At 38.8% G+C, this 64,494-nt stretch overlaps 1 protein-coding gene across 2 annotated transcripts; it reads right to left on the reverse strand.

Moving 5' to 3' along the window:
- Positions 1–20,807: 20,807 nt before the first annotated feature.
- PAPSS1 (3'-phosphoadenosine 5'-phosphosulfate synthase 1) lies at positions 20,808–60,525 on the reverse strand. Of its 2 annotated transcripts, none has more exons than XM_071555972.1 (12): positions 60,199–60,525; positions 51,266–51,380; positions 47,930–48,165; positions 46,742–46,880; positions 44,568–44,686; positions 40,840–40,953; positions 38,739–38,850; positions 36,168–36,373; positions 33,935–34,070; positions 33,360–33,628; positions 29,806–30,035; positions 20,808–21,633 (listed from the first exon to the last, which is right to left on the reverse strand). In XM_071555972.1, exons 1-12 carry the CDS (start codon positions 60,256–60,258, stop codon positions 21,495–21,497), a joined length of 1,875 nt encoding a protein of 624 aa, XP_071412073.1. In that variant the 5' UTR covers positions 60,259–60,525; the 3' UTR covers positions 20,808–21,494. The 2 variants fall into 2 exon arrangements, with proteins under 2 accessions (XP_071412073.1, XP_071412074.1); XM_071555973.1 differs by lacking the exon at positions 60,199–60,525 and adding an exon at positions 58,394–58,483.
- Positions 60,526–64,494: the final 3,969 nt, after the last annotated feature.

Below are 64,494 nucleotides of genomic sequence, written 5' to 3' on the forward strand. Positions count from 1 at the left end.
GCAAATGACACAGAATTGTTTAATGCTTAAGTAGCTTTGACTCATTTTGCAAAGGGGTATCTTGGTTTGTGACTTTTGCTGATCATAGGTTTGGAAACTGGTTTAAAGAGAGATGTTTCCTTTACCTGCTGTGGTAGTTTTCACCCCTTTTAAGCCACGTCCTACTTTTTTTCTGCTAAAATGTGCAATTACTTAGTAACTAGCAGAGCCTGACTGAAACTTGTATCCTCAGTACTGACTTCCCAAGGGGCTATAACAGACACTGGACAGCAATTAAACCAACAACATTGCAGCAAGTAGGAAGGCTTGCTTATCTTGTACTTGCCAGCATCTATGCAACACAGCTTTCCTCTCTTCCAGAAGCCCCTAAAGCTCTGAAAAATTGGAACCTCCTGCTTCAGCTGATTGGCAAATTGTTCTTGTGATACATCTGAATGCAGGGGTTTTTTTGGCTGCAGATACAGATTATTTTTACAAGATTTTTAAAACATGAACCACTGATGTAGAATTTTTACACATACAGTTTAGGTGCACTGTTGACTAATTGAGTGTCATTATGGGAAGTCAATTTAAAAAAAAAAAAAAGGAGCACTGTTTACTCCAACTGTTTGGATCTGGACTGAATGAAAAAAAAAATAAACCAAACATGTTTATTTGCTGAATTGCCAATGATTCTAAAAACTTCAGTGAGGTTCATACTCTGATTTAATCTTTTATGAATATTATGAATTATCCAACCAAAGCTGCCATGCTGTGCAGGCATATTGTTAAGAGGAACTTCTGTTAGAGACAATTTTGAAGTCAACATAAAACATTAGCAGAAGAGGTGGACAAGTGGCTACCCATTCTTTCAAGATACAGTGTAACTTTTAATCATAAGAGAGCCCTTCTTTTGGGGGTTGAATTTACTATGTTTAGAGGAAGAGAAGTGTGGCAAAAACACCGAGACAAGAATGAGACAGGACTGTTAAGACATAGATGTGCTTCACCCCGCCTCCCACCCTTGAAGCAGTCACAATTGCAGCCAAAAAGTTTGTGGCCCTTCTGTTTCAGGACTTTAGCTGGGGGGAAGTGGAGGTTGAAAGGCTAGGTGTGAGCTATTGATTTGTTTTTTAAATGATGCATCTGCTCTGAAAGATTTCAAGCATTAAAAGGTACAAGTAATTAGCATACTTTGCATTTCCTATAACAAAAATAAAAAAATTACAGTCATTATCCATGAGTAACCACATCAAACAAATAAAGCACCGTGAAAGGTTTCAGTACATTTTAAGATGGTCTCAAGTTTTTTAAAAAACCAAATTCGTACTGTTAATGGTATTTTTTAATTGTTTTTCTATGTGAATACTTTCCAGGCTCCACCCAACATCAGGATCTGGCAAAGATATTGAAATAAAGCCAGAAAGACACTTTCATGCTCTTTCCAGCTCCCATTGAGCTTCTGGCATGCAACTTGTTCAGCTGTCTGTGGGACGAGAAGAAGAAAGAGGCAGTGAAAAGAGCACAGGCATGACAGCAGTTAGCCAAAGACAGCTCAACAAGCAGACCAACTATGACATTCAAAGCATTAGAAAGAAGTGGAAAAGAAAACCACATCCTAACCCAGGGCAGTCATCCTAGGATGTAATCTTTCTGATACACCATGAACCTGCAAAAGACCTAAGCTTTTGGCTATTTTGTGCAACTAATGTGTCCATAATTGAAATTTTGAAGATTCGTTAGCAAAGGTCCATCTTGGCTATATTCGTACAGCTGATTCTGCATTATATGGAATGCTTTAGCCACTCTTGCCTTCACTGACAAACAAAATTCTCCAGGGCTGCTTTGGAGCAGATGCTCCTAAGACATGCCACAAAAAGAGCAGAGAAATTGGTTGAAAACTGGTAGTAATCTGATACGGCTGCCATAGAACAGCTCATTAGTGATTTCTGACTGCTCCAAGGAAAGATGGTAGATATTTATTTGGAATGGACACATATGGGAACAATAGAATCATAAAAAATGCTACAAGAAAAATAAAATAATAAAACATTGTGTATACAGTTGTTCAACACAGTTGGGCTCTGGGACAAAACATACTTGATGTTCCTTTTTCAGTAAAAATAAGAATAGAGGTGGAAGGAGTTACTTCCTGAATACAAGGAGTTTATAGTGGAAAAGAAGTAGCAAAATATGCAATACCTCTTGACTTAGAGGTTCAGAAACTCATCTGTCCAACAAAACAAGTAAATCCTCTTCAAATTCAGGCTTCTTTTTCTGCCCACAAATCAAGTCACTGTACAGTGCCCTCTTGCAAGTCTTTCTTTACAGAAAAAGCTCATAACAAGAAATTGGATTTATGCCTACACCTCATGTGACAGACAAGATTATTATTTTTTTTCTACATTTCATTGTTCCTCTAAAAAATGAGGTGGACAACTTAAAGAGGAGGGTAAAAGACTGTGCTTGGCAGACACAAGGTAAGATGAGTGGAAGAAAGCTGGAGGGATTACAAGATGCAGCAGGTCAAAGAGTTGCAGCACAAAGCTTCATACAGGGGACAGAGTCACTGAATTAACAATGGTAAGGACAAACCTGTAAAAATAGAGCAGACAGAAGAGAGTGAGTGGAAGCAGGGAAATCTTTAAACCTGTAATGCCTCTTTATCAACAAAATTTCATTTACTTTACTCAAAAAATTACACTACTTTTTTATTGTAGTAAAACCTTGCTTAAAAGCATGTGAGTCCGTTTTTTTAGAAATCATAGGAGGTCTAAGTTGTGTTAATACTGAGCAATCTTTGGTCAAAAAGCCTTTACTTACATTTTGTAAAGATAACTTCCTTAAGTGAGAGAAAAACTACAGTGAGAAAATAATCAAGAAAGAGGCATTTTCCCCAAATTTTTCCTGAAGTTCACTTTTTCTTATCTTGTTTTCCCCTTTTTTTTGCCATTCGAAGATGAAGATTAATGAAGAGATGGTAACTTCCATGGAACAGATGTTCCCCTACAGCTGAGGAAGGTGATGAAGTACAAAGATAAATAATTTTGTTGACATATAAGATGGGTGGGGGGATCATCTGCCTCTTTTAGAACTACCAAAAGCAAGTATCTTTTTCTAAAGCATGTCTTTCGAAATGTCCAGATTGTCTTCCATTGGTCACTTTTAACATCACAACAGACAATTTTCATCAGCACCGTAAGATTTTTGTTTTTAAGCCTTTAGTTCTTCCCTTTTCTCTCCCAGGGTTCATAGAATTTAGAAAGGACATCTGAGATTCATCTGATTCAACTCCTTGTTCAAAGCAGGTTACTCAGAAACTTGTCCAGTTGAGTTTTTAATATCCTTAAGGATGGATATTTCTCCCTCTTCTCTGGGCAACTTTTTAAAATATTTTAATATTTGACTACCCCTTTTTTCCTAATAACTAACAAATTAATTTGTTGTCACTTATGTCTCTTGCCTCTTATTTCTTGCTATGTACTTTCAAGAAGTGTTTGTCTTTATCTTCTCTAGACATTCCCATTAGATAACTGTAGACAGGCACAAGGTCTCCCTTCAGCCTTCTTAAAGGCTGAACAAAGTCAGATCTCTTACCCTACTCTTGTCCTTCATGTGATTCAGTCCTCTGATGATAATGGTGGCCCTTCCCTGGGCTCGCTCTAATATGTCAATGCATGGCCACACTTGTTTCATGTCCTTCTTGTCCTCTAGGAATTCCAGGTCCTTTTTTGGCAAAGTTGTCACTTAAACTTACAGGAGAAAAAAAAAAAAGAAAGGGGGGGTTAATATTCATTATTGTAAGTAGGCATTCTGGTGAAAGATTCTACTGCTTTGCTTTACCAGGGTCTTAGAATTCCATCTTCCTGAAAAGCTCATATCTGAGCTTAAATTGTGGAAAGATGATTGGGCAAAGATTCAGAGAGTCTTAAAAATGCCATTAAAATACAAAACCTACAATTACAACACTCTTGCACCTGTTATTTGGGCTATTCTATATAAACTTGAATGATGAGTAATGAATCAGGTATATTTATTTCTCAGTTCAATGTCTTATCTTAATAATCAAATTTCTATGGAGAATTGAATTGACTCAATGTGAGCAATAAATAAGAGCAATAATTTGATTTGTTTCATTTACAAATAACTTCAGGCTGAAACAAAACTATTTCAAATGTTGTTTTAAAAGGTCAGCTAACCAATATTTATTACAGCCAAGGGACTCTTAGCTTACATAATACCAAGACACACGAGGCATTTATAAAGAAACTCTTTTGAAAGAAAGGCCTTCTGGGAAAAGGGTTAGGCTGTCCTTATCGTACATTAAAAAAAAAGTTTCTATTATTCATTAAAATATTTAAGCAGCCTTTCTAGTGTATTTTTTAAACATTTTCATTCTATGTAGTTCAGAGAAACTACTTGTCTCAGAGAAAACTACCTGTTTGCTTATTTAATTTTGCATGTCAGAGACAAATAAGTTCTCCCAGTGTTAACTAGCATACAAAACTATGCTACACACATTTTCAAACTTCTAATAAGCCATTACCAACAATGGTGGGTAACAAAAGTTTAAACTTAACAACAGTGAGCAGCATTGTCTTTTGAAAGAAAAAGAGCTAAAACACAGTTTAGCAGTTTTAACCATGAAACGAGTTCTCACTAAAATTGTCTTGACAGCCTGCTGTTTACAATTTCCATATTCCAAGAGTTTTTCTGTAATAAAGCCACAAAACCACCAGGCATTTACACTTATTGGCTTTTCTGGAGTTCAAAGATCCATGAAGCAGCATAATCAGGAAATACGTTGTTCCTTTTGACATCATTATCCTGCTTATGTTCCCCTCAGCCTTATAAGGAAGAAGAATTTGGTCACATCTGAATGCTACTGCAAGTCTTCTTCCTTTGTCACTGCAGTCAGAGAGACATATGCAATCTGGGATCTTCTCATTCAGGACCAATAATAGCAGAGATGAATATATTCTGAAGTGCCTTCCTGTGAATCAAGTGTATGCCTTTGTATAGCTTCTCCTCTTACCTACAGTATTTCACCTGGATACTCCCACATCACGCCCAGTTTTGTCTACAGCACCTTTCAAAGCCTTTTGGCTTTTACATGAAACAAGAGAAAGAAAAACCATCATGTCTCTAGGTAATTTGCTTCAACTCATAGTCATGATAACTACTAAAGTACATCCTTATTTCTCATTTGAATTTCTTTGACCAGCTTTGAGATGCTGTTGCTGTCACTCTCTGTATCAAGGATCTCTGTCCTCCCAATTTTAACACAACTTGAGCACTACTCAGTTTCTTTTTGAATAAATTGAATGAATGATGCAGTATTTAAAAGGTATTTCCAGAAAATATTTGCCAGTTCTAAATGTATTTGATCTTATTTTGATTTTTTTTTTGTATTCTTCCCTCCTGCATCAACCTATGATAGAATCTGATGCCAATCTTGGAATGGCCTGCCCAGAGGTGGTGGATTCACCATCCCTGGAGGTTTTTAAACTGAGATTGGATGTGGCACTGAGTGCCATGATCTGGTAAACGGACTGGAGTTGGACCAAGGGTTGGACTTGATGATCTCGGAAGTCTTTTCCAACCCAATTGATTCTACGATTCCATGATTCTTCCCAGTTCTGTGGAACAACATAATCCTACATCCCTTCCTACTACTGCTCCTGGTGCCTGTTTATAACAATTAAGAAGTGCAGTAGCCAATACAGTTGCACTGCAAATAAAGTTGTAACATTTTTCTCACTACCTTTTAGTGTTGGCACTCTACAGCATTTGCTTGCTATATTCATCTTCCCACTATTTGAAACACATTCCTTATGAGGAAAAAAAGAGGAAAAAACAGCAAACAAACTAACAAGGATAACCTCCATAAGATGAGCCTCAGTGAAGGTTTAAAGAAAATTCACTGCTCTTTCACTGAGCTTGGTAACTATCAATGATGAAGCACTAAGGACTGCTAAAGAGTCATTTTCTGAAACATAAGACACTTGCATTTTGTCATTGCTCTCGGAAGGTCAGCTTTATTCTTTGAAAGTAAAAATCTAAATTGGAACTATGAAATAAATTACTAAACCTCACAGTTTTGCATTACCTTCCAAGGCTCACCTTGGAAATTATATTTCTTTTATCCTGAGAAACATATCTCTTCAAAAGCTCTCCAAGAAGGTACAAATACCTTGATACTAATACCAACTAAAAGCCAAACTACAGCAATGGCGTTTAAAAAGGAAACCCAAAACACCACACTCTTCAACTGCCTTCTACTGCAAGTTTTAGCAATAGGAAAAGAATTAATGTCTTTCAATCAGTTTCATATTCTGTTGTCTTGAGCAATACAGGTGCCCAAAATGCAGATGAAACTTAGAGTTCATAAATGCTTTCAGAGGTCATGTGTTTTGGGGTTGTTCCTTTTTTTCTTTTTTCTAGTAAGCTACAAGACTCCTGGCTATAAATTGCTCCTTCTAGCAACCACATGCCAGGGATTTTGCTGGCTATTTTTATTCATTAATACCAGCTGCTTCACAGTGCCTGGATGTAACAGCAAAAATATGTATATGTGTTTTAACCATATGGTAAAAACTGATGAAGGCCTTTTATGTAGGATAATCCATACACTCAGGGTATATGAATCTCTTATGCGAAGAACAGGCTAAAAGGCCTGTTCTCCACTTGAACCTTCAAGGACTCACATCACTTCAAGTTTCTGAGCCAAATCCAAAAGTGTGTGTTTGTAATGCTCCCATAAAGTCAGCAGAACAATTCCCGTTTCCATCAGTGTGTACTTTCTCCTTAAGTGGAAAGCAAGCCTTTATTAGCCTTCTGCCCAGGGGCAGATTTTACCATTGTGCTTAAAGCTAGAAAAGCACAGGTCTCCTTCTTACAGCCATTAGACCTTGGAACACTTTGGTTCCAAAAATGTTCCATTGCCATCAGTGCTAAAAACATAATGTTCACTCTGAGATTATCTAGTTCCAAAGTTTAACATATAGATAAAAATTAAAATAGAGATGAGATAGCCACAAACATAACACATGCAAAGGACACATTCTAATAGTCTAAGGTATTAAATAACATCATGGACATTAAATTCCAGCACATAATCAAGTGCAGAATGCTTTGCTTCAGTACATAATAAGTTTGCACAAAATGACAAGTTTTGTACCTCTTAACCACAATAGTCCCCAACACAGAATCATAGGAACACATCAGAACAAAACCACAAGGAGATAAAAATAGAGAGGCAAATGGATTCAACAGAAGAGTAACAACAAAAGATCATGGAAAGAGTCATGAATGGGTTTATCCAGAGGTACTATTAGGATACTAATCTAAACTAATACCAGGAAACTATATTGATTTCTTTTTCTAGAGGTTACAGACTTTTCTTTCCATGATGACCTGCCATTTCAGTTAATGGATTATTTTCAATTCATAACTTTTCTGCTACATCACAATAGAACAGACTTTTTTTTTAATGCATAGATGCATAAATTCATGAGTTTTCTTTCATATCTGTCTCCCATTTTCTCCTTTACTATTACTTCCAGGTATGAAATATTTTTATTAATATAGCCAGCATATAAAGCATATGGGAAAAGGACAATCCAGTCCTATGAAATCTTTAGCATTCATTTGTGCTGAAATTTAATTAAAATACTGGACATGGAGAAAAATAGCTTTGAATCATGAGGGACAAAATGTCTTCAGGATTTTCCATTTCTAAGCATGGGACAAAATTATACCTACTTGGAAAGTTAATTATGGAATCATAGAATCATTAAGATTGGAAAATACCTCCAAGACCATTGAGTCCAGCCTTTGACTGAACACCACCATCAACTACAGCATAGCACTAAGAGCCACATCCAGTCATTTACTGACACTTCCAGGAATGATGACTCCACCACTTCTCTGGACAGCCCATTCCAATGCTTATTAACCATTTCAGCAAAGAGACTCTTGCAGAACTCCTCAATGTTATAGAGTAAAATTAATACCTTTAAATGACACCAAACTGAATTACAAATGATTAAATGAAAGCTAATCATGGACTTTTTCCTTAATACACTCTCAGTGAATAGGAAGCTAATTAAAACCAGATTTTTTCTATTCTATGTATTACAAAAGAAAAACGTTAAAAGCTTTGCTTGAATCTAAAATGGCCTTTATGAAATCTTGAACAATAATAAAACCTAATAGTGGTGAAATTATTTTACTTTTGGCTTAGCAGGAAAACATTTCTCAATGATATTAACTATTCTTTCTTTGTCATTGTACATGCACCATTAAGTTAAAACAAACTATTGAAAAATGGCATTGAGTGTGCTTCTCTGAGCTGAGAGAATGCTATCTTGAATCCTAAACGGTTTCCCTCATGTGTCATTCTATTGACTGTGTCCTATAACAACCATATTAAGAGGCCTAGGAGCTTTGGCAAGTTAACTTTGACAACTGAAATGAGTAAACTGAAAGTGCTTAAAACAATGTTCTGCAAAATTCCTTAATCTCCAAGAAACATTCTAACAATGGAAAATATACTGTTTACCCTTTCTCCCTGATTTTTATACTACTCACTTTCAATATGCAAAGCATAGTTGTACAGCAAGCATCTTTTTTCCCAACTGCCAGCAAAGTATAAGGGGATCTGAAAAATCATGTTGTATTATTTCTGCCAGAGGCCATGGCATCCGTCCTCTGCACAAAATAACTAGACTAACCAACCACTTGGCTGATTAAGCAATATGGCATCCAACTCCTTTCATAGCTGTCTTAGTCTGCAGTCCCAACAGGGATAATCAAGTGGCTTTGTCACTGAAGAAAACAGATGAATCTCAAGAGAAACATATGTTGTGGTTAAGACACTTTCTCTCTTTTCCTGTATCTCTCTCTATATATCTCTATACATGTATACACAAACACTGAAAAATACCTTGGTATCTCTTGAATGTGAACAACATGGAAGAAAAAAATTATGCCTCTCAATTGTCACTTCATATTAAAAAAATCTTTTTATTAGAGGTATATCTTGTATTTCCCATTATGTGATTCCTACTAAATAACACTTAACACTGGAATTCTACAGAACTAATTCTGTAAGCCAAAAAGCACCAGTAACAAACTCACCTCTTGATCATAAGTTAGGATAAAACTCTTCTAGTGACATGATTTCACCATACTAAGTACACCTTGCTCACCCTTCAGGCATCTTGTCCTGTGGAAACAGACTTTCGTGCATGATTCCAGTAAATGAGAAAATCATCAACACATGAAAAAAATGAATGCAAATTTAGTTTGGAAAAAAAATGTTTCTAAAGATGGCTGAAGATTTATGTCTAGTTTTAGTGTTAATTGAAGTAAAACAGTTTGGTTCATGGGTGATAACTATCATTTAGCATAAATCCAGAGAAACAAATAAAACAAAAGTGACAGAAGTTAGAATCAGCAAGTTCTCACGAGAAGCAATGAAGAGGCCTGTCAAAGTTTAGAAAGATTAATCTAGTCTGATTTATCCCCCTCATGCTCTGATGAATAAGCATTCTTAAAATGAAACTCAACCCTATAAAACTATATACCCTAGAAACTAAAATGCAAATATTTTTGTTTAGGACTTACATGAGAAAAAAATTAACAGTTTAATTTCCTGTTTTCTTTATGACAGAAGGAGCCTGATCTCATTAAACTATATGCATGTTTCTGTCAGATGGAAACAAAACAAAACAAAACATAACAAAGCACACATCAGTGGCTAGATCCCTCTTTCTTAAGAAGATAAAATGGAGAGCACAAAGGAGCATGTTTCAAAAGTTCTACACAGATAACCACTCCACAACTGTCTCCATAAAACAAAGCTTAAATAAGCACATAATTAAATCCTATTCTGTTCCTGCTTTTTTATTTGGGCAAAAGATCAGAGTAAATGCAAATAAGCATGTCACATATGAACAACAGGTCTGCCTGGTATTTAATTTTGAGGAAGAGACTTATATAGTCCTGCTTGTTCAGCAGAACTCTGCAAAGGGCAGACTTTTATTCTTCTACACATTTACCGAGAATGTTCAATCTTACAAAATAAGACAGAAGGGTAAAAAGAAATCCCTCAGTAACCACTGAGTTTTCAACAATATACTAATCTTCAAATTAAGTTGTTCTAATATACAAGACAGCAAGGCCTATTCAGCAGCATCAGGAAAAGATCATGTACTGACTCCTGCAGTGTAACCGCAATGCCCTTTCCTTGCACTTACAAAATGACTTTTCCAGGGACAAGATTCACCTCTGAACATACAAGGGCATCTGCCAGCACTAACTGCTGCAGAAAGAAAGTCTGACTGTCTTGAAAGTCTACCAAGGCATGAACATGCTAAAGCAGCTGTTCCCATAGCAGCCTGTTCTCTCAGAAATCTATGTAGCACTTTGCACTTCACCCATTAAATGAATCCCAGACCATGAGGGGTAAGGGCAGATCAGCTGTTAGCCCACTGGGAATACACCTTCTAATTATTGCAAGGTCAACAGGCCCACAGAGAGGCCCTGACAGAGCCCAGGGACGTGCTCATGTGTAATAACCACCGATGTGGTTATATTTTCAGATTGGGCTGAAAACATTCATGGGTACCAGAGACAAAGGAAAAATCTAAAAATCAAGAAACTTGTCACTTTCCAAGTGCCCTTTTCTATCCTTCTACAATTTAAAAGTGCTATTAATTAAAAACAAAATTTAGCAGCTCTTGGATAACTGAAATTCAGTTTAAAAACAAACAAAAAAAGAGGTGATGCTCAGTTCTTTGAAAAGGCTTAATCTTGCAGCTTTTATGCAATCAGCTCTTTACTAAAGAAATCTGCTGAAGACCAATACTATGAAAACTACATTCCTCTTATATTTTGTCTGTGTTGATTTGAAATTTTGATGTTCTCCCATCCCCTGCCCTCACTGCAGGATTGGCATATTTCTAGTTGAGAACAGCAGGCTTCTCTTTTGCTCTTTGTTTCCAATGAAGCCTGTAACAAATAAGTCTTTTTGAGTATTTCCCAGGTTGTGCATCAGAACCATGGATGGTGGTCGAATAATTCTATGAACACTTTGCAAATGAAGTGCTACCAGATGCAGTTTAATTATGTCATAGTGCAAACAAAAAGGTTTTCCTCATTATCATAATTATTTATCATTTACCTTGACATACTGAGGAATCATGGCCTTTATGTCAGATTATTAGCAAACAAGGTTTAATCTCTTTGATCTATGTTGCTCAACAGGTAAGCATCAGAGAGAACAAAATAAAGAATAATGGAGAGATGAGGACAAAAGATGAAGTACGTGTTAGTTAGAGACATTAAGAGAAAGAGGTAATTCAGAGCTCTTCATATTCTTCACTTAGAGTTTCAGACGCTTCTATGTCACTTAAGCTTGTACTGGTCTTCCTCATTTTTGAGAAGAAACCATTCTTATTGTTGTACTAACAGTGTGATAGATCATGGCAAGAATAAAAAGCCTCCTACAAGTAAATGCAGTTTTCTACTTCCAGACATGGCACAAATTCCTTCAGCGAGATTCACAGGTACATTGCCACTTTATGTTCCACACATAGAAGCATACGCAATTAGCAGTAGAAGCACATGGAAGCAGAGCAGTCACAAGCAGTTGCAACTGTCTTTACTCTCTGGCTACCTCAGAAGAGCAGTTTCTGCCAAATATGGAAATATCCCAGGATATGTGGAGCTGCAGCTCTTCCAACCTTCACAACTCTTGTGAAGAAATGAAGGTTCACTGGGATTGCTTGGGATGGAAATAACTTCCTTTACATTTGCCCATATGACGCTGCCTTTTGTATTTGTAACTTAAACAGTGTTGGTAACACACTAACGTTTGGGCTATTGCTGGATATTGCGTGCTTGCAGAATTCCAAGGCGCACTCTGTTTCTCAGCAAGTAGGCTGTTGACCAGAAGCTGTGACATAAAAAGCAGCAGAGGCACAGAAAGATGGTGAACTAGGACACTTTGGTTTATACTACAGTAATTGTTGCTTTCAGCTCCACATATATGAGGAGGAAAAAAGAGAAACCACATGCCCAAAACCACAGACCACGAAAACATGCTCCACAGATAATAAAAATAGCAAAGCTCACTGAAAATCATGCTCAGGAAACCCAGAAATTCTGGCTGTGAAGGAGTTTGAGCATCAGCCACAATTAGGAAGCAGCTGAGGCCAAGGAGAACCAACTCCTAGAGCTCCACAATGATAGCTAGAGTCCAGGTAAACCCTAAGCGTGAAAGGTCAAGGCTGTCAGGTTCAAGACCAATAATCTCAAAGCATCCAAGGTTAAGACATAACCACATGGCAGACAATGCTTGCTTTTCTGGAGAGAAAAGCAAATAGAAGAACATTAATACTCTATATTTCTCCTTACACAGACAAGGTTCAACATACTGTGTACAAAAGATTAGTGTACATGAACATTTTGCAAGAGAAAGTAGTGGTAGTTGCCTTGGCTCCAACTCGTTATCTAATGTACAAGAGATCCAATCCCAAAATTCCAGATCTCAGCTCCTCTCTTATCCACTTCTTTAACTGGAGGGCAAGAGTTGCCCTTCCTTCAGATGTTTACCAAGGCTTGGTTGGTTCAGAGCTGCTGTCTTAGCTTTCACTTAGTTCTTATCTGCATTTGTTCAAACCCGGAGAGCCATTATATACCAGAAACTTTCCTGTATGTGGCAGATGTAAACTGAAGTTTGGCCTAACAGGGAACATGCTACCCACTCAAATACTGCTTACTCCACTTAAAATATTTTATTTTTTTCCTTTTATTTTTATTCTTGCTTCTTTGTATGCTTCTATGCTTTGTAATTTCATGTAGACAAAATTAACTAAAACCTGTTAACTGTTATTCTATAGCAAGGGTTTTGAACCTGCAAGCTGCACTTCCCAGAAAGGCTCAGACTACCATTAAAAGACCCTCAGAGGATAACTACATAATAACAAGATGTCAGACTGAATAATGTTTACTACAAAAAACAAAGAAACAAACAAACAAACAAAAAACCACGAACCAAAACCAAACAAAAAAACGTGCACATCTGTAGGAGTCTGCAAACAAAAAAAGAAGATTTTATGGGCCTGTTATATTAACCCTGACCAAAATCAGAAACTTCACTGTCACAGAACGCTCTTCAGTCCCTTCTCTCACAGTTTACACAGCTGACTGATGAATTTGTAAACTGCATGAATTCCCTTTCAGACTTCGATGTTCCCGTCAGAAAATACAAGAAGAGAAAATCTTCAGCCTGAAACAACAATATTTTTTACAAGAAAAGGAAGAAGATGATACAACAGGAGAATATACGATGTTACGATATCATATGAATGTATGATACTTTATTAAAACCGCACATGGAGGTTGAGCAGACATTGAAAATGCCACAGGAACCATGAAATGCATAATAAATTCATACTGCAAAAAATCCTCTTCAGTGGTGGAACTCTTCACATTAATGGTAATCTCCCTGGGGAGTATACACAGGCACAAAACTCTGGGTTTTACTGGGCAGACCATCTTTAATTTGCATGATCATTTTGTAAGCTACATTTTTGTCTTTATTTGGCTAGTTAAGATAAGTCTGTTTCTTCAGAAAACCCAATTGTGTCACATTTTAAAAAAACAGTGGCTTACTCCTTTTCTGTCAAAATAAAAGGCTCTGTGTAGTTTAATGTTCTGTCACAGACTGAAAGAGCAAAGAGTTAGCGCACACTCTGGAGGCTTTCAATGCAATCAGACTAATTTCTCCACAGGCAGAACAATTGTTCTTCAAGATCACGTTGATGCACATCAGAGTTAAAGACAAAAAAGCAAAATGGAAAGGAATCTACTTCCTTAGCTCTAGTTTCAAGATCCACAGACACATGTAGGATATTAAACAGGAATGGGCAGAGAGGCTGAATTTTCTTTCATTAGTTGCATGGTTATGTAGAAAAATTTCAAATGAGGAGTTATTGCAAGTTACATGCAGGTAAAAATGTCAGTTAGGTATGTCTAAATGATAACATGAGTTGGCTTGTTTGAAGCTGTCTCTTGTAGGATTGGTCTAGATTGGCCAGGATTTTCAGTTCCTTGCCAATGCTCATTCAGCAAGTCCCCAAACTGAATGCAATGCAACTGGTTAAATAAGAGAAAACACATTGATCCCCTATCAAGACACGTATTTAAGCATAGAAATTGAAAGATCAGGACACACTAATTTTTCAAGCACACTAAAAATGTGAAAAGGAAGCTGCTTTCCCCTCCGCCCCCAAAACTGAGTAAGAATATTCATTGATGTTGTGCTCAATGGCTCCCTACTCATGTGGAGCCCAGTGACAAATGGTGTCCCTCAGGGCCCTGTTTTGGGACTGGTGCTCTGTAATACCTTTATCAATGGCACAGACACAAGATGGAGTGCACCCTCAGCAAGTTTGCAGATGACACTGTCTTGGGTTGGGCTGGCAAAATGCCAAGTGCTCAATACAAAGTCAAAGCCTCCCTCCCCCTGCTGAGAAAAGGGAGGAAAGAAAAAAAAAAACTCAAAACAGGTTTAAACTCAAACTAACTATATATATTTATACAGAAAGGAGAAAATTAAAACTACAATATAACACACACAAGTTAGATATAACAACAATGTTCTACCTCCCAACCAAAACAGGTTCATTACTCCAATTCATAAAGCACTTCAAAAAACACCCAGCAAAGCAAAAGAGTAACAATAAAATGTTTCTACTCCCCTGAACTAAAACAAAATGCGAAGCAGTGGCAGCCACAGCAAGGCCCAGCACAGCAAGGCAGTTGTAGCGTGTCCTGCCTCTACTGTAGACATGATGCCAACTGAGAGAACACTCCTATTCTACTGTATTTATATCTCAGGTTTGCGTCATCTGGTATGAAATACTTCTTTGGTTACTTAAGTCAGGTGATACCTGTCTCTCCTAATCTACGTGGATTCTCTGAGCCTGCTAAATTGGAGCCTAGCTAAAACTAAAGCCAAAACTACCACAGACACAAAGCACAGCAGTGCAGCTGACACAACAGACAGGAGGCCATACAGGGGGCATGGGCAAGCTTAAGATGTGGGCCCACAAGAACCTCATGAAGTTAAGTCCAAGTGCAAGGTGCTGCACCTGGGTCAGGGCAATGCCAGACATGAGTCTAGACTGGGAGAAGAGCTCATTGAGAGCAGCCCTGCAGAGAAGGACTTGGGTGTTCTGGTGGATTAAAAGCTGGATAGGAACTGGAAATGTGTGCTTACAACTCCAAAAACCAACGTTATCCTTGGCTGCATCGAAAGAAGTGAAGTCAGCAGGTTGAGGGAAGTGATCCTCCCCCTCTACTCTGCCCTTGTTAGACCCCACCTGGAGTGCTGCATCCAGCTCTGAGACCCTCAGAAAAAGAAAGATGTGGATCTCTTGGAATAAGTCCAGAGGAGGGCCACCAAGTTGATCAGAGAGCTGGAGCACCTCTCCTATGCAGACAGTCTGCAAGAGTTAGGGTTGTTCAGCCTGCAGAAGAGAAGGCTCCAGGAAGATCTTACTGTGGCACTTCGGTACCTGCAAAGGACATATAAAAATTAGGAAGAGTGACTTTTTACATGAGCACAGTTTTAAACTAAAAGAGAAGAGATATAGGTAAGATGTTAGGAAGAAATTCTTTATTGTGAGGGTGATATGGCACTGGCACAGGCCCCATCCCTGGAAGTGTTTCAGGTCAGGCTTGATGGGGCATTGAGCAATCTGATGTTATGGGTGGTGTGCCTGCCCCTGGCAGGGGTTGGAACTGGGTGATCTTTAAGGTCTCTTTCAACCAAAAACATTCTAGGTTTCCATTATTTCTTTCTGCACATCTTTTAGGCAGAACATGCTGCTTTAAATTTGCATTTTCACCCTAATTATGATTCTAGAAACGGAACAATATTCTTTTAAAGGTACGCTGGTTGTGCTGGCAGTTAATTTCCTTCACAGTAGCTAGTATGGGGCTATATTTTGAGTATGCACTGAAAACAGTTCCGATAACAGAGAGATGTTTTCATTATTTTGCTCAGTAGTGCTTACACAGTGCCAAGGCCTTTTCTGACTCTCACGCCACCTCACCTGCAGGCAGACTGTGGTTACACAAAAAGCTGTGAGCAGACACAACTTGGACAGATGAGCCCAGCTGACCCAAGGGATATCCCATAGCACATGTCAGCATGCTTAGCATAAAAAGCTGAGGGAAGAAAAAGGAAGTTTAGATTTGGAGTGATGGTGTTTGTCTTCCAAGTACCCATTACACATGACAGAGCTCAGCTTTCCTAGAGACAGCTGAACACCTGCCTGAGCATAAGAAGTGGTGAACGAATTCCTTGTTTTCTTTTCTTGTATGTGCAGCTTTTGCTTTAGCTATTAAACTGTCTTTATCTCAACCCATGAGTTTTCTCACTTTTACCCTTCTGATTCTCTCCCACATCCCAGCTCGGGGGGAGTGAGCAAGCAGCTGTGTGGGGCTTAGTTGCCAGCTGGGGTTAAACCACATATTACAAGATGTGGTTTTTCATTGTCAGTGCTTGAATGAGACTATCCTGAAATTCTCCACCATCAAATCACTGTCTTTAAATACACTTTTCTTCAGCCCATAAAGTATTTGTCAATAAATCCTCACAACAGGAATGAAGCACCTCCCTGAACCAAAGGACTGTATGAAAAAGAACCAAGTTAATGTTATTTAAATAGTTGATGAAAATTTTGTGCCCAATCTCTACATAAGATTGATGTTTACAAGACGACTTCTTTGTACAGAGGGGAAAATGATCAAACTACAATAAGCAAAATAGCAAAGAACATTTATAAAGAAGAACTTAAAACTGAAATGTTCTTTGCAAAGCCATTTTGTGGTAGAGCTCAGAAGTGTGCATCTATTTAAAAATACTCACCGCAGATTAGAAAAACTATGAAGAGTCACTGCTATTCAGAGTGTCTCTAACTACCAAGTAAGGCATAAACATTTTCAGTTTTCAGAAAGCAGTATTTTTCCTTGAAGAAATAAGGAACAAAGGAGTTATAAATAACTGTCTGTAATGAAGAAGTGTCAATAATAAAGTGCATTTTGCACTGTATTTACAATGTTGACTCTGCTGTCACATAGTATGATAGGAAATTTTTGCTCATATAATCATAACACTGGATCTTTCAGACCGTTTATATTTAAACTAGGATACAGTAATAGCACTAAACTTTTTCCTAGTGGAAAGCTATACTTAAACATGATCCTGTATCATAATTGCCTTCGTTGTCTGGAAACAATTGAATCAAATTATTAAAATATTGTTTTTCACAGGTCCCAGATGATCTACAAACAAGGCAGAACTCAATGTCACATGAGTAATCCTGCAAATAACCTTCTAACTGCAGTTTTCCATTGTACAGCAGGCAATCCTGATGAAGGGTCAAAGTCTTTTCTCCTTCCACTTGTCTATGAGAAAGCTGTCAATGAAATCAAATTAATAATACAAAAGCCTAAACATTTTCTCATTCTCTGAGGAGTACTCTTGAAATCAGAGCAATGCTTCCATGTTGGAGCGTGCCCTCCGGAAGAAAATGTCATGTTTTGTAATAAATAAAATATATCAATGATGTTCAGGGACTATTAACACATGGATACTGGTATATCTCACCTTACTCATGACAATTACTGCAACAAATTTTGCTATCAATCATTACAGAAATAATTTAGACAACAACAACTCAGACTCAAGTCATCTTGGTGGAAAGCCTGGAGATCTGCAAGTGTCCAGCAAAAACTGAAAACTCACAGCTTAGACTGCAATCAGAATTGCTGTTGTAAGATGAAAATAAGCAGATATGGCCAAAATGTTTGTACTCTTTTCATACCATGCAATTTAGAGTGATGAACGTAGGAAGCCACTGACAAAACAGCTTTGCTTGCAGAGGATAAACACAAGATTTGGGCACTATTTCCAGCCCACTAAAGCTTATACTGGAACTGATTTTTTTCCCCTCTTTTTATACATAGACAGGTATCATTCTGACTACAATCATACTTCAAAGCATTGTGTAGATGGATTTTAACATGAGAGTCGGGTGACTATCCTTATACTGAATCCAAGGCTCCTTGAGTTTTATGGCATATAAAACCTCTGTATTCTCTGTTTTAAGTTGGAGCCACTAATAGTTTTAAGAATTCCAGATGTGTCTTTAGAGCTGTGTTTTCTAGCTTTCAGTATAGTTGCCTTTCCCTCTCAACTTCAAATTATATCAAGATGAGGTTTCTAGGGCAAACAGCTCTGGAAATATTGAAGGCATGATTCTGGCTCATGTGCATATCTAAGCTCCATAGAGAACAAAAAAAGTGATTTTAATAAAAACTAAACAATGAAAAGGGATACAGGTAAAAAAAAAACCTAATACCACAAGAGCACACACAAGAGTTTGCAGGAGACACAAAGAAAACCCTTCAATGGACACCTCAACATCCTAGTAAAAATCCAGCTATATTCATAAGCAAAAAAGTTCTTTGTGAATGAGAAAGCAAATTTAAGACGCACTGGCATTCCAGCCCTCAGGCTTTATTCAAGGTAAAACAACACAAAGGAGAAAAACCTCTGCAGAATCTTCTTTTAAATGACATGTTTACCTGACACCTGTTTGGCTGCTGACAAGGAAATCTCATATCCAATGAATCTGCCATTGAAGACTTTAAATTTCCCCTTAGCAATCTAGCTTCTCAGCTCCACCTTTAAAAAAACTAAACATGAAAAAACAAATGGAACCAGTGTCACTCTTGTCTTTAACAGCATCTCAATTGAGAATTTTGGTAAGCAAGTTTCCAAGACCAATTCACAAAGAACAACAAAATACTAATTCTTAGCTATAGTTGCTTTCATTCCAGCATTTAGTTTGGCCAAATCACTCCAGGCTGAGGTCCCTGTTTTGTTATGGGAGATGGTGATTTTGTCAGGTTTGATGAGTAGAATACAATCCCTACACATTTCCTACTAGAGTTCCAGCACAACAGTAAATTTTGCTCCTACAGATAGAAAAACAGACATACATGCAAAGTCAAATGAATATTCCGTTTCCATCTTATTTTTTTCCCATTAATTCTCCTGTATTAAGCGAAGGAATAGTTTTTCCCTTCCCTTTTTGGAGATAGTGCCTTAGATGATCTTCTAAGTCACAAGGAAGCAGAGATGAGAGCTTTTTCGTGTTCCTACAATGCCTGGCACAAAATCTTAAATGTTCATGACCAGATACAAGGAATGATGTGTGTGGGAAAGTCTCATACACACATACATACACACGCACGCTTGATTTTGAAGCTGTCAACGTGTACAGGGAATGGGAATAATACACTGATTAGCACCTAAACTGCTGGGAAGGGAAAAGAATCTGGACTTCATTAGTATTTGTTTAGGATGCTCAAAGTAGCTTCTTTTTCTAGCATGGAAAAACAGTAAGTTTAACCTTCTGTATGACCCACTTGGGAAACTTTTTGAAATTAAGGAAATATGAAATGCAAGGGAGGTCCAAATTCAGGCAAATTGCGGTACTGGTTACACAGGTCATGGTAGCCTTGTTCTATGTCCACCACCATCATGCCAAGGCAGCCCCTCGTTTCCTCTCACTCCTGACTTCTACCAGATATGGAAGTTTGACTGGCTTCAACTGCATCTATAAAAAGGACCTGTGACCTAGTTTACATTCCCCATTTTACATCTCTGAAGCATTACTGAGTTTCTGATGCTCAAATTCCCTATTGAAAAAAAAAATCAGCCAGAAGTCATCAGCCTCCTCAGCATTTATCTTTACATCACAACCTGAAGATCCTCACTTGAAAAGTTACCCTGCATATTCATGTTAGTCAAAAAATGGCATACAGGAACTCACACAGGAAAAGATGAATTCTCAACCATGAGATTCTTTACAAAAAGTTTCCATTTCCTTAAGTTGCTCAAAGGTACTGCAGGAATCATTTCATCTAAGAGATGCAGCAATTTTGTACCATTTATTTAATTTTAAGGATTAGGGTCTGGTAATCTCCACCTACCTCATTAATCGTGTAATTTGAAAAGCTGGGTCCAGATTGTCTTTTTATCAGCCATGCAGACTGAGGGTTTTACTACTTCCATACATCAGAGGTCCCCTCATCACAACCTTCCTGTTATCCAAAAAAATCTAAACGAACACATGCTTCATCCAGTAGCCAACATTCTAATAAAATTTTTTAGTTAGTTCCTCCTATATACACTGTTTAACAACAAAAAAGAAAGTTTCTGTGGCAAGGATATGAGATACTTGCTCATATAGAGAGGTTATGACTAACAGAGGTTACGGCTGTTCCACTGATTAAGAGTAAATGCTTCAAACTATCCCAGCAGGTCAGTGTTACTTTACACTTAAAGAAGTGGTTTACTTTTATTTTTTTCTATTTTCCTTTAGCCGTTAATGTTTGGGTGTTTTGAAGAATCCTAGAACATCATGTGCTTTGTCTTTCAAGCAAAACCAACTCAAAAGAAGAAGATTACTCTTTGGAGACCTTGAAAAGTAGCCAGAAAATTAATTTCTGAACTGAGCATTTGTACCACAGGAAATGCCAACATCTAAGGATTTTTTTTATTGCAATAATTAAACATGAATTTAAGTTTGGTCTGTCATGCTTTTTTTGAAGTTGTAGTAGGCTGAACAAGTTTATCTAGAACCAAAAACTGGCAAGCTTTACCAAATTAAATAAAGCATTCCCTATTGACACCTATGGCAGCAAGCATATATAAAAACAATACCCGAAATTGTTAATTCAAAGTGAAAACTTGCGGTTTTATTTTATTCATTACTTGGCCATCTTTACAGGTCCACAGCAGAAGAGAATCATCACACAACTCAATGAACTTCAAAATTAAACAAAGAAAGCCAAATTTTAATTATGCTACATAAAAAATACCCTTCTGCTTTTGGATTACATATAATGCGAAACAAATCTTAAGTGCTTCTGGAGATGATGATGAGATAAAGATGAGGACACTTTTACAGATATTTCGAAACTTACTTTACTTTTTTAATTTATAGATAATCTATCCATAGTTAAGGGACTAACTGTTACATTTTCTCCTACAAACTACTAAAACCAAACATTAGCCAGCAGTTTAAATAACATATGAAAGAGCTGCATCTATTTAACAGCTGCAGAACTCAGGACAGAGGCAGTAAAATATTAAAAAAAAAAATACAAGAGTTAAAAATCCTACTGCAAGAATATCAACTGTAATAAAAGAAAAGACATTAAAACCAGCAGCTAGTTAGGTGCCAGGACATAATAGAACCCATAAGGACAGGCAAAGAATGATGCTAAGTTAGGAAGAAAGAGTCTGTTTTCAGAGAACTTCCTGACAGACACCACAACAAAGTAACATGAATGGTGACTGTGTGGTCCCCTTCTCGTAAATAAATCAGGCGTCAAAGGTTGATCTGCAGTTAATAAGAGGCCTAAGCCTTCTCCAAGGATTTGTAGTACTCTGTCAGCACAGTCCAAGCCTTAGGAGCCATGAAGCCTTCCGGCGGGTTTTGTCCTTCCCGAGCCAGCTTGCGCATGCGGGTCCCCGATATAAATTCATAATCTTCATGGCTAAGACAGCAGGAGTGGGGGCAAAAGGAGGGGGAAAAAAAAGAACATACTTTAAAAGCAGGCAAAGTTGCTCACATTCTTTCTGCTTTCTTGATACTTTATACATTTCTTTTTTGGAACTATAATGCTGTATAGCAACTGTAATTTTCAGACACCTGGCCAGCAATGCCAGTAAATCTCAAGAATATACACCCTCTACAATAATCAGCTTAGGTAACTCCTGAGGTTTAGCAGCATGGCCCAACAGAACTCCTGTGGATTGAATTCAGTCTGTGCTTCCACTGAGCCCGGCTTGTCCTCTGTAAGGAAAGGGAATTCCTGTTGAGGGAGAACCATCTACTCTACCTACAGTCTCAGACCCTCTGCCAAAGCAACAGCAGCCATCCTGTTTTGCACTTTGCCTTGCCATGGCAGGAGACCAGCCCTATGAGCTGGCTGAATGTTCCTGTGCTGGTTGAAGAAGGTCATTTCAGTGCCACTAGAGAATGTGTAAAAAGCAACATTGAACAAAATCTTAGTGAAGGATGATTTGCAGAACACAGAAAGTAAAAGCCTCAGAATCTGCAGGCAAGCTCCACAGCTGGGCCATTGCAAGACACTGAGCAGAGATATACGCATATATGCAAATCAATAATGTGGCACATACAGTTCAAAATCAAGAAAAAACGCAGGGGAATAATACTTTCTCCTAAAAATGTTTTCCCCTAAAAAACAGAATTCAGTTGGACAAATGCACAAATAAACACAGATCAGGATTGTTTACCATGGTTAACGTAAGAATCTAAATTACTATTAACTTCTCAGGTATGTGGTCATAAGGAGCTAAAGCTCCAGAAGTTTAATTACTCCCCACAGGACTGAAACAGCAAAAGCAAGACAAGAATGTCAGAGTTCTATCAAATGTTCCAAAGGAAAAAAATATGTATTCTTAAATTAAATAGCAATTTTACTTATGCCACTTGCTCAATTTGTAACATGTATGCATTACTCATTCCTTACTTGTCTGTTTGAAATAAAAACCAAGTATTGATCTCAGATGCACATGCCTTAGACAGAAACAAGAGCCAAGCATGCACATCAGAGGGCAGAACTTGGCTCTAAGTGTTGGTCTACGCTCAGTAGGGTATAAAGTTAGCAAGATGCAGAAAGCATTCCACAGCTCCCTTTCAGAACATCACTAGCCCCATAACTTTTTGATTTACGTTGTATATATTTACACAGCAGCAGTTCCATACATGCTTTTTTTTTTTAATTTGGGACTGTGGATTCCTGAAATGTCACAAGGCAAAAAACCCTTCTGTGCTTCAATCCTGTAAAATATATATTATACAAAAACGAAAACTTAAAGCTGATGCAATTCTATGGGAGAACAAGTTGTCACTGCTATTTATAACATCTGAAAATTTTGTCCTTAGCAGAGAGATGTCTGCCTTTCGCTCACACTGCCTGAAGGTAACTTGTGTTCTTTGCAAAGAATTATTGCTACAAAATATACATGGGCAAGTAGTAAGTCTGGTTAATTCTGTCAAAAAAATACCAAGTTTTAATGATCAGTGAGAAAAAAGCAAAGCAAGTGCTATAAAGTTTCTCCATGTGTGGCTTTCTCCTCAGTGTGGTAGCAATACCAAAGTTTGAGCATTAAAAAAAAAAGAGAGAGATGTTTTCTATTCTCTTTGTCTGTTTAGTTTTCAGAAAAACACTCAACTTCCTCCAATGCCCTACAAGTGAAATAAAGTTAGATAAGTCATATAAGTTTGCTTCAAAGACAGGCAATAAGACAATTCCTTCAGCTGCTTCCCACCCCTAGTGGCACAAAAAACAGCTTAGGAACTGGAGATATCAAGAAAGAGAGAAACATGAAAAGAAGTTAAGGAGATCTACAGAAACTGTAAGAAAATGAAGGAATATAATTTCAGGAACAGTACATTCAATATCTCCTAAGATTTCTAGAAATTTTTCCACAACACTATTAAAAACTATGAAAGTACTAATGATACCCACTCATTATCCTGAACTTCTGTTTCGAATGGGGTTTTCTTTATTAAAGAAATTACATTAATTAGTAATTCTAAAGTGACTCCAATGCAGCTTTGGTAAAACACAGTGTATGTATTTTTTGCTGCTGCAAAAATTACCACATTGACAGTTCTCCAGTTTAATCTCTGCTTTCATACATAAAACAGAGTGTTTGAATAACCACTCAATACTCACTGTCTTTACTAATGATAAAAGTCAAACCTCTTGAATATCAAAAACTGAGATTTCTGCTAAGCAGAAAAACCTTATCAGTACTGTCACCACTGTTACCACTGTGGCGAGATGTGAACCACAAGCATTTTGAAATACAATATATGAGTCATTTGCTTTAGCAGTAACACAAAACGAGTCATCAAGTAATTTTGTTCATAGTGATTTTTGAGAATATTAAGACTTACTCTGTATAAAATAGATTTGAGTGGAACATGAGAGGGGGAACATTTGACCATTAACAACGCTATGAAATATAAATGCCAAAGCCATACAAATTCCTTTCTCAAATCAGATTTGAAATGACTCTCAATGAAACATAAAGCCTTTTCTGAGTTCGGGATTTAAGTGCTTTTAGAATTTTTACTCAGTGGCTGCTGGAATTACCTTTCTTTGAGCCACGCTGTATGCTAGTAAATGCTTGTAATGTGGATTTGACATTTTACTACCAATTGAGTTTGAACAGTACTGATATAATACTTTGTACCAATGCAATTAAAAGCATTCTCCCAAAAGAAAGAGGTAAGAAAGGCAGAAAGAAATCCACAACAAAAATTTGTCAATAGAAAAACAGTCTTGGAATACACTACCTTGAGGACTGGTATTTGCTCCCTGCCACAGCATCCTAGAACTCTACCACACCCACAGTGTGGAAAAAGCCTTACCTACATATACAGAAATTTCCTTTACTTATGGAGTTCAGTGTCATGGCTAAAGTAGAAAATATGTAAGTCTGCTGAGCTCTCATACATCTAGCAAGAGGGGAAAAGGAATCTTTTCTTAAACTTCAGATTTTGCCCTCCTTCCATACAGACAGTATGTATACGAACAGGCACAGGTGCATAAGATAATATTTTACATTTGGAAAGCAGTAAGGGATTTATTCAAAAAAACATAGGAACAAATTTGTGCTGTTAATTAGTCTTCAAACTGTTCACAATAACAGCAAAGGGCTCAAAGAACACAGCAAACCACACACAGATTAAGAATCCACAGACCAGCTCTTTCATTTCTTTCATTTATAAAGACTAATGTTTTAATCTCTTAAACGAATTTCCCTTTTTTTTAATGTGCATTTTACCGTGATACCACAAGTGACCCCAGCAGCCATCACAGCTCTTTATGCTTTGTTACAAGCTCAAACACACTAAGGGCAGTGTGTGAGGCTATGATTTCAGAGACCTCACAGTTCTTGTGGCAAGCGGGACATGACTGCATGAAGATGTCCACAGTCCTATGGGAAACCTCCTCAGCTGTACCCCTGAGGTGTGAGTACAGTACCTTGATACAGTGACTGAAGAGAATAGTTATTCCACTTCAACCCAATGCCCTATAGGTTTATCCAAATATAGAACATACTACATAAAAGATTTTTCATTGGGGAGCACTAAAGACCAGTCCTAATCTTGTGAACCCAACCTTCTGTTAGAGTACTTGGCACTGTGCAAATTACCTTCTTGGAATTCTCATTCTCTGTGGAGGACAATGTCTGGTGCTCTCAAGGTACTAAGAAACTACTCTTAAATACAAGACACATGATACAAATACAGACCCATTCATCCATAGTTTTGCCTACTAATTATTGGTTTTTTAAAACAAACATATGGAAATAAAACAATGGCATGATTTATTCATCCTGGTCTGGCTTCACAACAACTGTCATGTTCTATACAGTTGGTAAATTCCAGATCCAGTCAGTTTCTGGGACAATTCACAGCCTCCTTATCTGGGGTCCAATTCTAACTTTAAATCCTTATTAGAAGGATTTTCTGTGAATTTAAACTTGCCTTTGCAGCATCCAGTCATGACTTACACCACAACCCCTACAGGAACAGAATGCTGCCCCTTACAGTGTCAAGTCTTTGATACATCAATCTGTATTATGCCTTGGGAATGAATGTCTCATGATGCTGAATAACCAGCTGGGTTCAAACCCCAGCTGGTCATGAACAAACTCTGTGAAATTAGAACATAGCAATGTGATTAATATCAACATACACAAAACAAATCCTTTACCTGCTGTGAATGAAATTCCTTTCTAACCAGCAGGAGGGTTTATGTCTCCTGAGGTGCAGCAGCGTTTCAGTGTATCCTAAATTATGTACTAATGGCAATTGAGAAACCATATTTCACATAACTAAATTGAGAGGTCAAGTGTGCTTATCTCAGCTCCTTACTATCACTTTAAAAACCAAACAAATTTGAGAACAATATGTACTTAGTTGGAGCAGTTATCCTGGTAGTATGATATGACAGCATTAAAGCAACCATATGAAAGGTCCATGTAAAGTTACAGTCTCTCTTCTTCACAGAGGCCCATGCTTCATTCACATTTTACAGAAAGCATGAACTATCTTCTCCAGTCACATCACTTATGGGGGTCTTTTAGCAAAAATGTTCTCATCAGTTTTCTTTCAAAAAAGAAAAATAATAATTTATTTCCAGACACTGCTGTGGCTTTTTTAATTGCCAGACTAATTTACTTTCTTAATTGAATTTTGTCTCAGCAGCAGTCTGTGGCTGCATTTTATAGGACTGATCCTCCATAAAGAATTCGGAATTTCTGCTTACAAAACCAGCTACTATTATTAAGCCACCAATCCCAAATTACACTTGTCTGTAGTAACTGTTTGTGAGGACTTTTTGGCCGAAAAACCACACTAACTGTTTTTCTGAAGGAATTTTGGCATTGGATAAGGATTTTTTGGGGAGTGGTGGTATTATTAGTTGGTTGCTTGGGTCTTCTCTTGTTTTCTTTGCACTTCACTCTAAGAGTGATTTACAGGTCAGTCATTCTTTTAGAATTTATCCATTGTAACTACAATTCTTTCTATAAATTTTTCAAAAACATGATTGGACATATTCAATTATAGGTCCAAAATTCTATGAAATCTAAAACTGTGAAAGCTTTGATAAGGACTGCAACAATACTCATACTAGTTTTTATATCCATTACTTCTTCAGAATTCTATGCAAGTATAAATGCTCAAGCTTCCCACAGAAACTTAGATTAGGTTTGCTATCTGACTTCAGCAACAGCAAAAGTACACGTACACCAAAGGGAAAATAAAATGAAATTATCTCCACCTGTGCTGCTACACATCACTTCACATGCATCCCTCAAATCCCTTTCCTAGACCTTAGTTTAGACACATCTTTTTCAAAAGTATGTTTCAAGACATCAGTTTCATGAGGTACTAAACTAGTTCTAAAATGTCCAAGAAACAAATTAAAAGTTGTGCTGGGTTCATGAGGCAAAACACAAATATAATTTCAAGTCATTGGTTATTCACATGTCCTAATATCTAAAGTATATCTTTATTTAAACAATTTCTACAAGTTAAATTTCATACATCTGCAAGTACAGTTGTCGTGCAGCTACTGTAAAGGCTTTTACATCAGTCTTTTCTTACCCCCCTTCCTCACATACCATGCTCCATGATTATCCCTGCATGCAACCAGGATGCTTCTGCCTTTCCTTCCTGACAGGGGCAAATGTAGATATATCTGCTGCCCAGTGACTTCAGCTTCAACACACCACCACAGCAGCTTAACACTGTTAACCAGAAGCATCAGGTCCTGATGCTCAAACTCAATAGTTATGTTCTCCAGACTGTTTCCAAGCAGATACAGGGTCTACTGTGTGGGGCTGAGTGTAAGTGCATCCCTTAAGGAAAACTGTTTGGAGTTCTACCTTAAAGAGAACAGAGCTACCTGGAGTATGTGTGGTGGCTTGTAACCAATGAGAGGCTATGGTGCATGCAAGGTGAATTAGTTAACCAATTATGTGTTGGCATATTGGATACGAGAGTGCTTAAAAGGTGTGGACATTACTGCGTGAGAGAGATAAGGTAGAACTCCAAACAGCTTTTCTGAAGGGATGCACTTACACTCACCCTCACACTACTGAAACTCTGGGTATTTGGAGGATATCAATGGAAGTGAGAAACAAACTGAATGTTGACGTGAACTCCACAAAACTGCCTGGTACGGACACCTTTGGGAGCTGGAGGCCTTAAGCACAATAACCTCTTGGAATCACAGGCAGCACACCAGAGAGGTTAAGGAGCTTTGTCACTAAGTTGGAGGCAGGGCCAGTATAGGCTTTTTGGTGCTGCTCAGGCTTATCACCACGGCTGAGCAGCTCAGCCACAGCAAGGTATCACACAAGTGCCCGTATCTTCTGGTATAGAGCTGACCAGTGACAACTCAGCATGTGAATACCTACCACCACAGGCACCCAAGGCATGCTATCAGCAAGTGTTACATCCTTCTCCTAGAAGCTGAGCATGAATGTTTAGAGATGGCACAAGCAAAATAACTCTCTACCACTAATAATTCTGCAGCCCCAACGTCTGGCAGTTAGACCAAGTTTTGGGTCACCACTAGCCAAAGCTTCATCCTTCCACTGTCCCCTCTGCTTGGGATTGCCTTCAGAAGTGGAAGGGTAATTCACTACTATCAGCAAAGAGCCCAACTGCAATAACCTCTGCATGTCTTTGCTGCCAAGCCAGGTCTGGTGCAACTCTGCCAAAGCAGTGAGACACTCAAGATAACAGATGGTGTGTATGATGGTTTCTCAAAAGCACCTTCCCAAAAACAGGAGTCTAGGAGACCTGAAAGAAGAGATGACAACATGGGGAAAGAATAACTAATAATCCAATAATAATAATCCAGCAGCTAAGACACACAGCTCAGCTACAGCTGAACCCAAGGGAAACCCACTTGCCATAACCTTTCCTGCTTTCATTAGTGATGTAAATTCTGGAACTGCCTAGTCTCCAAGCCTTGAAGAACTGAGAAAGGTGCAATAAAAATCAAGTTACCCATTTCAAAAACAAATCACAGCAATGCTCCTATGCATACAATCATCTTCAGATTTTCATGCTGTCTTTTGCACCAGGTAAATGGTGAGCTCAGGAAGTATTTCCACAAACATCACTATTTCACATCTAAGGGTCTTTCACCAGTACTGATCCTCTCATATTTCCAGGCAATCCTCTCTTTCCTGCCATCCTCCTTACAGAGTCAAACACCACATGGTCCAGGAGTCTGCCACATTTTCAGCATTACACAGATTATCTTGAAACAAAGCCAGTTGCACCCACCCACCCAAGCTCTAACTCTGTCTGGAGCCTACCACAGTGTTCTTTCTGTCTCTGGCAAGCAGGAGCAGTAATGGAGGTCTTTCCAGGGAGCCTGCATGTGTCTGCATTGCCATCTAGAGGACTGCTGCCACACTCCAGTCCACCTACAAACTGTGTAGGGAAGGACAGGACAAATTCTGACAGCAGCAGGGCAGAACTGCACACTAGGAGCAGCATGGTCTGTTTTTCATGAGAGTTACAGAAACAGGAAAAAAAAGTGCTCCAAACCAAGGCCTCACAGACACAGTGAAAGGATAAAAGGGTGCACAAGATGCAGTCTGAAAACCCTGGGACACACAATGGTTTTAGGGCATCATTTTGCATTATTATTAAACAGAGAAAAATAGCTATTTGTCAGCCCCGCTTGTACACTTTCTGCTCCATGCTGCACACTCTCACTGCTTCTCTCATCTCTTATTTGATGCACACCTGACACCTGAGAAGTATATTTAGAAAGATAAAGCATCAAAAAGCTAATATTAACATTATAAGAAATAGTAGTATTTTTCTCTGGCTTTAGCAATCTGTGCTATGTTCCAGAATTAGAGAAATCCCAGCACCTGGGAGAGGGAAGCCTTCATGTGTGAGCTACAATTAGATCAGGTAGTTCACTGTGAATCAAATCATGCTGAAATCAAACTGTATTCGTGATCTAAAACCACTTCTAAACACTGCCATTTTGACCAATATGAAATTAATTATAAACAATCCTTTATGTGGGCAGGGGCTAAAAGGCAGCTATTGCTCAAAATTTTCTTAAAACCAAAATACAACTTACTGATCAGAGTCATAATAATCCATGCACTTCTTTTTTTTATTATAAGCTGCAACCCTGAAAGGTACAATTTCCAGCGCTCGGAGGCCTGGAGCCATTGTCAACACTTTGGCACCATGGGTTGGTTCATACAGATCTTTCCCAGTGTCAGGGTGTGGCATCCCTGCTGGATCTCGCCCTACAATGTAGAAGTTGGCTCCTGCAACCATCCGTGATCTGCAGTGCCACTGAACCTAAAAAAAAAAGACAAAAGGAAACAGGTAACAGAAGAAAAGGCTCAAAATATGACCCTTAAAACGTGCGTGCATTCTGTAATTTTCACGTTTTCCCTAATCATACATTACTTTTTCTATGGAGCCATAACAAAATGAAAAACCAGTATTGTGAATCACCATCAAACTTACAGCTAAAACATACTATTCCCCTGTTTCATTTGTATAGTAGATGCTAAAAAAGTTACTTCAGCACAGTGGAACATCAGGGCAAGAAAGATGGAGCTCATCCATTCCTTAGCTCAGCTCTTCCTGATGCCACCCTCCATCCCTTTCCTTTTATATAAAGCAAATGTAACGGCTTTGGGAATCTTAGTGGAATCTAGCTTTATATTGCTCTAGTTTAATCACAGTAACTTCTCTAAAAGGACATCCTGACCAATAGATAGCTGACAAAAATGGGAAGAAAGATAAGATAGGCTACTTAAACACATTGTTCATGAGTAATGTGATCAACTTACCTACACATTCAACAAGAAAAATTACCCATGCTCAGCATCAACTCATACATGTGGCAGCCATGGTGTCCAAGGCGGAACTTAAACACTTAGTCTGCATCAATATTAAGACCCAATGGACTTACAAACTAGGTACATACTGCACATGAATGCTTGAGATAGGCTTTCAGAATACTGACTATTTATACCACAAGCACCCAAGATGAGAACTGAAAAAGCAACTCCAGCTTTAATAACTATTTAGTAATTTTTCCACAATAACTTTGACATTATTTGATTCTATCACTTCAGTATGAAGTGGAGAGGAACCAAGGTCAAATTCAGAAACTTTAGTCTTACTGAATTTTGGCTTGGATGCACCAACTCACTTCCACCTCATATTTGAAGTACTGTAAATATTGACAAACAATTTACCCATCTTACTTGGCTGCATGTTTCAAAATGAGTGGTTTCATAATTAACAACTTGGGTTTTACCATTTTTTTTCTTCTTATAGTTCAGTTACTACTGAAGGTAAAAAAATATATACTTCAAAGAAAATTCTGCACACAGACTCATCAGCACTCTACAATCAAAGAAGTGCTTTTAAATTATTTAGAAATGCATTTATTTTACTAAATATGGTGAGAGGATTTTTTTCTGCTAAAGACTACTTCAAGTATTTACCCGATATGACTGCTAGAGATGTTACACTTATGAGAGCATTTAGACGTATCACGTCACAGGGTGTTGCTGAATTAATTTTTATATGTTGTACTTTCAATATACAAAATTTACCTGCACAATATAGGAAAAGCAAAATAACTATTACATTACTTTAGGTAAGACTCAACTTTGGAAAATGTCAATATGCTCTCATACTGGGAAGTATTCTGTTGAAAGAATTGTCATACCATGTATATGGCTTAGTATCCACCAAAGGATACTCAGAGAATAGTAAGTATGTAATGGTGGTTTCTTACATGTGCAGCCCTACCTTCACACAAAACTGAAGGGCCTACCCAGTAACTACATGATGTAAAACAGCTTCACAAGTTGAACAAAACTATGTATCTGTCAAAACATCTGGCAAGCACTAAAGCAGCTGTTTGGGCAATCTGTTCCAGTGCTCAGTTACCTGCACAGTACAGAAGTTCTTCCTCAGAATCAGGTGGAACTTCCTGTGCATCAGTTTCTGCCCACTGCCTGTTGTCCTATTACTAGGCACCACCAAGAGCAGCCTGGAGCCATCCTCTTGACACCCTCCCTTCAGACACTTAAGAGTCATTGACACGATCCCCTCTCACTCATTTCACCTCAAGGCTAACAGGCCCAGCTCTCTCAGCCTTTCCTCATAAGAGATGCTCCAGTCCCCTCATTATCCTTGCTCTTCACTGGACCTGATGCAGGAGCTCCACATCTCTCTTGTGCTGAGGTGCCCAGAACTGGACAAGCACTCCAGATGTGGCCTCACCAGAGCTGAGTAAAGGGGCAGCATTGTCTTCCTCTGCCTGCTGGCAGAGCTCTTCCTAATGCACCTCAGGATACCACCAGCCTTCTTGGCTACAAGGGCACACTGCTCTTTTCTTTTCTTCCAATGCAATTATCAGGAATGTTAAAAATACAAAACTGCTAAATTGATGCTCCTGAAACATGTCCATTAAGACCTTTACAGACTGGAAAGCCACATCCACCTAGTAGGTAACCATATTAACAGCTGCTTGTTGTTTTGTAAAGTACTTGTGCTACAAAAACAAATCTAGTACCATTGTCTTTTAAATTACCTATGGAAAATTACTTAAGAAAGAATCTCTTGAATTACTTGAACAAACATTACTGTCAGGATGTACTCTGAGGTCACTGAAAATGCCATGTAAGTTATGAGAAAACTTTTACTCTGTTCAGAATAAGGATTGTGGATTTTGCTCCCCCTCATGAATACAAGAATGAAGTAGAAAATTTCTGTTAATTCTCACAAAAGGTCTGTGGGGAACAGCACAAGATTCCTCACAATAACTCACTCACATGCTTCAACTAGATCTGGACTGCAGTTTTTCTCTGGATGGAAAGGCAGCACAAGCTCTGTTGGACCAGTCAACTGGCCAGCAGATAGTAAGTGACACCTGTCTAATTTAATTTCACTAGTAAGTCTCCTATCTACCAAAAACCTAATACAGAGTTAAGCTCTGTGCCTGGCTGGAACCTGAACTTCTGCAACTCAAGGTGGAAAGGAGGGGAAAGGGAAAAAAAACACAAAAAACAAACCACAATGGAGAATCAATACCCCCTAGAGGAACTGACCTCAAATGAGAACATTTATTCTTTCTAATGTTTCTCACAAACCTCTAGGGATTCCAGCCCAAGACCTGGCTCCTAAATAAAGTGTTGCCAAGTAATTATTTCATACAAAAGTCTTGAAACAATTCTCTCTGAATTAAGTTCGCCAAAAACCAAACAAATACTGGTTTTTGTTTAATTTGTGTACAGCCCTCCAATATACAAACTTTTTACTTAGCGGTGAAAACACTTAAGTATCTTAACATTGAGGACAACCATTTGATATGTTAGCAGATCTTATAAATCCTTCTGGAAAAGACTGTAAAAAGGAGCCTATAAACCCAATGTTTTCTCCCACCATTTCCAGCAAAATCCTCCACAGAAGTTTCTTCATAAAAGAATGTTTTAGTTGATGACAGAAAAAGATGACAACCTAGTTTCCCAAGGAAAATTATAGTCTTCTTTCTTTCCATTAAAAAAAATAAAAGACACGAACATGAAGCATAGCACTAAATACTTAAGTGCACTATAAAAAGGGTTGTGTTTTGTTTTGAACTCTTGATGTATTTACCTCAGTTGGTCCAGCATACATCATGGGGGAAGGGAATATAGCTACTACTGTTGTTTCTGGATTCAGGATTCCCTCGTCCAGCACTGCAGCATGTTGCCTCATGCGCCACATCAGAGGAACATCATCCTCCTTTGTCCAGCCTCCAAGTGGATGCAGGAGTAAAACTGGGCGCCGGTAGCCACGTTCCAAAAGCTGCTTGTGAGTATCCTGCATTAACAGAGCATGCCCATTGTGCACCGGGTTGCGTAACTGGAATGCAAAGACAGCATCTGTGGAAAAAAAACAAGACAAAAGATAGAAGAAAAGCAAGTTACTTTATCATGAGTTGTACAGCCACAGAAAAATCAACAGCTTAGTAGATTTTACGCACAGAGCATCGCACTAGTGGCATGGAAAGATAAAATTCAGAACCTTGGGCATTCGCAGCTTCTATTACGTATTTAGGCAATGCAATGCCTAAGTTCATAAAGAGAGCATTCAAAATTTTCATCCCTGAAACAATGTTAGCCTCCGTGCTGACCGCAGACATTTGGACAAGTCTGCAGGAAGAAACAAAACAAGAAAAATTTACTCACCAGCATTCATTTCCTTGAATTTCTGCCTTAGTTCAGTTGGAGTGAGACGATATTGATCAAGTCCATCATTCCAATAAATACGATCAAGGACCTGTAGATCTCCACCTACAAGCCAGTTCCCTTGCTCCATAACCATCTTAGAAAAGAAAGAAAATTCCTTGTTAGGATTGTCAGCTTCTCCTGAGAATCTATAACATGGCAATGGGAACACATCTTTATCAAAGGAAGTGTTCCATGCTAATTTTGTTCAACAGTCCCAACTCAAGCATCAATATTAAAAAAAGTTTTAAAAAAATCATGGGAACGTAGTCCAGACATGTCATACCACAATGTAGGAGAAATACAAAAATCTTCAATAGGCATATGCCTTTCTTTCAAAACTAAGGATTTTTTTAATACACAGAAATGCAAGTAGCCAATATTCTTAATCAACATTATTCCATGACAAACAAAGGTGGTGTCTGGAAAGCCTTGTGTATTACAATGTATTTAGTTACAATATATTTTTCATGTAATTACAAGATATTAATACAATAAAGTTGGCACACTTTATTGGTCAAAGAAATGCAGCTGCAGTATCACCCTGTGGTTTACAAGATTCTGGTCAGCAATTACATAACAAGTAAACAGTTCTGATTAACTACTCACCCACTTTAACTTAGGAATAAAGTCAGAATCTTGGAAGTAGAATAGCTTTCGGATGTGTTTCATGGTAGCACTTGATGGAAGTGACACATGTTGTACACACTGACACTGCAATTCTTTTTTTATCTTTAAGTAACACCTCACCCTTTATCAAAAAATAATTATGGCAAGCTGCTTAACATACTCTAGCAATGGCCATAGAAATCACTCAGAAATTTCTGAGGATGCATTTGCTTTTGAACATGGAAACACAAAAAACTTCCAAATTCTAGACACATTTCTGAAAAATTTTTTAGCCTTATGTAATTTAAAGATGACAACAAGTGTTGATATAGCAGAAGACACTACAAACTACACCCAGAAAACAATTAAGTGTGGATTTTTCAATTTATTTTTGTTTGAGATAATGGACCTGCTGCAATTAATGGTTACTACAGTAACCATTTCCTTCCCAAAGAAAATGCCAGACTTTGATGTCTTACCAAGGTGGAGGAAAGGTACGATGTCACAAAGGTGAGAAAACTCTGCACTACCAAAACTCTCAGGTATCCAAATATTTCTAATTAATTAAAAAGAGACACCGAATTGTTGTGCTGTCATGATATTACTATACATCCCAGTACAGACATAAGGACGTAGTTCCTCATCTTCTATGCTAGTTTCAGCTATGACATCATTGCATTACAATATGACAATCAAATCTTGACTGCATGAGATTTTCTTAGAATTTCTTAAATTTGTTTAAAGTTTTTAATAAAAGGGTAATTTTATGCTCCTCACCACAGAACACATCAAGGCCTTTGAAAATCTTCTATTAGTCATACAGCTACTTTCAGAACATATCAAAGGCTTTCCTTTTTCAAGACCAAGCCCATAATTTGAGGTTTGTTTGATTTCTTTTTAAATAATTTTAAGACATATCTGTAAACAAAAAGATACTACAGAGAAAAATAGGTAAAGCAACATATTTTGGATCTGCAGAGCTAAGATGCAACATTTACATCAGCTTGCATAATCAGAGAACTGTGATGAGTGTGTCACAATTAGAACATTTCAGTATGACATACACACAGATAAGGCCAGGATAAAAAAACATAACAAATACATAGGATGGGAAATTACTCTGCAGAAAGTTAAATGATGCACTCTCCAGGAACAGGGGCTGTTTCAAAAACATCTAAACCAGGCAGGTCTCACGTGCTCCACATGCAGGCAGAATAGAAGTTTTATGTCCTTCACAATGTATATATCCGCTGATTAAGGACCTTTGATGATCCATCTGGCTACACAGAAGGATGTGTTTGCTCAGCACACTGGAGGGCAAAGTTCCCTCTTCTGTAGCACAGATTCTACAGTAAATTCATTTCATGTGTAAAATTGACATTAGATTAGCACACTAAGAGCAGACTATTCAATAGCTGCATAGAAAAAAAACCCAAAACCTTTGTTCCTGCTCAAATATCATAATTAATTTTCCAAGTAGTTTTGTTGTCAAAGTACATCAGTCACAGACATGAGCTTCACTTAATTTGCAGTTCCACAACAGTAACAGCTAACTGGAGGAGATTTTGAACTTTTAAACACACACCTTGATATAGGGATGTTCCTTACATGTGGTTCCCCATTGCCTAGCACAGCGTTCCTCTTTCCTGTGCTCATAGAATTCGGGATTGCGGAGAATGGCAACACGGCGACCTTCATAGACCAGCGCAATCGCTGTACACCCATCGAGTCTCTCTTTGTCTTCTTGAGTAGCTGTTAGCACTATAGGCACTGACAGATTAATAACTCCACCTGCAGAGAGGTAAAAAAAAAAACTCTTATCATGAAAATCTACAAAATTTAACAGGTTAATTTTAAGGCTGTAAGTGTATCCCACAACAGCTTGTGCAAGCAGTTATTTTAAAATGGGTTAAAAGCAACTTTTAGAATGAACTCTTACATAAGACACATGTGCTGTAAAATTGAGCAAACACTGAGGTTTGAGAAAGAGCAAATACAGTATTGAAAAAGTGAGTACTTATAGCTGCACACAAGTATTTAGACTGTAAGGATAGCACTTTTTGGGAATACCACATTAACATCTTGCTCAAGAATACATATAGAAGGTAGAAATATATAAATAGCATTTTTAAAGAGATCATTTAAAACATTAGGCAAGATTGCTACTGGGGTAGATAACTAGTAAAAAGAAAATAGCATTCTCCGTAGCCATATGTTCAGTTCATAAGAAAAATTCAATGTGATAGAAGCACACAAATGTACCCAAGTAGATGGCATACACAATTCAACTATTTCAAAAGGTGATTTTTGCTACTTACTTAAAACTGTATTCAGATTCAAGCATAGACATTTAAGACAAAAACCTGTAGAGTCAGGTAAATATTTTGCAGTTTGTTCAGCTGAAAGCTTACCAACTACTTTAAGTCTAAAACTAAGCTAATGGATCTGAATTTTAAGGTTATGTGTCATCCTCATTTTTAAGCATCTACTTCACTACCAGAAGATGGAAGCCTTGTTTTTCTTGACTACAAGAGCGAGATTTGAGAAACCCAGTGGAGTAAATACTCTAAGTCTCATACAAAGCCTTGAACTGTAATGAGCACACTCTTGCTGAATGAGTGAAAAACCTTTGGGTGGCCTCCAGGAGAAAGGTCATGGACCCCTTATAGTTAATGGACGTTTTGCTGTTTGCCAAGACTCTAAATAAGGCTAATTTCACTATTATTTAAACAATACATATTCTATAAGGAAATTAAAATTTGCTAGGAAATTAAAAATTATGAAGTTGGATGAAAAGATTATGAGAAAAATAGGTCCTCCTTTCTTCATAATGCAAAATGCATTATGCTTTGCTTTGCTTCTCCAGTCTTGGTGCTGAGAGTTATTTTCAAAGCAACTGGGTCATAAAATTGAGTTTGGTAGTAGTCACAGAGAAAGTGGTTTGACACTTCAAAATTGATAATTTTAAAAAACACTTTGCTTTGCAAACAAGTAAGTATTTCAAACTAGGAAGAGATCTCAAACCTGTTGATTATTAAAGTTCTGTCCTTGACCAGTAATAAATATACAATATCTCTTATATTTTGATTCAGCCACTGCACAAATAAGAAACTGAGGCAAAGCAGTGAAGCAAGTTTGTTACGTTACTGATAAGCACAGTGTCAAGATGAGATTTTTTTCATGTAACTTTAAAGGGTTGTTTCACCTAGACCAACGTACAGAAGGCAAATGGAATGAAAACAAAACTAGCAATCCAAAATGACACTGCAAACTTTAGAGATTTCAAAATAACAGGATGGCAATATGCTGCCTAGGAAAATATCTGAGAGACTTACAGAAAAGGGAATTAGAAAATATAGGAGGGACAACAGACATTTGTATCAAAATATTTAAAAGACAAATTACTTCTTTTTTTCTGCTATTTGGTCTCTAGCAAGAGAAGACTAATGCAAAAGGAAGCGTGGAAATAGGAGGAAGGTTGGAGTAAAATAGAGCCTTCAAAGAGGAATAAATGAAAAATGTCAGAGGATCACAATCAAGATTCCAAAACCTGAGAATGTCATCACTTATACACTACTTAAGCCGTCTTAGCCAATTGGTAATGTAAAATGAAAGATATTCATTTAAATCATCACAGACTAATTACTAAGTCATAGTAATACAATTACACATCACAATTGTTCATACTCAAGTCACATCCCCAGATTCTGATTTCATACTTGCAACAGCTCCAGCGCTCAAGTCAGTTTGCTGTCCTTTTCTTCCTCACCAATATGGAACAAACCTTTTGGCATAGAGAGCTAAACAGCAAATAAATTGCAATTCTGAGTTCTAAAATTAATTTCTTCAAAACAAATTAGAAATGAGGATTTTAGAATTAAAGATTTTTCAAAAATCAAAACATTTGAAAAAGTAGAATTTGTAAAGGCAAAATACAAGACATTCAAATTCTAACACAATGGTAGGTATAAAAAAGATAAAACTATCATGTTTAAAACTGATTATTATAATATTCTGTTCTCTTATCCCAAATCTCCCAGGTTGTTCACAACCCTGATAATGTGTTCTCACACCACAACTAAGAAGCAAAGCATCAACAGTATTTTAGAAGTAGGATTAGTTTGGTTGATTTCACAAATGTTGTGTTTTACCCTACCATCAAGGAGACAGTCAAAGTGAAGGCACTGTAGGTATTCCCTCTCTCTCATAAAGCCATTCAGAGGTGTTGCCCAACCTTCTGCCAACACTTGCACCCATTGCATATCCACCTTGTAAAGAAATGGAGAAATAGACTTAGAGCACTTAAAAGTTGTTGCTTAATTACTGACATCAGGTATTAATCATAACAGATAATTATTTAATCCTCAAATGCAGAACACGATAAGCGTAAGATTTCTCAATATTAGTTTTTAATTACAAATACTTCAAAGTTTCTACAAGTAATGAAAAAATAACAACTTGCTCCCCACTGTTCACACTTTTGTCTATTTCCAGTCCTTACACTGGATCAAATTTCCACCCGTTAAAAAAAAACCAACATACACACAAAACCAAACTTTATTTGTATATGTTCGATAAAGTTGATCTTAGGAAAATTAAAGCCCCACTTGCCTTTATTTTTTAACAAAGTAAGATAACTTTGTTAAAGGTGAAAAAAAAAGAAAAAAAGAAAAACAACGGGTGTAACTATCACAAAAGTATCAGAATTACTGGTGTGAATATTAAAGATATCTAATCTTAAAACAAATTAGAATGAAATTTCTTTTGGCATAAACCAGTGAGACAATCCAGAAGTAAAATTCTCTCTGGACTAGTACTTAATTTATTTTAAGAGGTATCAGTTTACAGAGAATTTCTCCTTCCTTAGCACTTAAACTGCCACACTATGACTTAATGTGTGACCTCTGTTATTTCTGCATGTGTTACTAAGACTTGGTCAGGTCTTTGACAAGGACAGACTTTGCTTGTGCAAGTCTCTTTTGCAAAGAGCAAGACTGATGTTATTACACTGTTTAATTTATGCTGAGCAAAGTACAAAACACAGTTGCTTCCCAAGCTTATGTTATATGCTTGCTTGATAATTAAGAAGCCACTGGTGGAGGGAGAAATTATTTGTTTCTCTAGATAGGGAGGAATTTAGAATGGGACACTACAGAAATTTAGTAACAGTGACCTTAATATTTATTGTTCATCAAAGCAATTAATAGTTTTACAGACACATACATGAAAGGAACCTAGTAGAAGGTGGTGAAAGGAAGCGTGAGTATTTAGCAGTACTAGAAGATGAAGCAAATTTTAAAACTGTTTAGTTCAGTGCTAAGTTTGTCATCTCAATCCTTCAAAGCCTGTTGCTCAGCTCTGAACTTAGGCAGCTCCTAGACCTAATGCCTAACTTTATGTTCTAGTAACACTGTCAAAAAGCCAGTGTGAAAACTCATGCATTGTATCTGTGTTTAGGCTTAGTTCTTCAGAAACAGGAATGAGGTAGAAGAGAACACAGCCAGCAGCAGCTTCATCTAATTTATCTGAATTGAAAAATAATATTTAACCAAAATAAGAACAGGGTTGACCAAGTTGATCCATGCTTTTCCACATTCTCTCTGCTGGAAACCAGCAAACTAGCATGAATATGTTCTAATCAGAAAAAAAGCAATAAAGTAGATCTGATCATCTCTCCATAGGCTTGAGTTTGCAATTGTTTGAGCTTGTTATATGTAAGTATGTATGTATGTATCTATCTATCTCTGTCTGTGTATATATATATATATATATATATATATATACACATAAAAGGTTATTGTTGTTCAGCTGAAGGTTACCAACAAGAACAGTCAATAAGCAATAACTGATTTCCTTCACAATTCTAGGGAATTAGGGAATTATAAATCAAAATAAAATGGTTTGTGTAAGTAAACTTGCAAAAAAAGAGCTAGCAATCTTTCTAGAAACAACTCCTCATACAAGACATGCCAGGCATAGTTTGGTCCATTGATGAGGGTGGGGAGTGGGACGAAGTCACTGTAAATTTAATGTCCAAAGTTGGGATATTATATCAGATACTATTAACGAAATTATGAAGATTCAATCACCTCTAGTAAGTGATCAAAGAAACCACAGATTCTGTGCTTTCTCTCAAGAAAAGAGGGAAAAGGTCTATTCTGTAAACAGCACAGGTATTTCAACTATATCTACTTACACTAAGCAGCAGATTAGTCTGTCTTTCAACTTTGGCAATGGAACAACTGAGCACACAATACCTTATTTATTTCCAAGGTTAACAGAGACTCAGCATCTGTTTTGGCCAACTGGAGTTTGTTTTCTGGCACATAAAGCTCTTTCACCTCATAAGAGGCATCCACTGGTACAATATCCTGTACAAAAGGAAGTAACAGAACTTAATGTTTGCTCAGAATGCTTCCTGGACACTGAACACACAATGAATGCTGCACTACACAGTAGCAAGAGTTTATACATTATGCAATTTTTACTCATTTAAAAGTCAGCACTGATCCAAGATTACCATACATAGCCAGCTACTCCAGCCAGCGGATTGGCTAAAGTCACATTATAACAAGAGATTTTTTCCTAACCCTTAAGTAACCAATATAACACTTACCTAGTAAATATTTAACTATTGGCTTGAGTACCATTTTTATGACTTATTAATGCCTACATTATCCACAACAGAAACAAAGCTATGCTGTTATACATGCTGAAGAAGTAAAAAAAAGATTTAGAGACTGAGCATTTATAAATTTAAGGCATTCACTATACAAGATACATTAGATATGGTAACGTGAAGGTAAAAAAAATAAAGCTCCTTCTCAACTGAAAATTAATACAGAAGTACAAATTAAATGTATTTCTTACAGCTAATGATAACAGCAGCATTCTAATCTATATGCTGACATTTGGAATATTTAAGTGTGAAGCCATCTGTGCATATTTACGCAATGAACTGAAATCTACCTTTATAACCAGAACATCAATTTTTTATTAAAATAAAAATCAGTGTTTCCTCCATGCATATTAAACAAGACATTCTCACTCCACAGTGCTAAAGATCTTAAGCTTCTCATAAGATATGAAGACAAGGATAAAACTATAATAAAAAAAAAGGTAGGCTGTCATCATGATAAAACTGTAAACAGTCTCCTCCAACCACAAATGGTGTAATATGTCAAAACCCAGTCAAAGGTTCCAGTGACGTTCAATAGCAAAAAATCAGAGAAAAAAGGCTGACAGTTCTTTTTAAAACACATTTTCCAGTGTTTTTGAAACCTTTGTAAAGTAATGCTTTACTTTTTGAGAAAAAGCTCACCCTTACAGCAGAGTACATACTGACCCCAAACTACAATAAATAAATTATTTTTCCAGTATATGCAGCCCAAAGTAAATAGATATGCTTGTAGGAAACACACAGCTCAGAAATTTTAAAGTATTTATCAGACATTAGGCACCAACTCCATGGAAAGTAAAACAAAGGGAGTGGCATGATGAAAGTAAAACAGAGGGAGATAAAATGACTGCAAGAGTAAAAAGATGTGGTGAGTCTCACTGGCTGTTAAATGATTCATATCTCCAAAGACAAATAAAAGGAGAACAAATTAAACTACCATTTAGAAAAAGTGTTTTATAAGGAAAAGCCTTGTTATGTATCAGATACAATTTTGGAGGTAGATACTATTAGACAGTAAGCCCAGAAGAGCTGCAGCAGATTCCTGCCACAGCAATAAACCCAGAATCAAATGAAGGTATTGCCTCCTGTACGAACAGTGTAATAACCAAGTACACATTCTGCTGCTTCACAGAAGGTTTCCCTCTGGAGCCTAGTTCATTCCCATGTCCTAATTTTACAAACCACCAATAGCTTAAAATAAGTGTGCCTATTGAAAAGATCTCTTCAGACATTATCATGGGTTTAGTGTCACACTAAAGGGCCAAATAAAGGTTTCACAATGAAGATTCCATTAACAACCTACTTATTATACAAACATAAACAGCTTGAAGACAGTTCTAGCAACACTGCACCTGGTTTAGAGAGCTTCAAGGATTACTAAACCTAGACTCCCTTGCACATATGAAAGGGGTATTTAAAACAACAACTTAGATTTTTAAAAAACCCAAAACCTGCAGGAAAAGGAATCCATAGGTTTTTAACTGCATGAACTTTAGGAAAATGTTAGGCTAGCAAGCCATCTAGTGACCATTTGGAGGGAGTAATTTTACTCAAAGCTTAATTCTACCAAAGGACAAGTTACACAGTATTTCTCAATTATTTCTCAATGCATCTACATAATAATGGCAAAATAATGAGAATCACAGAATATGCTGAGTTGGAAAGGACCCACAAGGATCATCAAGTCCAACTCCTGGCCCTGCACAGGACCATCCCTGAGAGACACACCACATGACTGGGAGTATCATCCAAATGCTTCTTGAATTCTGTCAGACTTGGTGCTGTGACCACTTCCCTGGGGAGCCTGTTCCAGCGTCCAACCACCCTCTGGGTGAAGAACCTTTTTCTAATATCCAGCCTAAACCTTCCCTGACAACTTCAGGCCATTCCCTTGGGTCCTGCCACTGGTCACCACAGAGAAGAGATCAGTGCCTGCTTCTCCTCTTTTCCTCATGAGGGATTTTTAACTGCAGTGAGGTCTCCCCTCAGTCTTCTCTTCTCCGGGCTGAACAGACCAAGTGCCCTCAACCACTCTTCGTACGGCTTTCCCTCAAGGCCCTTCACCATCTTTGTTGCTCTCCTCTGGATACTCTCTAATAGCTGAATACCTTTCTTAAATTGTGGTGCTCAAAACTGCACATGATATCCAAGGTGAGGCGCCCCCAGTGTAGAGCAGAGTGGGACAACCCCCTCCCTCGATCAGCTGGTGATGCTGTGCCTGATGCCCCCCAGGACATGGTTGGCTCTCCTGGCTCTACGCTGGCTACATGATGAGGTCTTTTGATAGTATCAAGTGCAACACTTGGTGGAGCTTTACTCAAGCTACTGTCTATACCCTAATGTTCCAGAATATCCACCTTAAAAAAAAAAAAGAAAAAAAAAAACAAAACAACAAAAACCCCAAAAGCACAAACAATTGCCTGAAAGAGTATCTCAATTAAAACAGTCCTCTAAAATTTTATCCCACTACCCACTGACTATAGCTAAGAACGTAGAGACACATTCCTTCTATGTGAGGATTAGCAAATTCTGGGTGTATAGTTTCAAGAGGATAAAGACTGCTTTCACTTTTAAGGTTGGGTTTGGGGCTTTGTGTCTGTTTTATTTTCTCTGGAGCATTTGTTGGGAGTGGGCCTTTTTACAATGACTACTGAGCTGAATCCATTTATCAGAAAAGAGGAGAAGGCCCAGAAACTTCAAAAGGGATGGTGTGGGCTGCAGGCATGAACAAGGAAGGAGACCTACCTTTTCAGAAGCTATGAACCATACACTCAACTCAGCTATCAAGAAGATCAGTTTCCTGAATCGGTCATGACAAAATTGCAGGACCACTTTTACCAGTGCAAGAAAAGGAGTGGAAACAAGAGAAACCAGACACAAGCACAGCAGTCCCTATTTAAGTTAGTTCAAATTACTCTAAGTGCATCCCTGCCTCTTCATATCTACAGTATAAATTTCTATGCTATAGAGACTAAGTAAAAAATTTCAGACACTTTAAAATTGCTAGCATTTGTAAGTCAGCATGCATTGTTGGTTCTGTAACAACTTAAACCTCCTTCTCTTCTGTTCAGATATCAGTAATGACAATTATTATAAATTTGCTTTCCACTTGTCCTAATCTTATTTTGCTTAAAGATCACAGTTGTTGCAATCTTTATATTTAAAAAGGAAACCAGCAACAGGACATATTTAAAAGCTACAACTGAATGATGTATAAGCCTTCAACTCGCAAATGCATTTGCTTTTCCCAGCACATACATTCAGACCCAAAAACAGTTACTAAGATATGTCTCCATTTCTGCTTACCCTCTCTTGAAGAAGTTCCACAACTTGTTGTATACAATCATTGACATCACAGGAATCAGTTTTCAGCACAAGCTCTGGGGCTTCCGGTTTTTCATACTCTGAGTCAATCCCAGTAAAACCTGGAGACCACAAGACAAAAATCCTTGGTACATCTTCCAGAAGATGACTCCATTTTAACACTGTTCACAGGTAGTTTTTTAGATATAGCGAGACTCAGAGTTTTAGCTTCCATAATATAGGATGTTGTAGGGAAATCAACAGGTTTTTCTTTATCAGACTATCTGCTAATCCTACTATCTGACTGCATTAAACTTCAGCATTCTGCAGCACATCCATAGCACATTTTGGTTGGTGAGGCTATTTGGTTTATACTGTGAATGAAAAAGAAGCACTGGCAGAAGAACTGTGCACATCAACCCAGAATTAGTCATCCATCCACCATTCTTCATCATTAGCTGTCATTGTTGCAGAAATAATAAAAAATATAATGAACACCCAGTATATATGTAACTTTACACTCATAACACCAAGCAGTGCTCTGAAGTAAGGAATTCCAACACCTACTATATTAGTTTACCTAACACACTCATCTCAAGATAGCTGCTAATGTAAGATTGATGACTGTGTTTATTATAGTTATAATAACTCTCACAGGCTGTACAAGCTACCAATGACACTTGTTCTGACCTACTTAGCTAGCAATCTGCTCCAAAATAGTGGAGATTCTGACCATCCATGCATACACAAGGAGAAAAAAGTTAAGTCTAAAGGCAAAGACTGTAAGCACTACAAGTCAGATCTGCAGCAGGAGTATCAGCTGGGCTACAGCAATTGAACATCTGCATCCTCCACAAGTGCAAATACAAAGATGAAAACTCCAGCTTTTCACTTAATATTTAAATATCCTCAAGATTAGTAGCTTAATTCCCCATTTCAGAAAAATAACAATTGCTACAGTACCCCATGTACTGAGCTGGTAAAGAAAGGCTGGTATCTTCCAAAAAAATGTATACTTTAGGACGATCTGATTATTGAAGGAGTGGGACTAGGAAGCAAAGAAAGTGTCCCATTACCATTGACAAAGAAAAAGAAGGTAACAGTTGCTGACATTGCTTGGGAACTGGAAGGTTCATTTAATTTTCATCCTTCATGTATCAGAGGGGTCATAAGATATAGCCACTGCCAGATCCACTTGTAGCTTACCCAGGGGCACTGCATACTTCACTACTGTTTCTACAGTTAATACAATTCCATTATGGGGTTTGTAAAATTAACAAAATATTAAGGACGTTCTACAGCACAAACCAGGATTCTGTAGAAATGCATCTTTGTATCATGCCAGTTAAGCCATCTTCCTTTGATTCTGAACAAACCTTATTTCAGCCTTATTTGTTTCTGCAGTACTGGAAGTATCAAGCAACCACTCAGTGGAATCCCTTAGACTTCTTGAATTTTACATCACTTTTGATTAACAGTATCATCACAGGATCTGCAAATTCCACCCCGAAAGCAAATACTTTAAAAAGTGCTTTGCTGCTAAATATTGGTTAAAAGCTACCTTCAACTCCTGCAAAATATAATGCAACATAAAGCAAAGAAGCACTTGAAATAATACTTGCAATGAATGATTGCATAGCTAAGGTTTTTTTTATTACAGGTTATACTTAAATCTTGACCCAAGGCTGGGAATATGAAATCATTTCCATGGGCATTAGAATAAAGCCCTAATTTCAAAGTAAAAGTTTACCTCTTAGAAGTGAGTCTTTACAGGGAGACAGTGATCATGCGTTACTTTTTGGAAGAAACCAGCAACTCTTATTAATGCAATATTTTATAGACTTTGGAGAGAATCAGGCTTTCTTTTAACCAGTCAGTGAACACACCAAGGAGACAGATTAATCCTCAATCATAACAGGCTGCAACAGAAACTATGTAATCTGCTCGAGGTTTTTCAGTGTGAGGACAGACACTTTTGCCCTTTTACTAATCCTACATATTTAACTAGTCAGGTCTATGAGTAAGAAGTTGATTCCAATTATCTTCTCAGTCCTGTCCCAAGTCCATGCTGTTTTTAAGGGTGGTACACTCACAGACTTGAGCACATCACTTATGTGGAGTCAAATTACACCAGTGTTTCACTTATGTAGAAAGGATATAACTACATCTAGGTTCACCTTTAATTTCTCCAGCCCTGGCTTTCTTATAGAGTCCTTTAACATCTCTCTGCTCACAGACATGCAATGGAGCATCCACAAATACTTCAAAAAAAGGCAAACTTGCCCCTTCATGAATTCGTCTGGCATTATTACGATCCTGAAAGAAAACAGAACAAAAATCCTAAAAGGCTGCACCCACATATTATTACTGTCTTTCTGCTTTCAAAGTTCATTTTAAAGAAGCAGACAGCAAAATGTAAACAACCTTTCCAAATGTGAAAAAGGAAACATGATTTGATCAACTGATGCCCTGCAAGCTCCGTCAGTTTGGCTGCAGGATATCGAATGGTAAAAGCTGACATGAAGGATATTTTACATTAACTTCATTTATAAAAAAACCTCAAACAAATGCAGGCATAGAGTGCAGAATTTACTATACATTATCTATCGATCTATCTATCTAGTTCCACAAATTATTATCAGAAGAACTGTTTGCACCACTATAACCAAAGAAATAACACACGCTGTGAAACATCTAAGCCTAAAGCCCCTGGGTCATTCTTCAAGATACTTGGGCGTTCACAAATCCTTTTTGTCTTTCCCATCTATGTTCTCATACACAGATGAAAACAGTCTTCACAAAACAATGTGAACATGGACTTAGGCTAATTTTCAGTATTGCATAATGCCATGTTGTAAAAGAAGTACAGGCAATTAAAACATTTTTCCCTTAAACCACTTGGTAAGAATAAAGTTCACACCATTCATTCACTAAAGGAGAAATTGCTTAAAAAAACAATTTAACTGAGTCTTCAGGCTAAATGTATACCTAGCCTTCAAATTTATAAATTACTGAGTACTAGAATCTACATGGATCAAATGAGATAATTGTCATTTTAACAGTCTTTCTTGGAGCATCACTTGGGCTTGTTCCTAATATTGGAGTAGTAATTCTACTTTAATAAATTTAAGGACAGTTTCATTTACAGAAGTAATGTAAATTTTGTTTACATTTAAGATTAATGTTTTTGAGTTGAGTAATCATGTACATAAAGCACAAATGTCACCAAAAAAACCCAATCAAGTATTTGATTCTGGCTAATTTCACAGAGCAATTTCTGTAACTTAAATTCTGAGTGACATTTTGTACTTTGTATTTTCCCTACTCTTCATCCAGAGGTTTTTCACATTGTTTTTTACATTTACCTGAGTATAAGGAGAGATGAAACTAGTAATGCACACCAAACCAGCATCTGCAAACAACTTAGCAACTTCAGCGATACGACGGACATTTTCTTCTCTATCTTCTGGTGTGAAACCCAGATTCTTATTAAGGCCTTGGCGAATATTGTCACCATCCAAGGTGTAGCATGGAATACCATGGCACACTAAATACTCCTCCAGTGCCATGCTCACTGTAGTCTTCCCAGCACCAGACAGACCTAAAATATTCAATAACAGAATAAATATATGTTATAAACGTAGAAACAATTTAAGGCCAGTTGTAGTACACATATCGTTGCTAGCATGAAAACCCCGAAGTGACAGGCAACAGCAGCAATGCCTTTCAGATATACTTATCTGGAATATGAGCCAAAACTTTTCACAGACAATTGGTATAGGAGAGAGTAAAGCACAAAGCATGTAATTTGAAGCAGGTCAAAGAGTCTGGCCTTGAGAGCTGCTGCTGCTGCTTATAGAGGTCATACACTTTCCGTGGTGCTGCTGCTGGCAATTGTTCCTACCTGACAAACTAAATTCAGAAACCAAACAGAGTTAGGATGTTATATTTACATGAGAAGAGGAAGATCTCACACTGAAGTGAATTTAGTCAACAAAGGAAATGGAATCAGGCCAAAACCACACTGTTCTTACTCCCTGCAGAATAACAGCACTGAATTAGACACCGCAGACAAAACCAAGCTCACTCAGTCAAAACTCTCACACAGCAGTCATGCTTCACTAACTGGTGTGTGTTAGTAACAAGTGAGAAAAATTATAATATCAAACTCCAGTCCAAATCAGCATCTTTGGCAACAAATGTTTACATAATCGAGAAGTCTCGATGGCCCTAAAATGTCCACTGTTTGCTTTAAGTTCGAAATTTATTTAAATAATTTTTTGGACTAGATTTCAGTTTAGCTGGAGCACATGCTACAGCTTATACCAAAAAGCCAATCCCTAAATGGAACACAAACTCAGACATTTATTCTTTGAGCAGGAAGAAAAAAAAAGAGAATGGTAGCATTAAAAAAGTAGCATTAGTGGGTGAAAACAATGTTTTTATTAGCACTGATTAAGACTTATTCTAACTTCCAAAGAAAAAAGAAAGAAAAAAATATCACAAACAAACAAGCAGTTTGGTATTACTTCCATGCTAACAAGCATGTTCTAACAAAACAAAAAGGAAACCTTAACAGCTTAAAGTGTTCAAGGTAATTTATACAAAGGGAATCATTGTACTGTTTCCTCTGTTGTCCATTACTACCATTAACCAACCGAGTTTGCTAGACTTCCCCCCTCTCATCTATTTTTTCTTTTTTTTTTGTTCTTTTTTTTTTTCTTTTTTTTTCCATTTCATGTGTGTATGGGGAAGCTGTGGTAAGCTCACTGATGATTTAGCAAACTGAATCAGCTCACGGTTTGGTTGGGCAAGCACTACAGCTTATGCAAGGCAAGAAACTGAACAGTCTTCTTTTGGCATCAGTTAAGTACACCCCCTGCACAGAACATAGGCATAACATTCCAAAATAAGATTTCAGCAACTTCATCATTTACTCCTCATTGATGCAGTCTTTGACTTGCCATTTTTGTCCCCACACCCAGCTTGCTATTTATTCAAATGCTCTAGTTCTTCACACATCATTTGGCCTCCAACATGTAATGAATTCCAAAAGTTAAGGTTGCACATTAACAAATTTTAAAAACGGTCTTCAAGCTGACAAGTCCTTAAAATAACTTACACTCTCAAAATTGCATATTAATTTTGCACTTGAAAATAGAGGTCTTCCATATTTTTGATACGTTCCTCAGGATTTTTTTTAACTAGGACCCTTTGACTCAACATTCATTAGAATCAAGGTCTCAAATAAAAGTTAGCTTGAAAATTAAAATCAACCTCTAAAAGAACTTTCTATACACTCCCACTCCATGAGTGCTGACGAGGTGAGAGAATCTTGGAGTACACCACCATTTCAGCTGTTATTCCAATACCTTGCAGAGTTTGGAAGACTCTGGTTTGCACCGTTCTAGAATGGTTAATATTGCTTACAATGTCTACAGTTCTTTTCACTCCCTCACATTACTCCTCAAACATTTTCAATAACCTAAGCTGCCCACACACACTCCTAATACCTTACCACCACCCTTCTTCCTGAAGAAAAGGAAATTGAACATTAAGATTACATTTGTTTTAAAGGAACATTGACTGGAAAATCTTGCCATGTAGATAACTGAGGAAACACTTTTATCATGACTTTTTTCCAAGTTACATTAATGAATTACCAGGAGAAACAGAAAGGCAGCCTACCAGCTCATTCAAGCATTGAGAGATAGCCTGGAGTTATGTGATAGAAACAGGAACAGAAAGAACCCCATTCTTTTAGCAAAGAAATACATGACAGCAAGTTACTGTACCAAATCTGTTTGGAATGACCCTCAGCAATTTGTTATCAACTACTGCTTTATATTTCACACATTTACTAACGCTAGTGGAAACAAATTTTATTTAATCTACTAAGTGCTTCTAATACTCTGGCAAGATCTTTTGTGCTGCAATACAACAGTTCTTTAAATCGTTTACAGATCAATTAAATCACACATTTTGTTATATTTGGTTTTTTTATTTTCAGTTTTAATTAAAAATAACTTTAAAGGAAATATGTTAAAGCTTCCAAGAATTTTGAAAGACAGAACAAAAAAAATTCCCTCACAGTTATGAAATAAAACTGTCTTCCAGAATTATTTACCCACTCTTTTTACAATCAAAACAATTCAGTGAAAAACCCCACAGAGCTGATTTCAAAAATAACTCCCAGTATGCATTGCCTCAACAATTGCTGCCCCAAAACATGGGTTTATATTGAAATGTTATTTCAACCCAAGGAGACAAGAACATTCCAAAGAGAAGAGGCCTTTTAAAAAATGAATCAGAAATACAGACTCTTACTAAAAAAAAAGTTAGGATTCATTTGTTAATAATGGCCAGAATTGGCTAAAACAAAGCAAATAATAAAAAAAACCAAAAGCAACCCACATACACAGAAAAAAAGGAAAAATAAAAAACATCCATTCCAAAATTCAACCAGAATTAAGCAGCAGACAGTACCAAACAAAAACAACTCTCCCGATGCACTGAACAAAATACATTCTCAAGCTACTATCTGTCCCAAAGCAATTTCCTGCTAGTCTACCTAAAAATAATAATAAAATTGCATCAAATTTCACAAACATCTGGCTTTGCATGCAAACAGGAGCTACAGCTAAGTAGCTTTTCAGAAGAGTAATGAAAACAAAAGGATTCTCAGAAATCCATGACTGTACCTGTTAACCAGACTGTGCATCCACGAAAACCACTTCTGGTTCCTACCACTTGGCCTCTCTTATTCCTGCTGACATGATGAGCTTGGTAGGTAACATTGGTTGCCCTTTGCATTCCCTGTAAAAGAAATTTATTAGATGTTAACTTCTACAGGGTGAGTTGGCAAAGCATACTGAAACTTACTCACAGGCACAAATAAGTACTTGGAGACAGGCAAATGGAAGTAAAAACAATACCCATCTCATCAGCTGCAGCACTGGTCAAAGGAGACACAGGAAATTAGAGAAGTCACCCACAGCAAACCACATCCCTTGTGCTCTTTCTTTGAAGTTTGGGATTGGCAGGTTCATCAACTATTACTTTCAAAGACAACTTGTTTAAGAAAAATAAACTATAAGAAAGACAGATGAACTGCTAGAGCTGCTAGATTTGACTTCCACTCAAGTAATTTCAGGGATCTGCTTGATATAGCACCATGGGATAAAGCCCTGGATGGAGGAGGGGCCCAAGAAAACTGGTTGATATTCAAGGATCACCTCTTCCAAGCTCAGGATTGGTGCATCCCAACAAAGAGGAAGTCAGGCAAAAAAAGCCAAGAGACCTGCATGGATGAACAAGGAACTCCTGGACAAACAAACACAAAAATTCTGCAGAGGATGGAAAAAGGGACATCCAGCCTGGGAGAAATACAGAGAAACCGCCTGAGCAGCCACAGATCAGGTTAGGAAAATTAAAGCCTGACAGAATTAAATCTGTCCAGGTATGTAAAGGGCAGGAAGAAAAGCTTCTATAATGGTACCTTGGTGATAAAAGGAAGACTAGGAAAAAAGTGGGCCCTCTCCAGAAGGAGAGGGGAGACCTGGTTACCCAAGACATAGAAAAGGCTGAGGTACTCAGTGATATTTTTGCCTCTGTCTTCACTCACAAGTGCTCCAGCCACACTGCCCAAGTCACAGGAATTGCCTGTATGGTCACAGTCTAAGAGCTGTGGTCAATGGCCTGATGTCCAAGTGTAGACCAGTGATGAGTGTAATTTCTCAGGGGTTGGTATTGGGACTGACACTGTTTAACAACTTTGTCAGTGTCAGGGACAGTGGGATGGAGTGCTCCCTCATGTCCTAGTTCAGCAGGAGGGACCAGCTATCACTGTGTGGGGGTGATCAAAGCTGTGTATTCTACACCCTCTATTCATTCCCCAAGGACAATGGACCATTAGCAGCAGCTGCCCAGGGAGCCATTTGCACCTTCACACCCAGCCTGAGGGGGCGTGGCTGCTAATGGGCCATCAACAGTTCAACAATACCCCATGGCTCCCAGAGTTAATCACCCATTGTGTAAGTCCCCGCCCTGGGGGAGGAACTGGGTGCTCCCTGAGGGTACATAAGTGGTGGGTAAGAAGACCTTGGGAACTTCTCATCGGATCCAGAGGAGCAGCAGGACCTCGACAGGAGGAGATCACCACTCTCTACCAGACTACAACTGCCACTCTTGGCCAGACTACAGCTCTCGCCTGCACAAACAGGTTTTTTCACTTCCTTTTGCTTTGGACTTGGAGAAACCACGTGGGTCTCAGCACAAGGGCTAACAAACCCCTTTGGGTTTGTGCCCCAGGACACTGGGTTATACTGCTAGGTTTTATGAGTTGAAAGCAATTTCTCTTTGTCTCAGTGTATTTATTGTAATATTATTATTAAATTTTACCCTCTGACTTATAATCTCTCTCGTGATGAGTTCATTTTCCCTGCTGGTTCACCTTTAAACTAGCACACCTCAGCAATACTGCCAACAACACCAAAAGCTGTGCAGTGCAGCTGACACGCTGGAGGGAAGGGATGCCATCCAGAGGGACCTGGAGAGGCTTCAGAGACAGGCCTGTTTGAACCTCATGAAGTTGAACAAGGCCAAGTGTGAGGTCCTGCACCTGGGTTTGGGCAATCCCAAGCACAAACATAGTCTGGGTGGAGAATGGATTGATAGCAACTCTGGGCAGAAGGACTTGGGTATGATAAGCAGCTAGACATGATCCAGAAATGTGCACTTGCAGCCCAGAAAGGCATCTGAATCTGGGGCTGCATCAAAAAAAGCATGAGCAGCACATCAAGTGAAGTAGTCCTGACCTTCTATTCTGCTCTTGTGAGACCTCATCTTAGATGTGGCAACAAGCACTGCAGCCACCAACAAAAGAAGCATATGCAGCTCTTGGAGCAAGTCCAGAGGAGGGCACAAAGATGCTCAAAGGACTGGAGCACCTCTCCTGTGAGGACAGACTGAAAGAGTTAAGAGTTGTTCAGACTGAAGAAGAGAAGGCTCCAGGGACACCTTATAGCACCTTTCAGTACCTAAAGAGGGCCTACAAGGGACCTGGAGAGGGACTTCTTACAAGAGCATGTAGGGATAGGACAAGGGGGAATAGCTTTAAACTGACAGATGGTAGTTTAGATTAGACATTAAGAAGAAATTATTTACTGTGAGGGTGGTGAAGCACTGGAAAAGGTTTCCCAAAGAGGTTGTAGATGCCACATCCCTGAAAGTGTTCAAGGCCAGGTTGGATGAGGCTTTGAGCAATCTGGTCCAGTGAGAGGTGTCCCTGCCCATGGCAGGGGGATTGGAACAAAATGATCTTTACGGGCCCTTCTAACCCAAACCACTCTAAAAGTCTGTTTTTATGAATTTAAATCTAAGAGGATCAGGTGAATTCTCCCTTTTTCAGAGCTAAAAGTTTCTGACATAAAACAGCCAAACACCGGCTCATTTTGAACTCTTGAGAGGCCTTTTCATTGCAAACTGGACATGTCTGTTCCAATTTTCAGTTCAGCAGACACCTCCAAACTGCTCTGCCTTTATATATGGTATCTTCAGTCTCCAGAAGAAAGAGAGTTATCATACATTCTAAATGTTATTAAAGAATTTACTTTAAAAGACGGCTTTTTTGTAACATAATTTTTTTAAAAGCTGGTTACAGAATTTCTTAAAACTATTCCTCATAATGACCTGCTCTACAAATATCTTCAGTAAGATGACACTCCGTCAAACACGTTTCACAACCTAAAGTCAGGGAACTGACAAGAAGATCAGCCCTTAGGCTTTAATGGTATTTAACTACATGAACTTTGTAAAAGATCAAGACCTTAGATAGCCAAACAGAGCACGAACAACCACATAAAAGAGAAGGCTTAAAAAAAGGGGGGGGAGTGTGTGGATGAAGGGTGAGAGGGATTAGTGGCATGTGTAAGGCTGTTTTGACTTCTCTTGCTTACAAACATATTGCAAGGTATTTGCACTATCTTCTTCTTTATCACTGTATCAGTGCTAGCTGAAAATGAAAACACATAGTATATTTCATATAAAAGGAAGAGAGTACATTCCTCTATGGAGTACTAACAGAGAGATGTTTAGAGACACCACAAAATAGAATTAAGATAAAAAATGGTATCTACTTATGGCTTCAAGGACTGCTGCTACATCATTCTTCTATCTAAAAGTTTATCTATAACTTAATTGGAAGTTACAAACTTGTGTGACTGTATGTTCCCACTGCCACACACAGCTGGGCTCATAGTCAATACAAACAGAAATTAAACATAAGAATCAATGTTCAAGGTTTAAATAACTAATTCAGTCATGATAGTCCAGCATCCATAAGTAACCATGATCTGCAAACAGGTTATAACCATACAAAATTAAGCTGATCATGTTATCTTCAAATAATTTATCTCCCAAAAGAAAGCTGTTTTGTGCAGAAAGTCATTGCAATATGGCTGACTAAAACCAAAAGTCAAAAAATCAAACTATTTCTTCTTACACTAGAAATAATTACATGCTACACAGAATTGGAGATCTCAGTGAGCAGATGCATAAATTGTGGAAATAAAAACAACAAAAATAATTTAAGTGCTTCAGTTAGAAGATATACCATGCGTAATGATTGTACATAGCCATTCGAACTTATACAGTAAAAGCAAGATTCTTTCTCATTAATTCCAATTGTACTGCATTGTACCAGGCACTGCATAAACAGCAAAATTAAGACATAAAACAACACAAGCCTTGTTTTTGACTCCTGACAATGAGTCTGTTATCAGACTCACACTTTGGAGGTCAAGCATCTCATCCAAGGAGACCGCTTCCAGTCCATATTCCGTAAGTTATTTCAGTTTTTTCTGTTTTCCAGAACTATAACAAAGCAGCTATGAAAACGATCAGGGTATTACATTAGGTTTACAAAACACAGGAAACCCTGAGGAAGCAGGCCAGAGCAATTCATGAAATGAAAAAGACACAACTTTAAAAAAAAGGTAGTAATAACTACTTAACAGAGATGACAAATCACAGGAAGGAGAAGGCCAACAAATTGCTAGAGGACAAGGCACACAAGTGAACAATAATCCATTGCCAACCACCCCACCTTCTGTATCTGTGCATGTGCACACAAACAAAACTGCTCAGTACTGCTCCTGGGCAAAGCAGTATCAAAATCCCCCTTATCTTCTAAGAGAAAATCACTTTTTATAGCGGTGCTCTAAAAAGTTAATGATTTAGCAAGCCATTCTCTGTTTCTGAAAAAAAGAAGAAAAAAAAAAGCAGCTCTCTAATCATGTCCATTTTGCTACTAAATGGGTTTACTACCAAACCATTTGGTACCACCACTGAGCAGCAAAAGCTGAACAAGCTGCACACTAGATCTTCTACCATGTAAGTTTTTAATTACTATGCCTGACATATACAAGTACTACGAATATTGATGTGGCAAAATTCACTGGCTCATATTGGTTGTGCTCTTAAATTATTTAGCTAGTCTTCAAATTTGACTACATAAAAGTTGATGACTATCAACTGACGAAATTAAACAGTCATCCAAAATAATACCAAAAATAAAGAACTGTTTTTCCTTTTACACACTATCAGACCATCTTGGAGATCTGTATTATCAATGTAAAAAGAAATGAAATACAAAGAAATTTGTAATAGACAAACCCATTGTAATGATCCAATACTCTTTGAAAAGGCTATTTTAAAATTCTTAGCCTAATTACATTCACTACAATAGTCACTGCTGAAAGGACACACTACATTTTTGTAAAGTGGCTAATGAAAAAAGGGCATTAATCACAAATGTTTTCTGCTTTTTTTACAACCATTGGAAATTTGCTCTCTGACATGCCCATTGTGATACACACTAAGTGCATCTACGTTACTTAGACAAATATTGCATGTTAATACTTTCCCTCCTACTCCCCATGTTAAACAGAAATTATGCTTCAGTCCACTGTGATTCATTACAGCAGTAATGTCAGCTGAGAATGCTGCCATATCCTTCCTTTCTTCTCCCCCTCTATGCTAGTTTGATTCTCACATGAAATCTGAATTGCTGTAACAGGCCAATATCTGTACTGAAGTAACAAAAGAAGTATTAAAGACACAACCCTTTCACAGGTGTGCACTGGAGAGCTGCAATGATAAGAAAACAAAGAAGGATGACTCTGCAGTTTACTTTTTCTGGCATAAAGGCAAAATTTTAGCTTTGCAGGTAGTTGTCCAGGGAAATGAATACAGACATCTAAGAACTACAGGAATAAAAGAAAGATAGATGATGGAGTCAAAAGGAAATACTAACTCTGTCAATTCCTCTATGGACAGATTTGCTGAGATAGATGACCCACTGTTTTTTTGTTATCTTTCTTGATACTTTCCCAAGTTGCATCTGTAATTTTTCTTTGCAAAGCCAAATCAAACTATCAGTGCCTAACACCTTTGATGTAACAACTCAGACATCTAGATGAAGAAAAGCAAACCCAAGTTGCCATGCCAAGATCAAAAGACAGCCAAGAGATTATTGCTTAATTGTTTCATAGTTAACAGACAGATGGCATATACACTGGCATAAACTGCATTTAGTCTTCATTACTTCAGAGGAACAATGAAACACTGTGCTCCTACAGTCACTTCACATCAAATTTTAACTTTTCAGAAAGCAAGACCCTGGGAAGGAAGTAAATCTTTCCATGGCAACCAAAGGTACCCCAAGCTATAGCACCAATCTGAGACAGCTTTGAGTTTGGAAGCATCAGGAAAGAACTGTGTAAAGAAGAGACATGGTTTCCATACAAATTGTTTATACTGAAGAAACTGTGACAAATTCCATATCCTTCTCCTCTAAGAGGACAGTGTTGGTTCCCTAAGCTAAGAACTCCCATAAGCTCACAAAAGCAACACACGCAGCCTCATCTCTGAACTGCAGTCCTACTTTTAATGCCTTGCTCATTTCCCAATCATCGCAGAATTTTTTTAGGCTTTTTGCCAACTTGCTTACCATGTGCCTCTTATATCAGGGTATCAGGGAGACCTGATAACAACACATTTTTATGACATTTATTCTTCAGCTCTGATAACTCAACCAAAACTTTTTCTCCCTCCAAACTGCTCTGCTCAATAGCCAAACAGCAACTCAAGCAGATGAAGCATTTCCCATTTTCTTTGTCTACATACAAACACAAGCAAGGAGAATAGACATAGTTCCAAGACCAAAATTCAGCTACCACTGAGGCTAAACCCACGTATTTAGATGAGGTTTCAGGATCTGCTCACCAAAAGATCTGTCAGAAATACCTTCCAATAGTTTCTTTCTCAAATTCAGGCTTGAAAATTTGTGCTTTGATTTGGACAATTGTGCTTGGGGAAGAAGGGCAAGCCCAGAAATTATCTCTGAGCAGTAAGATCTTTTAGTCTTTTAAAAACAACAATTTCCCAATGCACATTCTGCCATAGCCTACAGCACTACGTTTTCCCCCACTAACAACGGAAGTTCTTACTTTGATCCTTACAACTCCTCACTGGAAAGCAGTTTGCCACAGTGATACTGATACAAGAAAGCATCTAAACACCTTTGCATGCAGCACCACCCAATCTGCCAAATGCATACCCTCCTGCCACTTGCACAACTCACCTACGTCAGATGCTCTAAAGCTGGGACAGTTTCAAAATCCCAGCAGCAGAAATCAGCCAGAATCTTCTACAGTGTATAGAAGCAACTCAGTGCTGACCATACTATAAGGTGTATCTTCACTTGCCACCTGCTGCAGTAACAGCATGACCAAAGGCAGACAGTCTATTCACTTCACTAGTGGACTCACCCACTGGCATCAGAGGAGATGGACAAACAACAAGGCCAGAAATTACTCCACTGTATATGCTTTCAGAAACAAGAACTGGATCAAGTTCTCATTAGGAGTTACCTGCAAAATGATGCAACACCTCAGTCGTGTTAGGAATTCAAGCCACTCTAAAGAAAGCATTCCACATGTCTTCCCATCAAGCTTGCGGCTACGCTGTGTGCTGCTGTGTAACTGGGGAGTTTGCTGTGCTCAGAGGTGGGCTGGCAAGGGCATTTCCACAGACAGAGGTTTATTCTGAATGGCGCTGGACACACAGAGAAATTTCAGAAGACAAGGCTCTGCCTACCCTCCCAGGGCCTGCTGATTCCATCAGCATGTCATAGGTTTCTTTGACTTTGCTCTGAGCTCAACAGACACAGAGCCAGAAGTGCCAGAACATTTGTCTGTGGAGCATGTGAATCAGCAGCATTTTTGTTCCTGGTGAAGCTTAGTGGTTTACAAAGAGCACTTCAGCTGAAGTCTTCTGAAGAAAAAGGGAGAAGCGGAAGACTTCCTCTGCTGCCACGTAACACAGAGGGGGTTGCTAACCTCAGCTGAACTCAGAAAATACTTAATGTCTGTTAACGTATTTCCCTGGTTTGGGCAAATCCATCTTGGCTTTGCTTATGACAAAGAAAATAATACAGAGTAACTTTTGAATACACTCTGTAACCTGCACTCAGACATTGTCTATTTCACTGTCTTCTAAACATCTGATCTTGCTTTTTCCTTATGGAAATTTAAAGAATGTAACTTACCAATTACTCTCTTATGTAAACAAGTTTGAACTTGGCCACAGCAGAGGAGGCTTGGACAGGCACATCTATGGAACAGTTTTTAAAATGATACCAACTTCTCCGTTTTTCAAGCAAGAGCTCCTTTTACTAGAAAAGGTGTGGCCTGTACTACTCCCAGCAAGGCTTCAGACTGATTTACACTGTTATGTTCATATCAAATGTTTTCTGGATCTTATCTCTTGCCTGTTTTAGCTCAGCACTGGTTGAAAGAAATCATACTCTCTTTTTTTTTCCACTTGTCTTGCATCATCAAAAGTATCAAATGTTCTCCAAGGCCTGCAGCTTATCTTCTAAATAGCTGCATTTTGCTCTTTGCTGTAAACCGAACTTCCCCCATCTTTATGAACAAGAATGAAGGCTTTGGTTAGATTTTTTAAGCCCTGTCTCGACAGTTTTCCACATAACACTCGCTATACAAAGAGCTTCAGTCTTTGGCCAACTCAGGTTTATGAATGGACACATTGTACATTGCATTCTTAAACCCTTGCTTCTTCCAAAATGCTGGAAGCCGAGGGCTCGCGGCGGAAGAGCCAGGGATGAGACCTCCAGATGGGCGGTCCCGTCCGGAGCGGCTCCTGCCCCTCCGCACGGGCAGCGCCGACAGGCACGGGGCGCGGGGCCGGCACGGGGTGCGGGGCCGGCACGGGGTGCGGGGCCGGCACGGGGTGCGGGGCCGGCACGGGGTGCGGGGCCGGCACGGGGTGCGGGGCCGGCACGGGGTGCGGGGCCGCCCCCGACGGGGCCCACGGCCGGGCCGCCGCTCCGCCACCGCGCTCGGACCCTGACGCTCTCCGCCCGCATCCTTCCCTGCCCCGGGCGGGCGGCAGGGAGCGGGACAAGGAGCGGGGCAAGGAGCCCCCCGTCCCGGCTGCCGCTGCCGCCCACTGCCACATCATCAGGGAGCTCGGCCGCTTCTTCCTTCCTTCCTTCCCGCTCCTCTCCCCCCGCACGCCCACCTGCCCACCAGCGCGCCGCCCGCCCGCTCACCCAGCTCGGCACCCTGTTGCTCAGTTTGACTTTCTTGCACTGGCTCTCGGGCAGCTCCATGGCCGTGGGGGCAGCGAAAGAAGAAGGAGGAGGAGGAGAAGAACGCGCCTTCCTGACTGATGCTCGGCGCAGATGAAGCCGCTGCCGCCGAGGAGCTGTGCCGTCTGCGCACACCCACGGCTCGGCCAAAGGTGGTGCAGGGAGGAGCTGCGGCCCGGCGGCAGGGAGGGAGGGAAGGAGGGAGGGAGGGAGAAAAGGAAGGAGGGAAGGAGGGATATGGGGAGGGAGATGAGGAGGGAGGGGATGGAAGGAGAGGAGGGTGGGTGGCAGGAGCCCAACGCGCGCGTGCGCCGTGACGTCGGGGGGGCGGGGCCGCGGGAGGTGCCACTTCCGCCGCAGCGGCGGGTCCGTTTGCCCGTGTTTCTGTTTCTGTCTCTGTCCCTCCCCGTCTCTCCATGCCCCTGCGGTGTCCCTGTCCCTGTCACTGTCCCTGTCCCTGTCCGTGTTTCTCCATGCCGCTGCCCGTGTCCCTCTCTATGCCGCTGCCCGTGCGTGTGTCCATCTCCCTGCCACTACCCGTGTCCCTGTCCCTGTCCCTGTCCCTGTCCCTGTCCCTGCCGCTGCCCGGGCCCGGGCCCGGGCCCTGCGCCCACCAACGCAGCTCGTTCATTCGAGAGGACATAGTGTTAAAATGAGTCAGGCTGGACATTAGGAGGAATTTCTTCACTGAAAGGGTGATTGGGGATTTGAATGGGCTGCCCAGGGAGATGGTGGAGACACTGTCCCTAGAGGTATTTAAGGAAAGACCGGACGTGGCATTTGGTTGGCAGGGTGGTGGTCGGTCACAGGTTGGACTCGATGGTCTCAGAGGTTTTTTCCAACCTGTTCGATCCTGTGTTTCCCAGCCGCTCTCGCCGTCCGGGCAGCACAGCACACCTGTTCGCTCCTGCCCGTGCCGCTCCCCGCCCTCTCCAGGGCCGCGCAGGGCAGGGGCTGTTCGTCCCTCAGGGGAGAGTGAGAAGTGGCTGTCACATTATTCTGTGACGGGGCAAATGAAGACACAGCCAAAAGCCTTTGAAGAAGGACGGGGCTTTGCTGCAAACCCTTAGCCGGGAGGTGATGAAACAGAGGAGCAGCAGAGTGGACACCAGTGGTGGTGGTGCCATCATGAGTGACTCGAGAGGCAAGGAGTGTTTCAATTAAATTTCTCCAGCAAACAAAGCTAATCCCATGCTGCACTCTAGGCAATGTCTCTTATTGTGAATTTAGAACCAGAAGTTCATGGGTTCTTACTTCCAGAACTGAACTGCTATAGCAGTCAGGTGCTAATCTCAAAGTGGCGATAATGCCCTGCTAACAGGAGTGGCATATACTGTATAAATATTAGTCCATTTATGTTCCTTCAAGAAAGGAAACGCTTTAGCACTGAAGTGCTAAAGGTGAAAATGGTGCTGTAATCACAGGAGTGGCATTTACTGTAAAAACATTAGTCTGTCCATAATCTGTCTGTATCATGTTTGTTCTCTGATGGATTAAACAGAAAATAAAAAGGTCCTCTTGTAGATCAGTGTTTACTCCTGTTACATCAGAAAGACATCCTTCCAAAGAAACTAAGGTGTTCATTTAGAAGCATGTATTGATATTCTGATGAAAAGCTTTAAAGGTATTCCTTTAAAAGCATGTATTGATATTCTGATTAAAAGCTTAAAAGTCCTTATACAAGGTAGATGATGTCTCTGAAATCAAGGAAAAATAGTTAGAAGTGCTCTCAGGCAATCTGAAGTTCAGATGGAACTAATAAAATGTAACTAAGAAATTAAAAAACTGCAGTTACTTACTTAGGTTTGACTAGAACATTATACCACAGGTTGTCCTGCAAGTAACTGTTCAACAGATGGTCACTGGCTGTATTTGGACCATGACAAACAGTGACAGAGCCAGGGCTTGGATTTTAATCAGGAAAATCCCACACAATGCTCTCCCAGGCATGGAAAGACAACCAGCACACTGATGTGGAACAGTGAGTTGAGAGCTTCCCCCTGTTGACTAATCAGTTATGCCTGGGGTGTGCTTGGTTAACCTGTGCTTTGCACAACGTTGTTTTACATGGCTTAAGAGTAATTCTCAGTTATTTGCATGTCACATTCTTTGTAAAATTCTACTGTTATTTTAATCTAATTGTATTGATCTAGATAGGTACTGTTCATTCTGCAGTCTGAGACAATAGTGGGAAGACAGTAGTTTGCAAGAGTTGTAAATTAAATCCAAAAGTAAAGGCAGCCCACCTAGAGCAGCAGTGACTTCTTACATGTCCATTTGGCTCCCCAGTAACACTCACACATTGGCTAGGAGTGAATAGCTTTGGATTTTTTTAAATGGTCTGCATAGGAGGATTGCTTTGGTCAGGTGTTTGCCAGCAAGGAGTCCCTTCCCATCAGGGCATCTTTTTTTGCCATGCACTTTCTAAAGAAACATTATTGGAATCTGATTTGAAGGTTGAGAAAACAAGGCTTTAGGCATATATGAAGTTTTAGGCAATGGTGTTTACAGTTTGAAAAATCACAAGAAAACGCAGTTTTATTAATTAGCATGTATGCACAATATTGTCCAAACAGACTGAAGGCAGGATCTGCAAGATTCCTTCCAAATGTTGAAAAAACCTGATGATCAGACCATATACTACTGAAATGTGAAATATGTCTGCAAATATAGGCACTAGTGGTCAGACAGATGACATAATCTTAGAGGTGATAAAAAACCTGTTTCTGAACAGCAGTTCCTAAAACAGAACACCTTTTATGATTACACTAAGATTCTAAAATAATGTATGCCTATATAGTATACTAAAATATTATAATAAAGCCACACATGTAGATGAGGTACATCACAGAATGGAAGGAACCACCAGTGGGCTCATCTGGTCCAACCTCCCAGCTCAAGCAGGGTCATCCTTAGAACACACTGCACAGGACTGTGTCCAGGCAGTTCTTGAATATCTCCAGTGAGGGATACTCCATAGCCTCTCTGGGCAACCTCCTTCAGTGCTCAGTCACTCACACAGTAAAGAAATTCTTCCTTTATAGAATCAGAATCATAGAATGGCTTGGGTTGGAAGGGACACAAAAGATGATCTGTTTCCAAGCCCCCTGCCTTTGGGGGCACCTTTTACTAGACCGGGTTACTCATATTCCAGTAGAACTTTCCTGTGCATCAGTTTCTGCTCATTGCCTCTCATGCTATTGCTGGGCACCACTGACAAGAGCCTATCTCTGTACTCTTGGCATCCTCCCTCCCTTCAGATACTGACAGACATCCATGAGGTCTCCTCTTAGTCATCCCTTCTCCAAGCTGAACAGCTCCACCTCTCCCAGCCTGTCTCATAAGAGACATGTTTCCATCCCTTAACGATCCTTGTTGCCCTCTGCCAAACCTGCTCCGTAGCTTCATGTCTCTCTTGTACTGAGGAGCCCAAAACTGGACAGAGCACTCCAGATGTGGCCTCACCAGAACTGAGCAGAGGGGCAGAATCACCTCCCTCAACCTGCTGGAAGTGCTCTTCCTAATGCAATTTATAAGGCAATAATCAACATTTCCGTGTTTTAGACAGGCTAATGACAAAGGCATGGGTCATATTTCATCAGTCCTTGTCAATGCTGTTTCAGTGTAAATGTAAATATAATTTTGTTGTACAGAAGTTTGACATGTAAGTCCATCCAGAGCTGCCCATGCGTTTTGCCTCTTTAATTTCTTAAATTCCTTGAACTATTAAAGTGGGAGATGAGAAGAGCATTCTCTAAACATGGGAAGCAAATATATGTTGATTTATATGAAGATTTGGGGAAAATGAATAGCCTATGAATTCTTTCTGAGGTAATGTGTAAGTTCTGCAAAAACATTAAGGGGTAAGTTCCGATTATACTTTCCTGAAATATTTCATGTTTGGATTGACTTTGATATCCAAGTAAGGTGTTTTCTGAACTTCAAAAGCAAATGTCTGTGTAAGCACTTCGTGAAATTCAAATCAATATGAATTGCTGTTATTTCTTAATCTGCTTCCAAACTGAGTTCAAAAACTGTTCTCAGGTGCTCTTGCAAACCCCTTCTATGGAGCTTATAGAGCTACGGACCTAAGGCCTGTGACCTTGCTAAATGTTGCAGTCGGGTCACAGAATGAAGGCAGAATTGATCTACAAGACTATGAGCTAAATCTTTGGCTAGTCTGAACCCCCCAAAAGAAGTCTCACTCAGTGTCTGAAAGAAACTTCAGGATTTAGTATCCTTGAGTTGATTGTGATG

The sequence above is a fragment of the Pithys albifrons genome, chromosome 5, assembly GCF_047495875.1.
Source record: "Pithys albifrons albifrons isolate INPA30051 chromosome 5, PitAlb_v1, whole genome shotgun sequence".
Classification (NCBI taxonomy): Eukaryota; Metazoa; Chordata; class Aves; order Passeriformes; family Thamnophilidae; genus Pithys; species Pithys albifrons.

What these genes read in the sequence shown, in the direction of transcription:
- PAPSS1 (XM_071555972.1), bottom strand. Translation starts at nt 60,258, where the DNA reads ATGGAGCTGCCCGAGAGCCAGTGCAAGAAAGTCAAACTGAGCAACAGG. An exon ending in CAGGGCTGGAGAAATTAAAG is followed by an intron (nt 44,687 to 46,741) that starts GTGAACCTAGAT and finishes TGTGGTCTCCAG; the next exon opens with GTTTTACTGGGATTGACTCA. An exon ending in CTTTGACTGTCTCCTTGATG is followed by an intron (nt 36,374 to 38,738) that starts GTAGGGTAAAAC and finishes ACCTCTCTGCAG; the next exon opens with GTGGAGTTATTAATCTGTCA.